This window comes from Lycium barbarum, chromosome 9, assembly GCF_019175385.1.
Source record: "Lycium barbarum isolate Lr01 chromosome 9, ASM1917538v2, whole genome shotgun sequence".
NCBI lineage: Eukaryota > Viridiplantae > Streptophyta > Magnoliopsida > Solanales > Solanaceae > Lycium > Lycium barbarum.
In genome coordinates, this window is record NC_083345.1 from 102,816,671 (window position 1) to 102,888,759 (window position 72,089).

General features: G+C 37.0%; 1 protein-coding gene and 1 long non-coding RNA gene across 2 annotated transcripts; one reads left to right on the forward strand and one right to left on the reverse strand.

Annotated features, from left to right (window-relative positions):
- Window positions 1-49,015: 49,015 nt before the first annotated feature.
- Window positions 49,016-54,741, reverse strand: LOC132611324 (uncharacterized). The gene is made up of 3 exons (XR_009571541.1): window positions 53,936-54,741; window positions 50,476-50,526; window positions 49,016-49,413 (listed from the first exon to the last, which is right to left on the reverse strand). It is a non-coding gene; the product is annotated as an uncharacterized LOC132611324 (long non-coding RNA).
- An 11,118-nt stretch (window positions 54,742-65,859) lies between these two features.
- Window positions 65,860-68,227, forward strand: LOC132612093 (uncharacterized). The gene is made up of 5 exons (XM_060326435.1): window positions 65,860-66,174; window positions 66,291-66,886; window positions 66,979-67,337; window positions 67,950-68,041; window positions 68,174-68,227. The coding sequence occupies exons 1-5, from the start codon at window positions 65,860-65,862 to the stop codon at window positions 68,225-68,227; spliced, it is 1,416 nt and encodes a 471-aa protein (XP_060182418.1).
- Window positions 68,228-72,089: the final 3,862 nt, after the last annotated feature.

The window sequence follows — 72,089 nt, forward strand, 5'->3', positions numbered from 1 at the left end:
TGTTCCTTATTCTTTTGATAGGATATTCATTAAACAAACTCTTTTTAATTAAACGGTAGAAACAAGTCAAATAGACTTTACTTTTCTGAATAATTTTGCTATACAAACTCTGTACACCAATGAATATTTGTAGATTATTTTTTTACATTCTTTATGGACTAATATACCTAGTTATACAATTCTTTAGACATTTTATGTTCGATATACACTCTTTTATTCTTGAAAATATATTCTTTATTTATTTAATACCCATACATTCTTACATAGACGCACATTCTTTATATTCTTGATATATTTATTTTTTACGTAGTCTTACATATTTTTTCTTAATATAGTTACACATTCTTTACACTAACATATATATACACTCTTTGTACTAACAGATATACTTTTATACTTACGAGGTACATTTTCTTTATACTCTTTTATATATTCTTTTTAACTATACATTCTTTATGAATACTTGGTATAAATACATTTTTATACACTGTATATACTTAGGATATTATCACCTAGTGTAGCTTTTCATGAAGTCATAACATTTTGAAAATAGGTAATAATAATGATAAACAGATAAATAATCCCTCTCTAGTGTTCAGTTAAACTAAGTTTGAGGACTGTCTTCGGAAAGGCTCTGAGAGATGCTTAATACCTTCCCCTCGGGGTAAATAAAACCCTTATCTAGAATCTCATAGGTTTCATGGACTAAAATGGAGTAGACACACAAATACATATAGGTTTCCTGATTTTCCTAAAAAATAAGGTGGAGACTCTAACCCTTTTAAAACCAGTTAGAAGAACCGGGAAGTTGCAAACGAACCCGTTCAAAATAGGGCGTAACAAAAAGCAGTGGGCTTCAAGCCCGACAATTAAATGATCATCAAATATTGAAAGATCGAGCAGGCATTTATGCAGTGTATACTGTAATATATTGTGGTATACACCTCTATGTGGATGTGTGGAGGGTCAATCATAGAAAGTTCTTGCCCTCTTGTTCCCAATGTTGCACAAGTTCCAAGTGATTTATAGGAATCCCAGGCATGGCTAACATTAGGGAGGGTTCAAACTTGATCTATGATGACAAAACTAACCTTCTCACTAAGGTATTTGACCAGGGTATACATACAATATCCACATGTATATATTTTAGACTTAGACAAACATGAAACACGCAAAGCCACAAAGAAACTATACATGAACTTGTAATATTCAGGCAGATTCAAGATCCCACAAGGAAGGCTAGCATTTTTAAGATGTATAACCTTTATACCAAGTACTATAGAATCTGTGCTTAGACAGAATCAAGTAGAAATTACTTCATGGTGCACAGCTTCATCCCAACTTAAAAAAAACACATTATAAACTCCATTGTAACATATAGAACTCAACAAATCATCTAAATCATATAGTACAAGTTGGGACTAATCAGTATAGACAGACAAATAGAGTAATCCTATGACCAGGCATGATGGACTAACTAACAGGTCTGTAGGCCACCCCTACAACCAAATGGTAAGTCAACTATACAAGAACCCAAGGAACTAACTACCATAATGAATCACAGACCCATCAGGGTAAGGATGAGTAATTAACTAAGACACAAGCATCACATGTACAATGGCCCAAACCAAAGAACAAGTAGTAAGGCAGCATCACACTACACATAGAAGTGTTTAAGAGTTCAACAGGAAGACATGATATGCACTCCCCATTTCACATGAAAATACCAAACTAAGCACACAAAAGTAGAGTAGGCCTACTGTGATAACAACAACCAAACTGAGTATGGGGATGGGAAAGGGCTGACCTTTCATTCAGACACATAGCAAACAAACCAGACAGAGGACAGAAATCAATACTATTTTCAGATGTAATGGCAACCAAGACTTGAACACACTAGTAGGATTTTTAGCCTCTCACTCATACGCCCATTGGACTAAAACAAGAAACTAGCACTACACTTAGAACAAGATAAACAAACTGAATCTCAACTACCTCATAATAACTATGCTAGTCCAACCATGAATGTTATGCTAAGAAAATAATGATATTAAACTAGACTAAGCATGGTCACTAATCTAAACACCAAGCACATAGCTGAGCGAATCTCCAGATAAACATGATGAAACCAAAAAAAAAAAAAAAACAGAGCATAAAATACCTAGAATGCAGTAAAAAAAGACATAGAGTATTACCTTTTTCAGCACAGCCTGGTGGAGAATGGGATTTGGAGAGCTTTCCCCGATCAAACCAAAACCAAACACAGATCCACACAAGCAACAACAAATAAAATTTTTAAAATTTTAACTAGCTCAACCTCTTATAATTCTAAAGCTAAACGCTTCAAAATTTAGGTATTTTGGCTAACTTGAATATATTAGAATACTCAACCAAAATATAGGCTTCAAGCTCTGTTCAACAATGTGACCTGGGGGTTTTATTTATACCCCCAAATCAAAGTAAGAAACCCCAATCTCCCCCGATGTAGGATAAAGTGCCAGTTTTCAAAACCAAGTTTCAATTCAGGCCTCAATGGCCACGATTCAAGTAAATAAAATATGGAGGGTTGGATTTTTTCCCTCAAATAATCGATCCGTTCAGTTCTTCTTAAACCAATGAGATTCCTCCTTTCAAATCACAAAAAACAAAAGACAATTAAAGACTTGCAGAGATATTACCGTTGAAATGTAAAAAAAGTGAAGAAGGAGTAACACCGTGTTTGGGGGGGATTAGGTGCAAACGAGTGTAAGCATTTAATGCTTAGCTCGATCCGGCTATACAAAGCCTGAAAAAACATCGTACATCTGCAACTTTGCCCAAAAAGGCACTGATGACGCGAGGAGAGAGAGGGAGAAAAGGGGCGGCGCTAGGGTTTGGGGAAAGGGAAAGGGACCCTAAGGGGGGTTTGGCAACTGAAAAATAGAAATGGGGCCTTAGCCCCTTTGCCTTAAGTTGCGAGTTGGGCCGGGTCTGGCCCTTGTTGGGCTGGACTCAACATATGATATATGCTTATGTTCATATATATATATATATATATATATATATATATTATACAGATGTATTATACACACATATATACTAACGTAGCAAAGAAAAGTAAGAAAAGAATTGATGGGTAAACAATTTAAGAGGTTGATTTACCAAATAAAGAATTGAAATTAATCAACCAATTAATTTAGAAGCAAGACTAATCTTTATAAAAATAAAAAATTTAAGAAATGGCCTTAATTGAGTTGAAGCATGAATTTGCTATTTCAATTGAGGCCCCATTTTGGCTAACTGACTGATTATTTCAATTGTAGCCGTAGTTAAACACATACTAGGCAATTTACAACCATAATCATAATTAATTTAGATAAATTAATTATAATTAGTTTGAAAACTTTCCTCATAAGTTAATTATGCAGAAAATTAAAAGTTTGGGGTAAAGTAATTACTTATTTTAATTACTCAATTTCCTTGAACTAGAATAGGGGTAAATATTTGCTAATTTAAACTCTGATATTTGCATAATTAAATAAATAGCTACTCCATATTATTTTAGTAAAATGCCTCATTAGTTATTTTGAAATAATTTCCAAGAGATTTGTTATAGAAATTATTTTACCAAACACTAAAGGTAAAACATTATATGCAACGTCTATATATAAAATCGTCTTTGATTTTTTTTTTTACATATTTATCACCCTATTTAATATTCAAGCACTTTGAGCTATTAAAATAAATTATGGGAGGTCAACAATTAGGTGTCAACATTTATCATCTATATACCTTTAGAATCCATGGGTGAATCGCATAAAAGCAACGACACGAAATTGGCTTAAAAAAGGGTGGGCATCCAGAAGAAAAGTGTAAAGTTCTAATCATTCTCATCTAAATCGATTGTAGAGTGACTGTTGAACCTCCGAAACCCCCGTTTGCTAGCTTTTAGCAGGAATTGAGGTATGTCTACTTTTTTAAAAAAAACATTTTGGATGTATGTCTATTTTTCGGAAATCTTCTTCGAAGTACGTTTAAGTTGTGAAAGCATGATTGATGTTTGAGAATTCTCATTTGATTGTTTGTACTAGTTAAAACCCTAGTTTGGTGGTTGTTCGTTGAATTTTTTTTCAAACTAAAAGATGATATTTTAAAAAGGTCATGCGCGTGTAGGGTCAAGCCCACATGGAACCTTATACGAATTATACCATCGTGATGAACATGTTTTGCCCTAATATGGATGATTAAACTCTTTTTTCTAAAGATTGGAACTTTAAACATGTTTTTCCTTTGGATGGATTTTCTTGAACTTGAAATTGAACAAGTGATTAGATAAGGTTTCTAAATTGATTGTGACTTGAAATGCCTCTATTGTGAGAAGATGACTTGAGACGTGAATTCGGCTATGATCCATTCTTGATGATTCAGTTAATATCCAATGACTTGTGTTTGGTTGTGTTTGGGCCTATATGGGCATGTTGTGCTAGTCAATAGGATGATTAGCCATTCTGGATCCTAACGTATTGCTTTTAAGCATTGTTGTGTCAGTCCAGAGGACGATTGACCTCTGAGGCGTGTAGCCCGGTGCATATTTTGTTGTGTCAATCCATAGGACGATTGACCTCTGAAGTGTGTAGCCCTGTGCATCTATTGTTGTGCTAGTCCAGAGGATGATTAGCCTCTGTGGGACAATAGTCCCATTGTATCAAATGATTGTTCACCTGTGAGTCAGCATGTGTTGATCTTTTGGTTGCCTGTGAGTGGCTTGTGATGCTTGTGAGTTCCTAATTAAAAGACTTAATATGATAAAGGGCTTGACAGATTGAAATTGATATATTTCTTGTCTATTTGGCTATTCACAAAAAGTTCTACTAAGGTTAATGACATTTTCTCTATCTCTTACTTTCAAACTCTTTTACTACAATTGATTAATGATATTTGCTCTATCTCTTACTTTCAAACTCTTTTACTACAATTGATTCACAAGTTTTGTTGTAACTATCTTATTTATTATTTATTAACTAGTGCCCCTTAGACAGTCACTGAGTACTCAGCACTCAGGCATACCATTGTTGTATTAGATGTTATATTACGTAAAGAAGAAGATCAGGTTCATGATATGCGGGCGGAGTAGGAGAACTTGCTTCTTTCCAGACTTATTGGTGAGCCCACATGCCTGATCGTGGACACCCCTAGATCTTAGTGTGTTGCTTTTAGTTTTCGGGTTGCGTCCCAAATTTAGTCTATTCATTTATTTATCTTAGAAACTCCATAGATAGTTGTCAGAATTGTGGGTAGATTGTTGAAGTCTCGTATGACTTGTTGGGGCGTTTTCCACGTTTATGATTAGTCATTTATATTAGACTTAGTTGATTTTATTTTTTTATAAGTGTGAGTATTTTTCCATTTAACCTTAATGACTTATTTAAGTAAATGTTAAAAGAGTGTTAAAAGAGATTAGACGTTTGTTGATTTTATAAGGTACTTCCAGTTTTGTTCATAGAATCGGATGCCTATTGCGTCCTGGGTGGGTTTTGGGGCGTGACAGTGTTGCTTGATCAGAATTTGGCTTTTGAGGAGCAACAGGTAGCTACTAGGATAAACAGGTTCGGAAGTTGAGATCAAAAGAAATAGCTTCAGTGAAAGTGCAATGAAGACTAAGACATCATCCAGTTCAGGAGGTTACTTAGAAGACTAAGTTAGATATACGATCTAGATATCCCGAGCTTTTTGAATATCCAGGTATCTTTCAATCTTTTACCGTTTGAGGACAAACGCTATTTTAAGTGGTATCTGATGTAATGACTTGCTTAGTCGTTTTGAGCTTTTTGTCTTATTACCCCCAAAATACCCTTTCCGAAGTTTCATTTTAGTATTTATGACTTGCGGGGATGGGTGATACAATTTCCGAGGCAATCGGGCGGTTTTTGAATTGGTTTTAGTGTAATTTGAGTTTTCTAAGTTAAGGAAATGAAGATGTTTCATCAAAATAAACATCGGGGTAAATGCGTGATTTTGGAGGTTTCATCGATTTCATTCAGTTTGGAATGTGATTTTTGACTTAATCGAGCCTTTAGTTCAGGTCTCAAGGCATTCGGGTGTGATTTGTGTATTTGGTTGGAAAGTTAGGATTTTGATGTTTTGGAGTTGACCTTGGTCAACACCGGGTCAAGATGACCTCTTTTTGGAATTTTGAGTGCAAGAACGAGTTGTAGCGTGTTTTAAGATTGAAATGTATATTTAGTTTATGTCTGGGGATTCAGAATGAGTTTTGGGTATTGGATCGGGAATTGGTGAAAACCAGAAAAAAATCGTGTTCAGCAGTTTTTTGATGTCATCGCAAATGCGATAACAATTCGCATTTGCGGGGTCTTGTTCGCATTTGCAAAAGATGCGTTGGGTTGGGGCTGTCCGCATTTGCAAAAAAAATGGGTTGGGTTAGGGCTATCCGCATTTGCATGGTGTTGCTTGCGAATACGAAGCTCGTTTTTGTGAGCCAGGGGTTGAATTTGCAAAGACCCCTGGCAGTATTAAAATCCAAGTTTCGTGAAAAACACTTCATCCTTCCATATTTTGCGTTCTAGACTTTGGATTTGAGAGATTTCAAAGGCCTTCTTCCAGATTCAACTTGGAGAAGGATGGGGGTGGTGGTAAGGATCTGACCTTAATCTAGTCATTTCCCTATGTTTCCATCCATTAATTAGAAGTTTCTTCCATAATTTCAACTTACAATCTAGGGTTTTCCATAAGAAAGGAGTCTTATTGACATTTATGAAATTGAGGATCCATTTTTGTTAGAACATCATGATCTTTAGGATATGAATTATCTATACTATGGGTAAGATGAATTTATGCTTAAATACCAGTTTTGCCCTTGTAGGTTCGGGATTACATTTTAGGGTTCATTTTTTGGTTCCGAACTAAATTATAGCAATATGGGTGTTGTTGGATTCGTTTAACCTCGTAGAGTACTGATTTGATCATATTGAACTCGATTTCACAATAAAACTACCATTTTGACTTTTAGGGTTTGGGACGGGGTTTTGAATTGACTTTTAGGGTTTGGGACGGGGTTTTGAGTTGACTTTTGGACTAGAATCATTTATATGGTAATATAGGTATCGTTAGACTCGTATTCTTATGTAGATACTGTATTTGAACATATTGGGTTGTTTCAGAAGCTCAGAGTAAGGGGAACGCCGCAGAGTGATACTTCGGCTTCGGATTCAAGCAAGTTGAGACTTACTAGACCCTTTATGTTATGTGCTAGTTAATATAATTAAGAGGCGTCATGGAGAATTGACGGTCCCGTACTCATGAGGTAACGAGCACTTGTGCGGGTACCAATGTAACTGTATGGGTAACTAAAAGATGAAATACATATGCAAAGTGATGGTGATTATGTGTTTAGCCTTCGGGCTAGGAAGATGGTGGATAAATCCATTAGGTTGGTATAATTGCTGCTTTTTTCGACTATGATGGCCACAATTGATTGACTACTTGAGAACATTGACTTGATTTGCATTCATCACTCCATATCTAGTCTAAACTATGAAAAGGACATATATACTTGATATTGACTTGATTTTGCGTATTTTGTGCAGTTGCATCGTATCCGCATATCCATTCACATTTTCATGATATTATTGGAATTTAATTGATGAAATGCATAGTAGGGGCCTGGGAGGCCGGATACTGGATATGGTACATGGACCGAGTGATGATGATATTATAGCCAAAGGGTTGAGACCCGATGTGATCTGGGGGATCTGGTATTTCGAGTGGGTATATGGACCTCATGAGTGCCCCATGGGTCATGTGAAACCTACTGTAGGAGTGTGTGTATACCGGTGCATATGGTCATTGCATTTCATATTATTCACTCGCATTTCATGAATTCTTTCACATCCCATACTTGTTTGACTTGATTTCATGCCATATGTGCGTTAAAGGATATAAAGATGGGATATTTATGCTTATGCTAGACATAATTGATATAAAGATGGGATCTTTACACTTATTCTTGACTTAAAATGATGGAAAGTTTGAACCTTCACAATTATGCTTGAAAAGGAGTGGACTTTATGATTCAATTGTAATGCGAGGCTCTTATTTACTTATTGAACACTTATAAACTATGAACTTGAGACTAACTAAGTAACAAGAGGAATATCGGAAGTACCACCCTCGTCATCAATATAGTTTAGGAACGGTCAACGATATTGCTGGGTACGCGTGCTTCCCGTACTCACTCTATACTTGCTGCACTTTTTGGTGTGTCGATACGGATCCGGACGTGAGTTGTGGCATGTAGATAGTTTGAGCGTTTCTCGGAGCTTCAGAGTGAGCCGATGATGGTCCCATGGCACTAGACTCCTCCTTATTTTACATTTTGTCTTTCACTATCCCAAATAGTGTTTATGTATTATTCAAACTTGTATTCGGATTTAGTAGATCTATACTTGTTAATTTCAGGTTTTGGGGGACGTATTGACTTAGACTATTTTATGTCCTTATTATTAGACCTATTATGAGACTTATTATGGTTGTTCTTATTTAATTATGTAATTTATTTACGTTTCGCGTCTTAGTCACAATTTGAGGATTTTGGGTTGTGACAGCGAAGCAGGCTGCGTGTTGTTCTCTAGATAGCGAAAGTCAAGTAGGAGAAAGCATCACTAGCTCACGCTCTGAATCTAATAGCATGGGGCGCTTGGAATCCCGTGTAAATCAGCAAGGACCAGTTTGCTAGGCTAAGTACTGCTGGGTGATCGATGGCGAAGTAATACTGTGAGGGAAGGGTGAAAAACCCCCCATTGGGGAGTGAAATAGAACGTGAAACTGTAAACTCCCCCAAGTAGTGGGAAGAGCTAGGGACCTGACCACGTGCTTGCTGAATTTATTAATAATTTATGAAAATTGTTGCTTTATTGTTTCTCTTTTGAACACCTTATTAGAGTGTGATTAAGTATAATAATTGTTTGACTTTATAAAGAAAGTAAATGTTTAACAATAATATATATTTGTGATGATATTGAAATTTGTATTATTATATTTAATTTCTTAAATATATTCTTAGAAAACATACTTACGTAGATCCCCAATAAGAAAATTCTCAGATAAATCTCCAAGAAAAAATTTCAGCTAAAATTGCACCAATAATATTCCCAACTAAATCCTCAAGTATGCAAATCCCCAAGTAAACTCCTAGAAGAAATTTCCAGCTAAATTTGCATAACCAGAATCCTCAAGTAATACCCCTGGTAGGAATTTATTTCAAGGTAAAATCTGTAGGTAAATATCTCTAACTAAATTCGCAGGGAGCTTTGTCTGAAATTTTCTTGTGAATTCTCAAGGCAATTTCTCATGGTTCATTACATGCGAATTTACCTATGAAAACAGTACTAGCAAATTAATTTTCCCATATAATTTTGTGTAAAATGAGCAAAATTTACCTACAGATTTCTTAGGCAAATAATTTTTACATGAAAAATATTACAAAATATAAAAAAATTATATTTCCTCATAAAAATATGTAGGAAATATCCGCTGAGAAAATTTTCAGATAAAATCTCAGGTAATTTACACTTTGTATAACTAATGTCGCGGAATGATTCTCAATAGTAACGTGAAAATAGCGTGAGCGAAAATGCTGGATGGATTCAACTGGTACAAGCGGTTCTGTTATGCATTCATCTATTCTTAATCCCATCCAAAGTGTTGAAGACATTTGAAGCATACTGCCGAAGTTATGCATGGTCAGGAGAAAATGTTATTACAAAAATAGCCCTGGTCGCATGGGAGAAGATGTGCACACCAAAAAGCATAGAGGGACTGAACTTGATAGATCTCAAGATGTGAAATGTAGCTGCAACTGCTAAGAATCATTGGGACTTGTCTCATAAACTGGAACTCTGGATCAAATGGATCCATGCTTTTTACACAAAAGGGCAACCTCTAGATAGTATGGCCATCCCCAAACAGGCCTCTTGGATGACAAGAAAGATTATTAAAGCTAGAAATATGATAAATTAGAGTCAACTGGAGTTTAAAACTGCTAAGAGCATGATCAGACAAATCCAAATCCAACTTCTTGGACATCAGGCTATATTTCCTTGGAAATATTTAATGTTCAGGAATGAAGCTAGTGCTAAAGCTAAATTCACCATGTGGCAACACTTCCCGGAAAGGATGCATACAAGTGATGGATTGGATAAATGGGGGATGACAGTCGATACAACATGTGTATTGTGCCAAATGCAGCCAGAGAGTAAGAATCACCTGTTTGCAGAGTGTCTACGTACTGAAGGAGTACGGGATAGACTGCTGCAGTGGATGAAGAGGCAACTAGTCAACTACATAAGGCCACTTCAAGGGCTCAACACTTCCTATGGATAATTTGCAATGCTAGGGGGAAGTCACAAGTTTCTTTAATGTTCAAATGGTATATGTTGAAGTCATTCATGGGATCATGACTGAGAGAAATCCGCGTATACTTGAGAAGAAGAGCAGGAGTATAGTTGTCATTACCAGACTTGTAGCTTGTACATGCAATATCAGAACAAAGTCTAGGACCAGTAGACTACTACAGAGACGGAACTTCTGATTGGTTATTGTTACAGTAGTATATATATATATTTTTTAATGTAAATGGTCTTCTGGGCAAGTGAATATCTCCCTAGATGGTATAGACTCGGCCTAGAAGGATTTTTCTAACAAGAATTTCGTGTTTTTTTGCGCCTAACATGTACTGAGTGTGATTGAAAGACTCCTAGTGAGGCAACAGATGTGATATGTATCTGCTGTGGAATTGTAATTTCTGCACTTGGTGATTAATATAACCATTTATTTACAAAAAAAAAAAAAAAAGAATTACAATAACTCAATTAAAATGCTATTGAAGAAAAAATTTAACTAGTAGACAAAAAGATAGCATATTCACTACTAAAAAAACTGTCAAAATCAAGCTCCAAATTCTGACCTGAAAAGAAGTCGTAAAATATCAACCTCAAAGGTCGGTGTTTGCAACAAAAAAGTATTCTTAAAGAAATCAACTTCTAGAGGTTGATTTTTTAAAACTAAAAAAAATATTTTTTCCTTTCTTAAAAGAAACAGACATCTCGAGATCTTTTTTTTCGCGAAAAGATGAATTGGAAAGGCATAAATAAAAGAAATCAATGTCTTAAACCAACAAGCACCAATGATCTAATGGTAGAAATGTATCCTGCCACAATCATGACAAGGTTTCAATTCCCGGATGATGCATTTCATAATTGTGTAATTTTAAAACCGACCTCAGGAGGTCGCAAATTTTCAAAAAAAAGAAAAATTTTAAAAACTTGTCCTCATGAGGTCGATATTTTTTGACTTTCTAAGGTCGTTCCTAATACCAACCAAGTTTTACCGACATACCGCTGAAGTTGATTTTTGGGTCGGTTTTTCTCGAAAACCAACGTCCTGAGGTTGATTTTTGACGTGGAGTTTGACAGTTTAGACCCTGAAATCAATCCTTCCATAAAATAATATTGTGAAAAAAATTTAATCGCATTCAGAATATATTTGAAGCTCCTAATCAACGATCACATAGAGGGACCTGGTTCTTCGGTTCTTCGGTATCTGTTTGACAAGTCATTTGGACAATTTATTGGTACAACAAATATATATTCAAGTGACCCTCTTGATGAGCTACTTATTAATCATCTAAATCAATTTTAGCTTAGTTGAACACATATGTTACTTCTTTTTTAAGGTTTTGGCACTTGGACAATATTTGGTTCAATTTTGAAGAAAGAAATATCTGAAGTTGAAGTTGAAAAAGAAAATTTGAAAGTTGAAATTCCCTTGATTTTTTTTTAATGTTTTGCGAACCAATAGTTCATGTGTAATTAATAATCTTCAAATCAGTGTTTCAAACTTCAAATTGTCAATTTTAAGTTAAATTTGATGTAATGAATCAGTTGTAAAACAACCACTTACTAAAAGAAATTCAAATATTTTTAATTATATTCATAACGGCAACTATACACTAACAGCAAAGACTTGGTGATTAATGGCTGAAGAAGCTTGGAGAATTTGCTATTAGGGTACCATTAATCATGCATCTTAGTGCATTGCGCTGCTCTTTTTTGTGGATATGGTATATTTTAACAATTATCATGGTTAAACGTCTAAGTGAATAATTGTTGGGATATATATTATTAACCATGTGTTTGGATATAGTATTTATTATAGAATAATTGTTTAATCAATTTTTAACACCGATTTAAATAGATCGTGTATTCGTATATGTGTCCTTTACTTATACTGTAGATGATTTAATGTATAAAATTTAGCTTATAGACAAAAGATTAAATCATCGGTTCTTATAAGTATAAAGTATATGTTCACAATCTAAGATGGAAATCGGACAAAGCCATCGGTTTAATTGTAGCACAAGATTATATATAATTTATCTTGATTATGGGAGTGGCCTTATTCCAACTTCTTGAGCTAGTAAATTTTGTATGTATTGAACGGACCAAGTAGAGATAAGTGTTTATACTAAACATATAAAACAACCTGTCTAGCTCATTAAATGTACTTATACTCTTAATCTTGATATGATTATTATGATCAATGAGATTTAATCACTATTTTGATTTATCAAAAGGTACGACTCAATTGTGGGTCAACGTATTCCTGATAAGTTGGATAGTGGCAGATAACATTTATGAAATAATAATTAGTTGATACAATCCATGTCTCGACTTTAGGTTGTTCTTTCGGATTAAAACGTGTATTAATTATGTCAATTTTATTTATGTCAATTCTGGAACATGATTACACATGATGATTCAACATTAATTGATATATGATAAGCATATAGATAAGTTTTGTTTTTCCTTAAATCGCCTAAATCAATTATTTTTCGAATTTGGTCATAAATTTGGAGATCAGTAATTCGAACTCTAATTGATCTGAAATTCAGTTAGTCCATAGGAAACGGCCCGGTAAGAAATACTCACCAATATGCAGTGAATGATTTCATTTTTTGGCGATTTGAAGTTGTTTAGATGGCGTTTTGGGCATTTTTGTATTTTCTGAAAATTAAATTTTTAGAAAAAAATAACTCGGCGATGATCTGATAGTGATAGAGATTAGTTTCTATGATTTTCATGACTAAATACTAGTGCAACAGTAAGTTTATGTGTTGACTTTAGGTCTTCCTCCATATCGGATAGATTTATTATGAGTTGTCACTAGGTATAATAACTAGTTATTGATGACTTGTATTAACTCTCCATCTGAGTTACATGTTCGATCAATGGAACTAGAGATAATATAATGATACACTTGGCCTAAATTAACAGTATACTCTCCACCTGGGTTAGCTCTGGTTTAAATTTATTAGAGTGAATATCTGACATCATATATGTGTTATATCCCGTATTTTTGCACATTCGGAAAATTCGAAATAAGTTTGATTTGTAAGCAATAAGGCCATATTTGATTTTTATTAAATATATATATGTGTTGTTTATGAAAAATGTTGATGCGGAAATATGGAGGAAGGCCAAGGGCAAAATTGGGAATTTTGAAAATTTGCTTTGGGAATTTCAAAAATTAGCCACAACTAATTGTGCTACAAAAAAAATAAGAAAAAGAGGCCCAAAGTGGATGGGTGGCCGGCCAAGCCCATGCCCAAAAGGAAAATAATACATGTGATAAATTAAATAAAAAGGGGTCCTTATCATAGAACCTTCAAGAGAAAATTGAGAAGGAGAAAAACAAAAAGAAGAAGAGCAAAAGAGAAGGCCATTCGGCCATGGAGAAAAAAATTTGACCCTTTGAAATCTTGTCCCAAAAATTATTTTCTTGTGGTATTCCTACTAATTCAAGAGTCCTCTACAACGTGGTGTAATTGTTTCGAAAGATAGGACACTTGTTTCGTCGATTTAGCATATTTGTCAAGTGAAGAAGCTAGGAAGAAAAGGTAAGATTTAATCCCTTTTTATATGTTATGAAGGTTTTGTTTATGTTATAGAATGTAGAAAGGGTTAAAATTCATGGAAATATGGGAGTTGCATGAATGTATATATATATGTATATAGCCGTGTGCATGTGTTGTTGTGTAGACAAAGATGAGTTAGTTTTATGTAGTATTCTAGTTGTAGTTGTTGTGAATTCTATATTGGGAATGAAAGCTTAATGGTTTGGTTGGAGTTGGAAATATTGGAAGGTGGCCGAACACATATATATGTGTAGTGTGACATATGAACTAAGTTCTATGTAATGGTTTAATTGTTGTTGATATGCATTCTAAGATGCAAATGAGAATATAATGATGTTAATGAAGTTACAATCTTGTTTTGGGAAGTGTTGTGAAAGCTAATGTAACTTGTATGTGGTCTTTTGCATTGATGGGAGGTGGTGTGATTAGTATGTGAAAGATAATGTAAATCATGAAACTAGAAGATGAAAATGTGTTGTGAATGAATATGTCGAAGATTGAAGGTTTTGGGCGAATTATGGTTTTTGGTGGAACTTTTGTACATTTTGTAGGATAATGTGAAATGCTTCCGAATCGTATTTAAATGGTCTGAAATTAGTAAATGAATATGGAAATGTTGATATTAGTTTGAAAGTGTGGAGTTAGATTGGAAGTTGTCGCACTATGTAGAAGAGAAGACTATTCATGTTAGAATGCGTTTTAATTCGATTGTTGATGTTGTTGGTGTTGTTGTGGGTGTTGTTGTTGACATTTTGGCCGAGTTAAATTCTCGGGGATGTTGAATTTATAGGGGAAATGCTGCCAAATTTCTGTAGACAAGTATGGATTTAAAATTGAATTCCTAAAGGCTTACAATTAATATTTGGTAATTGTGACCAATTGTAGATCTTGGAGGAAACGGGATTTGAGTTCGGACAAGCGTAAGAAGCGAATAAGGTATGTAAGGCTTTGTTTTTCCTTCTTTTGGCATGTCTTAGACATATTAGGTTTGAATACCAGCCTCGGGGACGATTCTATTCTTAGAAATCCGAGTTTGAATTTGACCCCTTTTTTTCATTCAATAGAATTGAACTAAGTTCTGCATGCCTTGTTGAAACACTTGCCTAAACATCTATAATTTTCCCAAATGGAACCGGATTACACTAAAACGTTTATAATTGGCTTCATAATGTTTTATGTATGTAATTTGTGTGTGCCACCTCATTTGACCCGAGGTGGGCCCACTTTTTCCAATTCCCCTCCTATTGTGCTATTGATTTGTTTTCAAGCAATATTTAAAAGAAATGTTCTAACTACTCTTCTCACTACTAAACGACAACTGTTTTTAATATTCTATTGAGCCTCATAAACTATTCTGGAACATGGAAACGATCTAAAAAAAAGGTATTTGGTATGATAATACATCCGGTTGTCCCATCGAGCCTCTGATATGTTTGATGCGTGTATAAGATTCCAAGTTCCGTTTGATTCGATTCATAATGACATCCAAAAGGATTGTGACATAATAATGGTTTCTGAAATGCTTATTGGAAGTTCTGTACTTCGAAAGCTCGTAACTTCCGTATACTAATTCCGATCGACCAAAAACTTATTTCTGAGTCTCCAGATGTCGATAAATATGTTTGTATATAAGTATGTTCGTATCTTGGGTGTTGATTTACGTGTATGTGGTTTCGCACTACTCTGTTCGTGCAAGTCTTGATATGTCTATTCACTGAGCCCGGGCCAGGATATGTTATCGTGCGTAATCCTCTGCATTGTTCACCGAGTTCCTCGATAGAGGGCCGGGTACGGTATATGTATATGATGATATGATTATGGCACCGAGTCCCTTAATGGGCCGGGTACGGTATATGTGCACATGATTCCATTTACCGAGTCCCTTAATGGGCCGGGTACGATATGACTTTACCGAGTCCCTTAATGGGCCGGGTACGACATGATTTCACCAAGTCCCTCACTAGAGGGCCGAGTACGGTATGTATATGTATATGTATATGTATATGTATATGTATATGCATGCATGATGACATAAAAGCAGTATGACATGATTTTGTTACCGAGTCCCTGAACGGGCCGAGTACGGTATGTATATGATATACGATGTTCGTACGCATGATCTTATTCACCGAGTCCCAGGATGGGTCGGGTACGGTCTGTGACATGATAATGTTTGATTCTGTTCCATGATACACAGGTACAGTGGTTTCTTGATTTTAGTACATGACTTCTGTAATCTCTGTTCCAGTTATGATCTTTTCAGTTGTATTTCATGCCTTACATACTCGGTACATTTTCCGTACTGACCCCCTTTCTTCGGGGGCTGCGTTTCATGCCCGCAGGTACCGACGTTCGTGTGAGAGACCCGACAGCTTAGGTACCTGTTCTGCTGCTTTGGAGTGCTCCCTTGTCCGGAGCCCATATTTTGGTACATACTCTTCCGTTATGTATATATGTATGTATATTCAGGGGTACGACGGGGCCCTGTCCCGTCACATGATTCTGTTGTGTTTGTTAGAGGCCTGTAGACATATATGTGGGTCGTGGGTCGCTATTGTTCGGTCTTGTCTGTGGTTTGCGTTTAAGTGATCCTATTTGCTACGACGGCCTCAACGGCTTGTATATATATATATATATATATATATATATATATATATATATATATATATATATGTGTGTGTGTGTGTGTGTGTGTGTGTGTGTGTGTGCTTATGTATATGCTTCGATATGATATGTACGATATATGCGGCTGCTTCAAGTAATGTTTGTATAAATTATCAATGTTGGGCATGAATAAGATATGACTATGTCGAATTAGTAAGCAGGTGTTTATGGGTGTCCAACTCGGACACTAGTCATGGCCCACGGGATTGGGTCGTGACAATATGTCACAACCCAACTGATGAGTCGTGACGAGTGTCTGACCTCTAGTGACCAAACACTCCTATACTCATATCTAAGCCACACTAAACATCAAGGACCCCTGAGTGACTTAAGCTGATCTCATACTACCACATGAAGGGGCGACATCATGAACTCTGTACATTGACATACATGCAAGCTGAAAGAACAGTACAAGTCAACTAAGCTGCTACATATACTGTACACAAGAGAATAGGTACTGACAAGGCTACATCGTCTGACATACACATACATCTATCTACAGCCCTCTACTGAAATATCAAGCTGTAGAAGGGACAGGATAGGGCCTCGCCATACCCATATACATATACATCTCAAAAGAATGTCATACCCAAAATAGACTATAGCTCCGGATCAAATGGAGTGCACTGACCACCGTGGGATATAAAGGTCCTACGGAGCAGAAGCACCTATCTGTCGACCTGAACCTACGGGCATGAACACAGCCCCCCGAACAATATGATAGTCAGTACGGATAATGTACTGAGTATGTAAGGCATAAGAGCAACATAAGTATAAGCATGAGAATCATGAACAAAATCTAGAACTCAAGCTAAACAGACTGCCTGCATAGATTTGTATGAACAAGTATCTGTATAACTGACAATGCCTCTGTGGGTGCGTAATCTGCAAGCTCTCAATGATAATCATGCTCATGTATATAAATATAGGTCATAGTGCTGAGAAGCGTTCAGCCTGATCCATATATCATATAATAGTGCCGAGGAACGTACGGCCCGATCCATATATATTAATGTCGAGGAACGTACAGCCCGATCCATATATAATAGTGTCGAGGAACGTACGGCCCGATCCATATATCATCATCAAGGTGCACTAGCTGATCAGGTGGTAATGCGTATATAACACCTATCCCTTTCCCCATACCCCATATATATAAAATACGCGTATATAACGCCTTCCGATCACGGGTCAATATGCATATATATATGAATGAATGTAATGCATGAATAAACTGTATACATAGAACTGGACCCATGAACAGAAGGAACAATCATAAGCGGGGTACAGGAACATCAAAGACTGAAATACCCATAATGCTTCGAAGAGTAGAGTAATATGGAAGCTCGCTTACTCGTTTGTTGGTTCTTATCATAAGATCATGCAAAAAGAAAGAAAGGATAGCCTTAACATACCTTACCTTCTCTTTAATCGTTTAACGTTCTCCTTCCACGTTCACAAGATCTACATTTAAAAAGGATCAGACTAAGGTTAAGTATATCATACTAAAGTTATGTCTTAAAGACACTCTTAAGTCCAACTAGAATAATTCATAAGCTAGAGAAAATTGGGCAGCATTTCCTTTGCTTTATTGACTTCCATCATATTGGAAAACAACTCCCAAACAACTATAATAACATCCATAATATCATAACTAAGTAGTCACATTTCATTAAGTTTCACAATTTATTCTCACATTCAACTTATATCGACAACTTCACACCAACCCTTTACACAATCGTACACAACACTTTCTTGTCATCGTTATTACCCTTCATAACGAGATTATAATCATAACATTCTAACAATGATAACCAAAGGTAAGTTGCTACTCAAAATATTATAAATTCTACATTTGAACTTCATCTTCTACTATCTTCCCTCATCCAAGTTATCCAACAACCAAACATTCTTAAAAACATAAAATAGTCATTGAAACTAACCTTTTATGTCATAGGAATGAGATTTGGATCAAGTTACCAATTTGTATGAAAACCCTAGCTCCAATACCGAAGAAAATCTTGAGTTCTACAAACCCTATTGAGCCTTACAACACTTAGATCCTTTGATTATTGCTATTTGATCCTTGATTTCTCTTGAGTTTGGTCCAATATATGTATGAGACGGTTCTAGAGCTTTTAAGACTTAGGGAAATGTTGGAAATGAGAAAATAGAACAAGGGTCATCTATTCATACAAAAAGAAAAAAGTTGTCCCGACCAAGTTATTCGGCCATTTATACGGTCCGTATTAATGGACCGTATAATCCCACCATGAAAACACCCTTCTCTGCCATGGTTATACGTACCATTTATACGGGTCGTATAACTTATACGGGCCGTATAAGTGGTCGTATAACCCACAGTTTTCCAAAAACTTCTCTCGTCGATTCGTTCAACATCCAATCCTTGTGGAACCTTCTTAATACTTACAAAACACTTCATTAACCATTGAAGGGACCTCATATCTCTTCCCCAAGGTGATGCTAGGTAATGCATAGCTCAAATGATACGAAATTCCCAAAACATGGCTCAACCTTAACTTGTCTCTAACGACTTACTTCCTTAGCCTCAAATGCCTTTGGAATCTTAATTAGAATCATCAATCATCCTTCTTCACCTTACAAGGGCTTACCTTAGGTTTACAATGGCATGACCATAATGCGAGTGACACAAAATTGCAAGGTGTAACATTCTCCTCCACCCCCTCCCCCCCTCAGGAACATTAGTCTTCGATTATTAAGGCTCTTGGGAATTCTACAAATATTTCGCCAGAGTTTCCCCCATAATATGGAACTACCATCCTGTCACAAAAACCCAAAATATATCACCTCTTAGGGCTACAATATCAACAACAACAACCATGGCTACACACGACCAAAAAAGCATCAAAGAAAGCATTATATACCTGGGGAAAATGGTGTCTCTGCCTGAGTCTCCTCTGGAGGTGGAAATAAATGTGGATACCTAAATTTCATGTCTTCTTCGGCTTCCCAGGTCATTTTCTCCCTATTATTATTTCTCCATAAGACTTTAACTGAAGCTATATCTTTGGTGCTGAGTCTCCGTACTTGCCTATCTAGAATAGCAATAGGAACTTCTTCATAGGATAGTCGCTCGGTGACTTGAACGTCATCCACAGGTACAATTCTGGAAGGATCACCAATGCACTTACGAAGCATCGACACATGAAAAATCGTATGCACCGACTCCAGTGCAGAAGGTAGCTCTAACTCATATGACACCTTACCCACTGTACAAATAATCTGGTATGGTCCGATGTACCAAGGGCTCAACTTACCTTTCTTGCCAAATCTCATCACTCTTTTCATAGGTGAAACCTCCAGGAAGACCTAATCGCCTACTTCAAATTCCAACTTACGTCGTCGGTTATTTGCATAGGATTTTTGTCGACTCTGAGCCGCTAGCAATCTTTCCTGAATTACTTTCACTTTGCTAACCACATGTTGTATCAACTCTGGGCCAACTAACTGATTTTCTCCAATATCAAACCATCCTATAGGGGATCTGCATCTTCATGCATACAAAGCCTCACAAGGGGTCATTTGAATACTAGAATGGTAACTGTTATTGTAAGCAAATTCAATAAGAGGCAAATGGTCATCCCAATTGCCTTGAAAATCATGCACACAAGCTCTCAATATATCTTCAAGTGTCTGTATAGTACGCTCTGCTTGTCCATCTGTCTGCGGGTGAAATGCAGTACTAAAACTCACATGAGTCCCCAATCCATCTTGAAAAGATCTCCAGAAATTAGTTGTGAACTGTGCCCCTCTATCTGAGATAATGGTTATAGCGACACCGTGAAGTCGTACAATCTCTTTAAGGTAGAGCTTCGCATAATCTTCAGCTGAATAAATAGTTCTGACAGGTAGGAAATGAGCTGACTTTGTGAGCCTATCTACTATGACCCATATTGAATCATTCTTCCGCTGAGTATGGGGAAAACCTGTAATGAAATCCATATTAATTACCTCCCATTTCCATATCGGAATCTTCATAGACTGCAATAAACCTCCAAGCTTCTAATGCTCTATTTTAACTTGCTGACAATTCGGGCACTGAGCAATAAATTCCGCTATATCTCTCTTCATGTCGTACAACCAATACTCTTCCTAGATCATGATACATCTTTGTTATGCCTGGATGGATAGAATAGCGAGAATAATAGGCTTCCTCCATAACCCGCTGACAGAGACCTGCAATATTAGGAACACACAGTCTACCTCGATATCTGAGTACTCCATCTCCTGTAATAACGAAGGATACCTTTTATTTCTGAGGAGTTGTATCCCGATAATGGATTAGAACATGATCCTCGTACTGACGCTCTTTTATCTCCGCCACAAAGGATGACATCGTTGTATCCTGAACTGTAACCCCTGTATCACCTGAGTCTTTCAGCCGAATTCCAAGGCTAGCTAATCGGCGAACTGCACGGACTATCTCTCTTTTCTCTGGCTGCACATCGGTTAGACTACCCATGGATTTACGACTAAGAGCATCAGCTACTACATTAGCCTTTCCAGGATCGTACAAAATGTCAACATCATAATCCTTTAGTAACTCAAGCCATCGCCTCTGACGTAAATTCAAGTCCTTCTGCTTAAAGATATACTGGAGGCTCTTGTGATCACCATAGATATCAACACGGGCACCGAATAAGTAATGCCTCTACAATTTTAAATCATGGGTCACCGCAGCTAACTCAAGATCATGAGTTGGATAATTCTTCTCGTGCTTCTTCAACTGCCTAGACACATAAACAATAACCTTACTGTGTGGCATCAATACACATCCCAAATCAATACCTGACGAATCACAATATATCACACAACCATCTGTTCCGTCTGGAAGAGTCAAGACGGGTCTTGAAGTCAACTTGTCCTTTAATATCTAAAAACTCCGCTCACATGCATCTGTCCACTGGAACTTGGCAGATTTGTGAGTCTGCTGGGTCAACGGGGCTGAAAGAGAAGAAAATCCTTCTACGAACCTTCTGTAATAACCAGCCAAACCCAAGAAACTACGTATCTCTGTTGTGGGCCTTGGCAAATTCTTTACAGCTTCAATCGTTTGAGTATCCACTCTAATGCCTTCATCTGAAATAATGTGGCCAAGAAAAGCCACAGAGTTCAACAAGAACTCACACTTGGAGAATTTGGCATACAGCTCTTTGTTTCGAAGGACTCTAAGTACTGCTCGTAAATGTTTTGTATGCTCCGCCTCTGACGGCGAATAAAGCAGAATATCATCTATAAACACGATCACAAACAGGTCTAGGAAGGGCCTGAATACGCGATCCATCAAGTCCATGAACACAGCTGGAGCATTGGTTAACCCGAACGACATAACACGGAACTCATAGTGCCCATATCTAGTCCGGAATGCCGTCTTTGGAATGTCTTCCTCTTTCACCCTAACCTGATGATACCCCGATCTCAAGTCTATTTTCAAGAAATATCTGGCGCCTGTAGCTGATCAAACAAGTCATCAATTCTCGGGAGCGGATACTTATTCTTCACAGTCACTTTATTCAATTGCCTATAGTTAATACACATTCGCAAGGAGTCATCTTTCTTTCTTACAAATAATACCTGGGCCTAATAAAACCCTTCTCAAGTAAATCCCACAACTGCTCCTTTAATTCCTTCAACTCCGCAGGTGCCATTCTATAAGGAGGAATAGAGATTGGCTGAGTATCTAGCAATAAATCGATAGTGAAATCAATCTCTCGCTCCGGCGGAATGCCTGGAAGCTCATCTGGAAACACCTTTGGGAACTCATTGACCACAGGGACAGACTGAAGGGTCGATGACTCTGCTTGTACATCCTGAACTCGAACCAAATGATAAATGTACCCTTTTCTAATCATCTTTCTCGCCTTAAGGTAGGAAATAAACCTACCCTTTGGCGAAGCAGCGTTGCCCTTCCACTCAAGGACTAGCTCGCCCGGAAACTGGAATCGGACTACCTTCGTTTTGCAATCAACATTAGCGTAACAGGATTCTAACCAATCCATACCCATGATCACATCAAAATCAATCATTTCTAACTCAATCAAATCTGCTAAGGTATGGTGATTATAAACTATTAATACACAGCCTCTATATATCCGCCTAGCTATGACTGGATCACCCACTAGTGTCGACACCTCAAACGATTTAATCGATTCAGGCTCTATTCCAAACTTGTCGGCGACAAATGGAGTAACATATGATAAAGTAAAACCTGGGTCAATCAGTGCATACACATCACAGGAGGAGACTGATAATATACCTGTGATGATATCAGGAGACGACTCACGATCCTTACTACCGGCTAGTGCATATACGCGGTGCTGAGGACCATTCGAGCTAGAGGCTCCGCTCCTCTCTCTACCTCATCCTGCTGGTGTCTAGAGAACTTACCCTGAAGGGCGTACTGCAGAAGAAGAGCTAGTCATAGATCCTGTAGGCTGAACCATACCCCCACTCTCTCTCATCGGACACTGCTGCTTCCTATGACCTGGTTGGCCACAAGCATAACAAACATCTGATCCCAGCCGACCCTAGCCTGCGTGTAACTTGCCACACTGGGCACACCGTGGCAAAGGGGGTCCCATCTGGCCTGACTTCAGTCTATGCTGAGAACCCGAAGCTCTAGAACTCTGACCCGCTTCGAAAATAAAAAACCGACCAAATCTCAGACGTGAAAACGGCGAAGGCGCACTCCCTACCGAATGGAATGGATATCAGGGATACTTCTATCTCTGTCCTCCCCTGGACTCACCCTTGGTATCTAAAAATCTGGCCCTTTTGCCATGGCCCCGGTCACGCTCACGCTCTGTCCTCCGCTGACGCTTGCGGTCCTCCAAATTCTGTGCATATGCCTGTATATGGGAGATATCCATGCTTGACTGTAACGCGACAGTCGTACAAGCCTCTATCAAATGCGGCCCTAAACCTGCCATAAAACGATGAACTCTATCCTCCATCTCAGCCACCATGGCTGGGGCATATCTAGCCATAGAATCAAAATACACACAATACTCCTGGACACTTATATTGCCCTGCTCAATACGCAGAAACATATCTTCTCGGGCTCGTCTGACTTATGGAGGTAAATAATGGAGAATAAAAGTATCTGAAAACTCTCGTCAAACAGCTGGCGGGGCATTCTCTCCCTAGATAGCTCCTAAGTCTGATACCACTGTACTACAATATCACGAAGCCTATACGAAGACAACTCCACAGACTCGACCTCATCCGTGTGCATAACCTCAAGGTCCTCTGCATACCATCAATGAAGTCTTGGGGGTCCATATTTTTCTTTATCACCGAAAAATCTTGAGGGTCTAATCCGAGAAAAGTCTTAACCCTCGAACTACTAGCCCTATCTACTTGATCAACACCAACCCCCTGCCGCTGAGCCTCGGCGGCTACCAATCTAGTCAATAACTGTACAGCATCCCGCACATCCTGGCCTAGTGCATCTGGCTGAGGAACTGGAGAGGGTGCTGGAGACGGGGTATGTGAAGTCTGAGATGGGCTCTCACTATGAATCTCATCCTGAGTCCTAGTAGCCCGCTGGGCATGGCTAGTGGCCTCACCAGACACTCTCTTGCCCTTCTAGGCAGCTGTAGCTTTCTTGCGAGACATCGCTGAAATTAGAACAAATCATTAGAGGGCGAACTCTTAACTCACGACTCTATCGCACGATCTAAGAGTGAAAAGAATGACATCATCCTAAATGTCCTGTAGCCTCCTATTTATAAGTGTGGTGCACAACACACCCATAAGCAAGACTCTACCAAACACAGTCTGTAGACAACCCTAGAACGGAACTGCTCTGATACCACTTTTGTCACGACCCAACCAATGAGTCGTGACGAGTGTCTGACGTCTAGTGACCAAACACCCTTATACTCATATCTGAACCATACTGAACATCAAGGGCCCACGAGTGACTTAAACTAATCTCATACTGCCACATGAAGGGGCGACATCATGAACTCTGTACATTAACATACATGCGAGCTGAAAGAATAGTACAAGTCAACTAAGCTGCTAAATATACTGTACACAAGAGAATATGAGCCGATAAGGCTGTATCATCTGACATACACATACATCTGTCTATAGACCTCTACTGAAATACCAAGTTGTAGAAGGGACGGGAGAGGGCCACTTTATACCCATATACATATACATCTCAAAAGAATATCATACAAAAAATAGACTGCAGGTCCAGATCAAATAGAATGCACTGACCACCGCTGGATATAGAGGTCCTACGGAGCTGGACCACCTGTCTGTCGACCTGAACCTGCAGGCATGAACGCAACCCCCCGAACAATATGATAGTCAGTACGGATAATGTACTGAGTATGTAAGGCATAAGAGCAACATAAGTATAAGCATGAGAATCATGAACAAAATCTAGAACTCAAGCTAAACAGACTGCCTGCATAGATTTGTATGAACAAGTATCTGTATAACTGACAATGCCTCTGTAGGTGCGTAATCTGCATGCTCTCAATGATAATCATGCTCATGTATATAAATATATGTCATAGTGCTGAGAAACGTTCAGCCCGATCCATATATCATATAATAGTGCCGAGGAATATACGGCCCGATCCATATATAATAATGTTGAGGAACGTACGACCCGATCCATATATAATAGTGCCGAGGAACGTACGGCCCGATCAATATATCACCATCAAGGTGCACCAGCTGATCAGGTGGTAATGCCTATATAACGCCTATCCCTTTCCCCATACCCATATACATATAATATACATGTATATAACGCCTTCTGATCACGGGTTAATATGCATATATAGATGAATGAATGTAATGCATGAATAAACTATATACATAGAATTGGACCCATGAATAGAAGGAACAATCATAAGCGGGGTACACGAACATCAAAGACTGAAGTACTCCTAATGCTTCTAAGAGTAGAGTAATATGGAAGCTCGCTTATTCGTTTGTTAGTTCACATCATAAGACCATGCCAAAAGAAAGAAAGGATAACCTTAACATGCCTTAACATCTCCTTAATCGTTTAACGTTCTCCTTTCACGTTCACAAGATCTACATTTAAAAAGGATCATACTAAGGTCAAGTCTTAAAGACACTCTTAAATCCAACTAGAATAATTCATGAGCTAGAGAAAATTGGGCAGCATTTCCTTTGCTTTATTGACTTCCATAATATTGCAAAACAACTCCCAAACAACTATAATAACATCCACAATATCATAACCAAGTAGTCACATTTAATTAACTTCATAATTCATTCTCACATTCAACTTATATCGACAACTTCACACCAACCCTTTACACAATCATACACAACACTTTCTTGTCATGGAAACTAATCTTTTATACCATAGGAATGAGCTTTCAATCAAGTTACCAATTTGTATGAAAACCCTAGCTTCAATACCGAAGAAAATCTTGAGTTCTACAAACCCTATTGAGTCTTCCAACACTTGGATCCTTTGATTATTGCTATTTGATCCTTGATTTCGCTTGAGTTTAGTCCAATATATGTATGAGAAGGTTCTAGAGCTTTTAAGACTTGGGGAAATGTTGGAAATGAGAAACTAAAACAAGGGTCATCTATTTATACAAAAAGAAAAAAGTAGTCCCGACCAAGTTATACGGTCATTTATACGGTCTGTATAACTTATACGGTCCATATAAATGGACCGTATAATCCCACCATGAAAATACCCTTCTCTGCCATGGTTATACGGACCATTTATACGGGCCATATATCCTATACGGTCCCGTATAAGTGGTCGTATAACCCACAGTTTTCCAAAAACTTCTCTCGTCGATTCGTTCAACCTCCAATCCTTATGGAACCTTCTTGACACTTATAAAACACTTCATTAACCATCTAAGGGACCTCATATCTCTTCCCCAAGAGGATGCTAGGTAATGCATAGCTCAAATGATACGAAATTCCCAAAACATGGCTCAACCTTAACTTTCTCCGATGACTTACTTCCTTAGCCTCAGATGCCCTTGGAATCTTAATTAGAATCATCAACTATCCTTCTTCACCTTACAAGAGCTTCAGGTCCACCTTAGGTTTACATTGGCATGATCATAATGTGAGCGACACAAAATTCCAGGGTGTAACGACATATATATATATAGAACGAATTGTTCTTTTCTATTGAAATTTATTGTTCAAGATGCATGGATATCTATGTAGTGTGTTTTGAATTTTATATTCAATTATTACATAAACATGCTGATGTCATGACCCAACTCGTGAGTCGAGCGGGCACCCACACAAAACCCCCCAATGGGCGAATCCTTCCCTTATCCAACATCCATTCCGATATAATCCCTTAATAAATAAGAAAAATAAACACACTCATAACATAAATAATTACTAAAGCAGAATACCAATTCATAATCCTCCGAAATTTGTTCTGAATAGTACATGTAACGACCTCTTTGGTCATTATGGTCTTTTTGGTATTTTTGCCCTTTCCCAAGCAGTGATTAACTCATTTTTGACCCAAGGGAACTGTTGGCACGCTTCTCGAGATGTCTAGATCGGGATTCGGGCAACTTTGGTGAAATATAGGCTTAAAGAGAAAAACAGTTGACCCAAAGTTGACTCATTCAACGAGATATCTGTTGGGAATTTTGAGGCCACGGGCGCGTTCGTAGCGTGTTTTTAGGTGTGTCTACGTGTATGGTATGTGAGCAAATGGCCTCGGGAACTAGTCGAAAAATTGGATCAAATGATGAAACTTGGAAAAAAAATCTAGTGTCCGCTGCAGCGGCACCAGTACCGCTACAGTGGCACCGCTGGGGCGGTGATGGTGCCGCTAGAGCGGTCAAGAGCAATTGTGACTAGACCGCTGGGCCGGTCTGCTTGACCGCCCAGCAGTGTCTCGACCGCAAGAGCGCTCGACGAGCAGTTTTACAAGTTTAAAACCCCAAAACACTAGTCATTATTTCTATTCCTAATGTAACATTCCTACCTTATTATAGTTTCATTAACCTCTCTTAATCATCTAGCATAATCTTGAATCCCTAGAATCTAATGGGTTTTTAAATGGGTTTCTTGAGTTGAGTTATAAAATCAAATTGGCTTCCTAAATTATGAATAAATGATGTGAATGTTTGCTATTTATGCTAGATAATGATATATCTAGGCTTGTAAACCAATAATCTTCCATGCTAGAGTTGAAATTCATGAATCAAAGTTAAGGTTCTTAGACCCAATTTGGGGGTTTTCATATAAATGATGATTTTGAGAAGTAATCGAGCATTCGTATGATTATAGTAAAGGGTTTTGACATTTTGGCATTGAATTTGGTATTTTGACCATAAAATTCTCATTTTACACTTGAGTCCCATTTTTCCTAAATTAAGGAGTGGGTTTTGACCCGAATAGAATATGCTCATTATAGGTATCACTATTCATGATTTCTTACATAGAATTCATATGTGATAGAGTTTGATTATTTGGAGATGCTTCGAAAGACAAGGCAACGTGTGGGTTCGTGGCACCTGTTCGGCTGCCAGGTAGGTTATGGCTTCCCTTTCGGTAGACTCTGGTTAGCTTCATATATTCATGTATTATAAGGAACGGAGAACGTATGTATAGGAATTGAAGATGTGGGATGGAATCCTTAGGATGGTATTGTTGTGTGATTTGTGTGTTCAGGCTTGTGGCCTGTAGATTCCTTAGGTTGTTTGATGTAGTTTTTTCTTTAATATCGGTGGTTATATGTGACTTGGAAGTAGCGGGTGAAACTTATTGTTATGTCTAATGATAAAAAATTCTTGTAATATATGATTATTGTGTTATGCCATTAATAGTGAATCTAGTGGATAAATGGGAGGATAAAATACACCAATGATGGTGATTGAGTTCTAAAAAGAGTTGTGATGAATAATTGTGAGTGTAAGGTGAGATTACTTGTTCTAAGCTAATAGGCTGATTTAAGGAAGTGGTAATAATGTATATTGATTGATTGACCTGTTGTGTGTTGGGACTAGCCACCTCGTTGTGTTGTGCGTGACAGTTGTTTTGTGTTGACTCGATGCCATAAGTTGTTGATAGAGATTAGATCTCGTTATCCATCTTATTTCAGATATACTATTAGCATACCCACCGTTGGTATTGTGATATTATATATAGTTAGCATACCCACTGTTGGTATTGTGATATGATACATTGTTGGCGTACCCGATTGTTAGTACTTGCGATATTAAACTTGGTTGTTGATGTTGATACACGCGTTGCATACATCCTCACTCATTCATGATGTATGGGCGATACCCGATGATGATCCGGTATCGTTGATTGGCATACCCACTGTTGGTATTGTGATATGATATATAGTTGGCATACCCACTATTGGTATTGTGATATGATACATTGTTGGCGTACCCCATTGTTGGTACTTGTGATATTAAACCTGATTGTTGAGGATTGACATGTGCATTGCACGCATTCTCTCATATTCATGCATGGTCGATACCCAGTGATGATCTGGTATCGTTGATTGAGCGAAATTGATATTTGATAAACTCTTTTCCTTGAGTGATTATGAAGAGGCAGATGTCCGAAGATCCATTCCGGAATCGTTGATTTTATGAAACTAATATTTGATGAACTCTTTTACTTGAGTGATTGTGAGAAGGCCGATGTCCAAGGTTCAATTCCGGAATAATTGATTTATGAAACTTATATTTAACAAACTCTTTTGAGTGACTGTGAGGAGTCGATATCTGATGGTTATATTCGGGCATTGTTGTTGCATGGCCGATTCCGATGTTATCTCGGAATCGTTGATAGTGCATGGACTCCGCAGGTCCCCGGAGTGGTGCCGGGGAGACTCCCCCTGTGAGCAATTAGCCAGGGTCCCTTCTGTCTGTTGGGCAAAGATCCGGGACAGGTGGCACTCAAACTTCGCGAGTCACACTGGGTTGTGCTATCGAGACGTCGATATTTCCGTCCGAAGTACATATGTACACCTCATTTGCATGGCATGGCATGGCATTGCATCCATGCATTTTGCATTGCATTGCATTGATACATCTTGCATTGCATTGCATTATGGCCTGTTTGAGATAATTTGGTGTTTACTTGTGATGGTTGGATTCAGATTGATTTACTCAGACTTGCCACATTTGGGATTAGATGCTTTACTTAGGCAATGACGTGTACTTGGATCTGGGTTTATTGATTGAACTTGTTGAGGTATCCTATAGACCGTCCGTAAGACTAGTTATATATTTGGTCTCTATGTGATGTAGGATAACGGGTGTCTTAATGATGAGTTGACTACTAGACTGAAACGATCGATTTAATGATATGTGAGTTCTGATATCTTTGTGAGCTTCACTGGTGAATTATTAGAGTGAAATTAATGCTTAAGGGTATTGATATACAGTGTGTGGTAGATAGTCGTATGACTTGATTGAGTTGGTATCATGTTTATCTGTGGATTCTTTTACTGATATGTGTTACTAACCATTGTCGGCTTATGATACTTACTCAGTACGCTTGGTTTGTACTGATATTGCACTTATTTTTGGGGTGTAGATTGTTTCAGGTGATTGATCGAAGCATATGTGGAAATACGCGGTGCTTATCTAGAAGGCCTCCTCCTATTTCATTTCGGGACGGAGATTGAGTCTTAGAATGTAATGGTAATCTAAAATCATTAGTTGCTCTTGTACTAGTCTAGACCAAGTCATGGGAAGTTAGATCGAGTCTGTATTTGTTACATCGTTGTAATTATATTAACTCTTGAGTTTATTGCATATATTATGAAGTTTCCGATGAATTTCTAAGTATCTATTGATTTAAATGAATCGCCTTTTTTTAATTGATGTATAATCAATGAGAGGGTTTGCCTATCGAGGTGGAAAAGGTAGGTGTCCGCACGATCCCGAAATGGGACGTGATAGTACAAGAGCTATTAATACAAGGCTGAATAATACAAGGTTGAATAATACAAGTCTAGAATATTGATACTGTCTCAGAATAGGAAATAAGACAAGTGATATAGAGGAGTCTCTGGGCAGCGAGATCCATCCAATGTTCACCCTAGAAACTATAGAAGCTAAGTCTCCGGATCACTCACGAGGTGCGAAGGAGGAACCTACTACGAACTCTGCACTTTGAAAAGAATACAGCAAGGTAGTATCAATACAAACACCATTTACTGGTAGGTATCATAGACCAACAACAATTAGTTCACATATGAAGAAAGAAATCAACAAATAAATATGTAAGCAGTCAAATATAGTCACTATGCACATTCACACAAGATTCGCAGTAATATGAATCACAATAAATCTCAGTAGTCTACATTGATGGCCTAGGCAGAAACCTCTAGTCCTCGAATCCATCAAGTGTCTAGGTAAGTAATTAACAAGCACACAGCAATTCAAACGAATCATAAACCAAGGAATTAATGCAGAAACATACCATGCAATGCAATAAATGAAACAACCAGAATTAGTGATATGAGTGGAGGTAATATGAGTGCAGGTGCGATGCAATACAATGCAATGCACTAGCCAACTGTCTCATACCGTACACACATGCTACCGACGGATAACTTCTAGGTCTCGATATTCGTGACCCATGGGGGACTACGAAGTCCATGTAGCAATCACTCCGCACACAACCCAGAGATGACTTCCACAACACTAGCCACTCTGCACACAACCCGGAGATGACTTTCATAACACTAGTCACTCCACATACAGCCCAGAGATGACTTTCATCTTTCACTTTCTCGTCATACGTTTCCATAATCTTTTTCCATCAATTTATCCATTGGGACCACATCACATTACCATGAGAAATACAGGATGAAATGCGTGCATGAATGTCGAATTGATGTGTGATCATACGAATGAATAACCACAACATCATCCGTAAATCAACTATCAATACAAACTTATCCCCAAATCAGTGCAATGCCACATCCGGAACAATTTCCCTTCAGACCACATAGGTAACATCAAATAATATATGCACGTGATGCCATATGAAATATGCATGTAGCAAACACCATAATAAGAAGCCTCCGATGTTTCACTTCATCACTTATCATTATTAATATCAAATCACAGTTAAAATCAATGAATCATGTTAAAATGTGTATGAACGCTAGACCTGATATCAATATCAAGTGTAAATCATATTCAAATCGTATTCGTGCCTCTACATGAGCACACATCACAATACCAATCCTAAATCATTATTATTTCCTTTATTGATAATAAGTGGCAAGATAAGTGAGAGATGAATCCATCACAACAATAACATATTAAACAGGCAGCAAGCCCAACACCGCACACATAGCGACAAACCAACTCGCAATAACAAGGTGACAAGCCCACAAAGTCATCAACAATACTAACCTAAGAATATTCATCCCAACTTCATACCCCGAAGGATTAACATACTTTCTCCGTCAGTAACTAACTTCTACATATGCATCGCTAATTGAAGTCTAACCGAAAGGTAAGCCGTAACCTACCTCGATGTCGAGTTGGTGCCACGAACCGTCAAATGGGAGCCTTGCCCTTCCGAAGAGCCTCCGAATAATCAATTCTAGTAATTATTGGAATCTAAGTTAAAAACGGGGAATAACGGTACCCATATTACTATACATACGTTTGAATCGAAAATCAACTAAAGAAAGGGGGAAATCGGACCCACAAGGGTAAAACGGGTATTTCAAGAGTGGAAAAGGTAACCCAATGTTCTAGAAGTTCAATTCTACTTTCGATTGCTAATTAAGATCAACTATTGATCAATTTCATCATTCAAGAGAAAACCTCCAATTTAGGCATAAACCCTAGTTTTTCATAATCAATTCCTCAACCCAAGATGAAGATTCAAGCTTATCATTTATAACTCACAAGATTCCATGATTAGAATAGCAAGATTCATCAATTAAACTTACATTCCTATCTTAAAATTCAAGCAACAAACTTAGGGTTAAGACTCATCTTCTCCAACTAGCTTTTCTAGATTCCACCATAGATTTCTAGCGTAGGAAGGTAAATAAACAAGAAAAAGGTGAAGGAGACTTACCCCAAGATGAATCAACTCTGAAAACACTTCAAATTGGCCTTGAGTCACTTGGAGAATTAATTTTGGGAATGGGAAAAGAATTTTTCGAATTAAGGCATTTAATGATTCTGATTCAGCGACTCACGCTCCAGCGGAAGAGGTTCTGCTCCCGCGGACTCGCCTCGGCGGAGGACCATCCGCTAAGGTGGATCTCATTAATGTAGCAGGAATTCTGTGCCTGCAGAACAAGCCTCGCTAAGGCGAATCCATTGGGGCGCACACTGGCTCGCTGGGACGAGACACCAGAACTAGCAGAATTCTGGTTTTTCACCAAGGTTCACCCCAAATTCCGTCCTCCACCCGAGACCTCTTAGTTACAAAACAGATATGCACACATGTGTAAAAACAAGCTACGAACTCACTCGTGGCCCTGAAATTTCCATTAGAAGTCTATTTGACCGGGTCAACACCCAACGGTCAAAAACCAACTTTCCAACCAATAGCACAAAATGCTCCCGAGTGCCTTGGGAACTAAACTGAATATCCTACCAAGTCATAATCGATCCTCCAGACCTCACAGAATCGATGGATTTTCAAAAAAGGTTTGTTTACCCAAAAGTCAACTATTTGGTCAAAGGTTTTTCACTTTAAAGGCTCTAATTTTCATAGATCACAATAAAACTCGCCCGATTACCTTGGGAACCGTGTCTCCCATCCTCGCGGGTCAAAATTATACTTACAGAGCTCGGAAAGGGTTCAACGGGGGTAAATGGGTCAAAAGTGCAATAACGGCCAAACGGGTCGTTACAGCTGATTTTTAGAAAACAGTACTGAGATTGTTTAAATATATTTTAAAATTTTATTCGTTGTTTTTGGTTCATGTATATTAGTACGCTAATGATGATATCTGAGAAGAATTACTGAAAAATATATATATATTTTAAAACCTATTTTTGCTAGGGAAGAAAATATTTATCCGAATTGGTCCTAGTTTTGGAATTCTAATTTTTGATGAACTTCAATTGACCTGAAATTCATTTAGATGGGTTTTCGGAGTTTTTTTTGTTTTCTGAAAATTTTTTGTTAAATAAAAAGCTATATTTCATCAAACAGTGGTGGTAGGGTATATTATCTATGGTTTCCATTGTAGATAACAATGATATAATGAGTTATGTTGACCTAGGTCTTCTTCCTTATCGGATAGATTTTTTTTTTTAATTCAATTATGCCCATCCGGGATTTTTATTAATGTACAGAAAATAAAAATAAAACACAAACAAATAAAGTTTGTCCTACTTTCCTAATTGAAACCCTAAATACTTGGTGCCTTTTCCCTCTCCTCCTCCACGTTTCTCTCTGTATAATCTGGTCACCGGTGGTGTGAAGGTGATGATGAGCCCAAATGATTCTATTCTGATGGTTCCTTTCTGATTCTCACCTCCAGGTGTGGAAGTGTTCTTCAATTTCTCGCATCAACATCATCAGGTGCCATCGGATAGATTCATTATGGTTAATTATATGTTTTATCCCTAGTTAATTGATAACTTATTTTGACTCTCCAACTGAGTTACACGTTGGTTCAATGGAACTAGGGTTCATTAAAAGTTATATTTACCTAACTTAAATAAGCAGTTTATTCTCCATCTGAGTTGATTCTATTTTAATGTATGGGATAGTATATCTGGCATGACTCATATAATTTGCATAACTTTAAGTTTCCCTATCGAATCTAGTTGTTCAGTATGCATGGTTGTACGTGTGATGTGTATTTTGAATTTTATTATTCTTACTACATAACTAATGATCTATTTAATGGTTATATCTCAAATTCATCCAGTCCACTTACTATTAGTCAGAAATTTCTTCTGATAGAGATAAAACATTATTTTAAAAAATGCATTATATGTACCTTCTGTTAGAAAGAATTTATTTTTTAGTTTTCAACCAAATAAGAGATGATAGTTAATTTTTTTTCTTGTAAATCTTGTGTTATTGAGTTTGATAAGCATTTTACCTATTATGGTACATTGATGCGTGGACACTTTATAATTAATATCTTTTCTGAACTGAATAATGTTAATCTATCCCATAAGAGAATTTTTTTGGGGAATTGAATGAACTTATATGTGGCACTTGTGTCTAGGTCATTTTAATCTGCATAGGATTTCGAAGTTGGTCAAATGATGAACTTTTAAGGTTCATTGAAAGTGAAGGCACTATCAACTTGTGAGTCTTATTTTGAAGGAAAAATGACTAAGAGACATTTTCCCTTAAAAGGAAATAAAGCTAATGATAGGTTAAGATGATCCATTACGATTTGTGTGGTATAATGAACTTCAAGGCAAGAGGTGATTTTGGGTGTTCTGTGACATTCATTGAAGATTGCTCATGATATGAATATATTTATGATGTCCTGTAAGTTCGAATGTTTTGATACGGATTGGCCTTCTCCTTTGTTACAATTTGGAACAGCTACTTTGCCCATATACAGGCTCAAGGTATTTAAGGCGAAAATGCAAAAGCATCATGAAAAATATATGAAGTCACTGCGATTTGATTGTGGTGGTGAGTACCTCTTTGGAGAGTTCATTAGTTACTTATCAGATAGAGGGATTGCATTTCAATTGTCTACACCAAGTATTCTACAATAGATTGGTGTAGAAGAGAAAAAACTATGACTCTTATGAAGATGGTAAGATAATTGACCTATTCGTATTTGCTTTTCCGCTTTGGGGTATGCCTTACAAATTTCGAATTACATTCTTAATTTAATTCCTTCTAAGTTAGTACATTTGATACCCATAGAACAATGGATTGGATGTAAGCCAAATCTGCAAAAAGTTCGAATATGAAGTTGTCTCGCACATGTGTTCAAAGGGAAATCATATAAGTGGGAATCAAGAATGGATGTACGCATGTTTATTAGATATGCAAAGGGAACGAAATGAGGTTTATTTATTGTGCTAAAAGAAAATAAGGTAATTGTTAATACAAATGTCAGATTTCTAGAAAAGGACTATTTAATAAACTAAGTTCCTAGAAGTAAACTAGTTTAATAGGTACTGAGCAAACAAATAAAACGAGTCATCTAAAAATTCAGAAGTTCAAGAACATGTAACCCACAAGTCGGGTTGGCGTTCCATTGCATTTAAGTAGTGGGAGAAACGTTAATAGACGTAAGAAAATACACTATCTCTAAGTAGTGGGAGTGATGTTGAGAAAATAACACTATATAACATGTAGTATGACTATAATAGTAGTAATACTTAGTTGTAGTGGAAGAATAATAACCAAGATTGATTTGGTGTATACATATCATGATAGTATTGCTGAAAATAAATAAATTTTTGGGAGAGTTTTGTGATAGGATCCCTGAAGATCTTAGTACAGAACCGGTCAGTTACGACAAGCACTACTAGACTAAGTTGCATCAGAAAAACAACTTGACAGTTTTTTTTTTTTGCAAAGAGCTTATTGGCTAATAATTTTGGTAGTCGTGCAAACAGAATACATTTGAAAGTTGTAGATGCATGGTTAAAAGTCTAAGTGGGAAATTATTGGGATATATCCCATTAACCATGCGTCTTAGTGCATCAGGCTGCCCTTTTTTGTAGATATAGTATATTCTAACAATTGTCATGGTTAAAAGTCTAAGTGGGAAATTGTTGGGATGTATACTATTAACCATGTGTTTGGATATAGTATTTATTATAGAACAATTATTTATTCATTTTTTAATAGTGATTTAAATTGATCATGTATTTGTATGTGTGTCCTATACTTACATAGTAGATGATTTAGTGTAAAGAGTTTAGCTTATAAACGAAAGATTAAATCATCGGTTCTTATAAGTATAAAGTATATGTTCACAATCTAAGATGGAAATTGGACAAAGCCATTGGTATGATTGTAGCACAAGATTAATATAATTTATCTTGATTATGGGAGTGGCCTTATTCAATTTATCTTGATTATGGGAATGGTCTTATTCCAACTTCTTGTGGTAGTATATTTTGTATGTGTTGAACGGATCAAATAAAGATAAGTGTTTTTGTATTGAATAAATAAAACAACCTCTCTAGCTCATTAAATGTAGTAGTACTCTTAATCTTGATACGGTCATTATGATCAGTGAGATTTGTTCATTATTTTGATTTATCAAAAGGTATGATTCAATTGTGAGTCAATGTATTCCTGATAAGTTGGATAGTGACAGATAACATTTGTGAAATAATAATTAATTGATAGAATTCGTGTCTCAACTTTGAGATTGATGTTACCCCTTTATATATGCTTATAATTTTTCATGTGAAAACCCTGTATGTAGATTTTGTATACATCACATGAAATAAGTTAAGCGGAAGTATAAAGGATTTAATTAGTCAATAAATTAAATTGTCAGTAATTTAATTAATTGATTGGTGAGCTAAATAAGTTTTAATGAAAGATTTCAAAAATAAACTGAGGAGTGCAATTACAGTTTTTTAGTGAAATAAACTGTAATTTATACTGGTAGGATTAATTCATTCATATTCTAAATTAATATCACAAAACGTAGCCTCGTTATTAAAATATGTGGTCCATGCTATGCCTTAATATTCTAGAATAGGGAAAATAATATTCTTGGGGACAAGGAAAAACCCACACATTTCTACTAGGGTTTTACACCCCAAAAACGTGGTCATATATACAAGGCTTTTCAGCCCTAAGTGAAAGACCTTTTCCTAGCCGTAATACTCTCCAGTCAAGTATTCTCGTTTATAGAATATTTAGGATACAGAGCTGAAGACTGCAGACCGTGAAATTGGAGGGCGATCTCGTGGATGTTTTCTGCTCGTGATTGAAGGTTCAATTCGCGGTTGCAGTCACGCTTCAAGAGATAAGTATCGGTTTTATGTTTGATTAAAATCTATGATTATGTGTTGTATATATTACATGCAAGTTTAATCTTAGTTATTTACTTCCGCTGTTTATACATGTATTCCATCAATTGAAAATTTACTATATAAGTAAAGGACACACATACGAATAGAGCTATTTAAATCAATATTAAAAATTAATTAAATAGTTATTCTATAATAAATACTATATCCAAATACATGATTAATAGCATATGTCTCGACATTTTCAAGTACTAAGAAAGAAAAACGAACTAGCACCTGCCCACAGCAAAAGGGATTGGCCTTCTGTTTTTTTTTTTTTTGCAAAGGACAAAAAACCGTGCAGTAATCAGCAAATTGTTTACATTTAATAAAAGTCATCTGTGTTCGTTTTGACTTCGAAGAATCTCTGCTTCAACTATGCCTGTCAACCGGTTCCAACCGGAACCGGACCGGAAACCGGTTAGGAAACCGGCCGGTTCCGGTTCCAAAACCGGAACCGCCTAACCGGTTCCGGTTTAACCGGTTCCGGTTAACCGGTTTTAAGGTCCAAACCGGAACCGGTCCGGTTTGGATTCGTTAAAAAAAAAAAAAAATGTTTTTTGTATTATATATATATATATATTATAGTATTTATTTGTATATTGTAGGTATATTTACATATGTTATATAATTTTATAATTAAAGTTTAAATATTTACTGACTAACAGCCTAACAGCAAGTCAGCAATACAGAATAGTGCTTTTCGTACACATATATATGTATAACTTACATATACTTATATATATGTACTATATACTCTATATACTTATATATATGTATAACTTAATATATATATATATACTATATGTACTTATATATATGTACTATATACTATATATATGTATAACTTAATATATATACTAAATATATGTATAACTTAATATATATACTATATATATGTACTATATACTATATATAGGATAGCTTAATATATATATAGGTATAACTTAATATATATACTATATATATGTACTATATACTATATATAGGATAGCTTAATATATATATACATATCTACTATATATACAATATATACTTAATATATATACTATATATATTTATATAATATATATACTTATATACTATATATATATAGTATACTTACTTACTTATATATGTGTATAACTTAATATATATAGTATATATACTATATATACTTGTATATATGTACTATATATACTATATATACTTATATACTATATATACTATTTTTTCTATATATACTTAAAATATACTAAGAATATACTATATATACTTATATATGTTTAAGTATACTATATAACTTAAGTATATTCTTAGTATATTTTAGGTATATTCCTAACTTAATAAAAGTAAAAATATAAACACAAGTAAATAGAAGAAAGCTCAATGAGCCATATATTTTATTCATTCTTGGATAACATTTATTTGCAAGTTGTATTTTTTTTTTTAACTTGCAAATAATACATGAGTTATACAAAATAGTAGAATAATAAAATCACCAATTTTGAACCATTTCGTTAATTTCCCCCACATCATATTCGGTATAATTTCCAACAAAGCGAAGGCGGCTAGAATTGCAAATCCACCAAAGCTACTTCGGATTGTTGCAAAATCACCAACTCCACCAACAATATTATAATTGCAAAATTAATAATTGAAAGTTCAAACTATAATAAGACTTTGTGGCTAATTATTGCAAAGTAACTATAATTGAGAGATTGAGATTTGAGAGAAAGATGAAGAAGAGTGAATTGAAATGAAAATGAAGAAGGGTTTATATAGGGGTGGGGGAGGAGTTAAAGTGTTAAAAAAAAAAATTAGGGGCCAAAATTAAGAAAATGACCGTTTGGCAACGGCCATTTTTGCAAATGGACCGTTGCCAACGGTCCATTACCGAGGCCCAAGTCCAACGGCTCTTTCCTTTTTTTTTTTTTTTTTTTTTTTATTTTAACCGGTTTAGCCGGTCCGGTTCCGGTTAAACCGGTTTAACCGGTTCCGGTTAAGAAAAATTTGGAACCGGACCGGTTAACTAATATCCGGTTCCGGTTCCGGTTCCGGTTTAACCGGTTACACGGAACCGGTTGACACCTTTAGCTTCAACCTCAACCTAGTTTAGAACTATTAAAATAATTGAATCATTGTTAGCTGTTATATTATATTGGCAAAACCTTCGTAAGTGTAAACATTTCTGATACGTGGCTAGAAGAAACTGTGCCACATTTGAGATATATCAATCCTCATTAATCGCTTGGTGACAATGCAAGTACCAAGAAAGAATAAATAATGGAGGAAATTTGGCCTATGTACCGAAAATACTTCCTCCGTTCTAGTTTATGTAGCACTTTTCGAATTTCGAAAGTTAATCAAGTTTTTCTTTTTCTTTTTTTTACTGAAATTTACTTATATGGCTTTTATATATTTTTAAGTTGTTAACTATTGTAAGTTCTGCATATGTCCTATTCTCATCAGACCCCGCTTATGGAGTTACACTGCATATATTATTATTATTTATTCCAAATATTTAAATATTATTTCAGAAAAGAACTTAAAATGGCATGTCTAAATTCACGATAAAAAAAAATTGAATCTCAAAATTCACACTGTTCCACATAATAAGTTGGGACAGAAAGAGTAATAAAAATGATCTCTTGTGTTCGAGTGTAGGTTTTCTGAAGTTTGCGGTTATAGTTTGCCTTTAAATTTCTCAAAGTTAACACTATGAGCTCGTTTGGTACGAGGGATAAGGATAAATAATACCAGGATTATATATTATTCCACGTTTGGTTGGGATAAAATCGTGGTATTACTAATTTCGGGATTGTAGTGTTATTTTATCCCTGTGAGAGGGTGGCATAACTAATCCCTGGATAACTAATCTCATGATAAATTATCCTGGGATAGCTTGTTTCCAACCAAACGACCCCTATATGTCTCAGTCAATTATTTAATGACTTCGTTTATTAAATTTCACGGAAACTATAAAAAAGAAAATTAGCGGGAATTTATATTTAAAGGTACAATTTTTATAACTTTTGTTATGTTTGATTTAGTTCTAGAATTTTGGCTTGGTTCAAGTTTAAGAAAGTAAAAAAGACTTTTGAATCTTATGGTTTTAAATTAATTATATGAATAATATATAAAAATGCTTTTTAATATTATGATTTTAAATATGGCATCTAGGATGTTGGGTGTAAAGACTTATTAAATAGAAAAAGAGACATTTTTTTTTTTTAAACAGATTAAAGAAGAAAGTAAGACAAATAAATTGACACGAAAGCAGAGACACGAATATACGATTTATAGAACATGAATGCACCACTAATAAAGAAGGAGGCAAATTGTATTAAGTGAGAGTTGATCCCTATCCTCTAGAAAAATATCTAGACATTCAACTAAGTGCACCATTTAGCTTTCTCGTAATATTGATGTCAGCAGATAATATTATACCAATTTTAAAAATATACACCTAAAATACCTAATTTTACGAGTGACTATAGGTTCACGTGCTTCTTATTTTAGCCTATAAACTCACCTCGGGAGGGAGTATCTTTTTAGCGACTAGCTAGTGCAGTTTCTTTGTTTGGACATTTAAGATGTACGGTTAAAGTCCAAATATGCCCCTAAACCTTTGCGAAATTGTACACATTTGTCCGTCGTTAAAAGGTTGGTGCAAAGATGCCCCTAACGTTTTTTTTTTCCGGCCATACATGCCCTTGAGTTAACGGAAAATATTGGAGGGCATATTTGAGCCTTTGAAATTCCTGAATATTACGGCACAAATAGTTCTCAGATTTTTTTGTAGTGCACTTTATGCTAACCAATAATTTATTGCAACTGCATTTTGAAACTCCACACTTATCGTACAACCCCTCACTTTTTTCTCTTATTCTTTCACTTGTTTATGAAATGTCGGAAGCTTTGAGTTCTTCAAATAGCTGTGGAAGGGTTTGTGGATGTGGAGTTGTGGAAGGGTTTGTGGACATGGAGTTACTGCACTCCATCTCACTTATGGACTTCAAATAATTCTACTAAATTTCGGTTATGCGTGAAATTCACGAAAGAGCCAAACCACATTGAATGTTATGTAAGAAATTGTATAAATGCTTAAAATGTGATACTCTTTCTATTATTATTATCAAAATTTTGAGCACCGCGGGAGACATTTTTTCATGTGTCATAAGTCTAATATAAGTTATCTCCTTTTTTATGTTTATGTTTTATTGTGGTAATTGTTGCATCCATTATTGTGTAGATATTGGGACTGAGAACACAAAAAATATCCAGAAAGAACAATAAATTGAAAAATAAAAATGGTATTATCATTAGTAAAAAAAAATCTTTTGGAAAGGGAAAATGATGCTCTTGTTGTGAAAACAGTCTTTAAAAGATGTTTGTAATTGCATCTGCTCTTTTAGTTGTATAATTTTGATGTAATACAATGGTGGATGGATTGTAATTACAAAAAAAAATTTATGTTTTAGAATGCAATGATATTTTGTGCCATAATATTCAGGAATTTCAAAGGCTCAAATATGCCCCTAACGTTTGCGAAACTGAACAAATATGTCTTTCAATATTTTCCGTTAACTCAAGGGCATGTATGGCCAAAAGAAAACGTTAAGGACATCTTTGCACCAATCTTTTAACGACGGGCAAAGGTTAGGGGCATATTTGAGCCTTTGCCGTAAGATGTATATTGCCTCAATAATGGCTTGCAGGGTTTTCTGTGGTTGGACGTTTGAGATGTATATTGCCTCAATAATGGCTTGCAGAAAGTATGCGCAAGTATCAAGAAAGAATCAAGAATTGAGGAAATTAGGCCTAGCACACACTGCAAGCGAATTCTTTGTTGCTGCATTATTGACCATGCACGCAGCAACCAGAAAAATAGTTTCCATTTTAATAAGTGTTCTTTTTGACTTAGAAGAATATATTCTCCCCTTCATCCTAACCTCCAAATCTTTATGTAGCCTGAAAACTAGGTTGTTAGCTGCTCTATATAAATCGGCAGAAGCTTAGTATGTAAAACAGTTGCCAGACGTGGATTGACAATTTAGTGCCACGTTTTAGCTTGCGGGAAATATATATTTTATTGCAATTTTTGCATGCAAAAAGCTGATGTTTTAAAATCTTCCTAAGTTGTAGGAGTTAAGGCTTTCGTTGAAGGTCTTACCGTGACATATTTTAGAAAATACTACTTTCGATTAATACCTTTTAAAAAGTCTTTGGTATCCTTAATTACAGGAGTTTGTCTAATCTATTGCTTTTTCTATTTTAATTTATTTGTCTTAATTTAATTGAGCACAGGATTAAAAAAAAGTAAATAAAATTTTTTAATCTTGTGATTTTAAATTAAAAATATGTATAATGTACTAAAATATCATGTTTAATGTTGGATTAAAAGAGTTTGTCAAATTAACAAAAGACATTCCTTTTTAAATCAACTAAAAAATAAATTAGAGTACGAAAAAATAATTAGAACAGGGGGAGTATTTATTAAACGTTTTAGTTAATTGACGTTCTGTTGGAACAGTAAAGGTGGATAAAAAACATAAAATGACTAAAAATTTGAAACCAGAGGAAATACATAAGATGACTAATGTAACCTATAAGTATATTCCAAAAAAGTTTAAAATGTGCTTTATCTCCCCTGGAATAAAGATTATATTTTTATATATATGGACTATGGTCGGAGAATAAGAACGAAACAAACATTGGTATTGAGCAATTCACCAAGAGACAATCTTGTTCTACATCACGTTATCTCTTTTTCCTTGATATCTTGAATTATTATTTAATCCTTTCAAAATACATGACGTCCTCAAATCCTAGCTGCCCATTCCCCATTTGAAGGGGAAAAAAAGTGCTAAGTGCAAATAATAAGTAGTCATGCTTTTGTCTCCAAGTTATGAGGAGATTGATGATCGATCATTGCCACAATCGAATCATAAATCTTGCCAAAAGCTAACAAGGCTTTTATTAAATGAAGATTTCAAACGCACCCTTTAGCCCTTTGAAGGGGTTTTTTTCGTTTCTAAAATAAAAAAATAGTTTATATCATTTCGTTCCAATTTATGTGAAGATGTTTGATTGGACACAAATTTTAAGAATAAAATGAATACTTTTGAAACTTGTGGTCTAAAATAAGTCATACATATTTCTATGGTGATAAATCCTCGTACTAAGGGTAAAATGAGAATTTTAAAGTCAAATAGTTACTACATATAAAAATGTGTCATTCTATTTGAAATTGACTATAAAAAATAATAAAAAAAAGAGTATAACATAAATGGGACGAAGGGAGTAATTTTTATGTTATTTTGGATTATACATTTTCCTGTGTTTCTCTTTTTACCAAGAGTAACACTACTAAAAAAATCTCTATTCTCCCATTAATTTTCCATCGGAAAAAATTTAGTGGTTATTATTTCTCACTGAATGTCGGTGGGAAAAACTTAAATTATAATGTTTTCACACATAAAAAGTAGGAAGTTTTCCAGCGCGTCAATGAGAACCTGTTTCCCATCATGTGCTTTCCCAATGAGTTGGTTCAGTGGAAATGAGGTGGAAAAATCATATTTTATAGCACAAATTTCTTACTAAATGCGGTGAAAAAACCTTTATTTCTAGTAGTGTAATAACATGAAAAAGAAAGGTAGTACGTAGTTGCTGCCTGCTGGTAACTATCTGGTCAGTTTTCTTTAGCATATTAAGGTAGAGTATTATACAAAAAATGCTTTTCTCATTGAATATATACTCTTGCGCAAGTGCGTTTATGCCTACCAACTAATTAAATTTAATTTATTTATTTTTTACAAAATTCCAGGATAAGTATCCTGGGTTTTCTGTATCATTTTATGCAAAAACGGAAGGAGGGGAGCGCTAAACCATACCTCAGATACACATACACAGATTGCAAGCTATTGTCACACCCTTTTGCACCCTTGTGCAAGAGCGCATGAGGGTTTATTCATTTAAAGGGTATTTTCATTTGAACTGACGGTTTTGAAAAGGGGTTATTTATTTACAAAGTCGCTACTTGAAATTGAGTTTTGTTGTTCCAAGTCACTTTATTGAATTCCTAATCAAAAGAAAATGACTCTTTATTTTTGGTCCGCAAAACAAAAGACACGGTAAGGAATTATGTTGACCGGGGAGGATGTAACGACCTGTTTGGTCATTATTACCTTTTCGGTACTTTTGACCCTTTCCCGAGCTTATTTAGCTCATATTTGACCCGAGGGAACAATTGACATGCTTCCTGAGGTCTTTGAATATGATTTGGGTGACTTTGTGGGAAATTTGGGCTTAAACTGAGAAAGAGTTGACTCAAAGTTTACATTTCGGTAAACGGTCATTTTTCGCGAAACCGTCAATTCTAAGATCTGTGGATGATCTTTTAGAACTTCAGTGTATATTCGGTTCGGTTTTCAATGCACTTGAGTGCATTTTGGGACTTGAGTTGGAAAGTTAGTTTTGAGGTATCGGGGATTGGCTCAGTCAACGAGACCTCCGTTGGGAATTCCGAGGCCACGAGTGCGTTCGTAGCGTGTTTTTATGTATGTCTACATATATGGTTTGTGAGCAGATGGTCTCGGGTGATAGTCGGGATTTCAGGTTGAATTAGTGAAATTGGGTCATTCACTACTAAAAAACTAGGAAAACTGACGGGAAAAAAACGATGGAAAAAACCGACGGATTCCGTCGGTTTTTTCAATAATTTTTTTAAATCTTTTTTTTTTGTTAAGAAAACCGACGGACTGCGTCGGTAAGTTTTTGCACAAAAATGCGTGAAAAAATATAATTATTTTTTATATTATTTTCTAAAATAAACCGACGGAATCCGTCGGGTTTTTTTTTTTTTTAGTAAAAACCTGAAGGACTCCATCGACTTTTAGAGCGAAAAAACTGTATAAATTAAATCAATGTAAGTATATGAACAAAGAGTATCAGTGGTCTAGTGGTAGAGCCCTTTAATGCAAAGGATCATACCCAGGTTCGATTCCAAGTTCCTACATTTCATTATTTGACTATTTTAAAAAAAAAAATGCGGAGTCTGTCAGTTTTTTAATTTTTTTTTTTTTTTTTTACAAAACAGACTAACTCCATCGGTTTCCAATAGCGACGCTATGAAAACCGACGGACCGTGTTGGGTCGGTTTCCCGATGCTTTCAATGAAGAAACCGACGCGGGCCATCGATTTTTGACAGTTTTTTAGTAGTGTCATGACAAGTTGGTATTAGTGTTACACCTCGAAAAATTTCATGTCGTTGTGTCGTAAATAGACTAACGTAAGTTAAGGTGTACATGAAGTCCCTACAAGTGGGAAGGAATACTTAATGACTCTAATTAAGATTCCAAAGATATTTGAGGCAAGGGAAGAAAGTTCATTGAAATAAAGTGAGGTATAAGTTGTATTTGGGGAAAGGTTTTGTAATTATCGAGTTGACGATTATTTAGTAAGGTCTTCACGATGAGTTATGAGGATGTTTAGATTTTTAATGGAGTGTTAAACAAGTGTTAAGAAGGTTCCATAAGGATTGGAGATCAAAAGAAACGACGAGAACAACTTCGGAGAAAAGTGGAGTTTACGACCACTTATACGGTCCGTATAAGGGTCCGTATAACCTGTCCAGAGAAAGTGGATTTGTGGTAGTATTATACGGTCACTTATACGGACCGTATAAAGTTATACGGACCATATAAGTGTCCGTATAACATGATTGGGACAGTTTTTTTCTCTAAGTATAAATATGTGACTCAAGTTCATATTTTTCATTCTACATCTTCTCCACTTCTCTCAAGACCTCTAGAAGGTTCCATACATTTCATTAACATAAATTCAAGGTAAATCCAAGATTAAACACCAATAATTAGTGGAATCAAGTGCAAGGAAGCCAACAAGGGTTCATGGAAGCTAGAGATTCCTCTAGAATTGAAGTTGGGGTTTTCTCCAAGTGAAGTACTTTCATCCAAAGCCCATTCCTACATAATCAAAGAATCGTGAGCGTGGAAGGAAACCAATTAGTCGATAGTGTAAGGAGACATAAAGGTATGTAAGGCTAGCCCTTTTTCTTCTGAGGCATGGTTCCTATGATATGATATTCTCCATCTTTCCATGACTTTCCTTCATTCCAAAAGTTACGAGTCTATGACTACTAAGAGCTTTTCATGAGATAAAGATAAGAGTTGTGTTAAGAATATGATGATGATTATGATGATTCTATTCATGGAGATTCTAAAGCTTATAATGGGATGTTGCTAGTATGAGATTAATGATCTTGATGTATGACTTTCTTGATTGTTATTCGTTGTTGCTAATCTCACCTTATAATGTTAGTTCCTTCAAGGTAAGACAGGACGATCATGACTACTCCATAATGGAATTGGAGGTTCTCGACCTTACGTCACTCCGATAGAGTTATAACTTTTACTTGAGTTCTTATGCATGCCTCATGTTACATATATGGTGATGAGATTACACCATGCCTAGATGGCTGGGCAGACACCGCTAAGGCGGGAGGCATATACACCGTGCCTAGATGGTCGGGCAGACACCGCTAAGGCGGGCGGCATATACACCATGCCTAGATAGCATGGGCAGACACCACTAATGGGCGGCATGAGATGTTTACCCTGGACGCGGGCTAATGATGATCATACCGTACCTTTATGGTCGGGCAGCTCATATATGTGTACATGAGATGATGTGTTTATGATGTAAGTTAGCATGCATGATTCTGCCTTAAGAGGTATCCAGTTGCAGACTGTTTCCTTACTTTATATTTCTTTATTTATTTCCATGATATTATTACTCATGCCTTGCATACTCAGTACATTATTCATACTGACGTCCTTTCTTTTTTATAGACGCTGTGTTCATGCCCACAGGTAGGTAGGGAGACGGTGTCAACCCGTAGGAGTCTTATCAGTAACTTACAGGAGCACTCCACTACTCCGAAGGTGCCACTTATTATGACATTCTTTTGTGTATGTATTTGGGTATGACGCGGTCCTGTCCCGTCCTTATGTCTCGGTATTCTAGTAGAGGCTCGTAGCTACATATATGTGGGTAGTAGATGTCTTATTATCCCCTCAGTGTATATTTTGTATATCATTTTTGGTAACCTCGTGGGCTTATGCATATATATGTACATGTATTGGAAGTGATAACGATTTTCTTATGATAAGTTTCGTGTTGGGACTGATACATAATCAGGATGAGCTTAATGACAAGTATGATAGGTGGTGCTCAGTAGGGTAGCTCCAAGTACCCGTCATGGCCCCTAGTCGGGTCGTGACAATTAGAGTCCTAGGTTACCCAATGGTGTACTTCAGAGGTTGCCCATTCTCGAGTGAAAGTGGGAGAGGATTGCCATGGATTTTGTTGTGGATCTTCCGAAGACCCTAGGTAAGTTTGATTCGATTTTGGTAATAGTTGATCGGTTCACTAAGTCCGCTCATTTCATTCTAGTTCAGGTTTCTTATACTGCGGAGAAGTTAGTTAAGTTTTACATTCATGACATTATGAGGTTGCATGGAGTGCCCATTTCTATCATATCTGATTGGGGTATTACTATCTTCACTTCTCATTTCTGGAGCGCTTTTCAGGCTGAGTTGGGTACCCGAGTGGATCTCAGTATAGCTTCCCACCCTCAGACCGATGGGCAGTCCGACTGGACCATTCAGGTGCTCGAGGATATGTTGAGGGCTTGTGTTATGGACGTTTGGTGGTCATTGGGACCGGTACTTACCATTGGCAGAGTTTGTGTATAACAACAGCTATCACTCGAGTATCGACATGGCGCCTTTTAAGGTTTTGTATGGTAGAAGATGTAGATCTCCGATTGGTTGGTTTGATGCATTTGAGGTTCAGACTTAGGGTACGGATCTATTAAGAGAGTCTCTAGAGAATGTGAGGGTTATTCAGTCCAACCTTTTCGCAGCTCAGAGTCGACAGAAGATATATGCAGATCGGAAGGTTCGAGATTTAGAGTTCGTCATTGGTGATCAGGTTCTGCTAAAGATTTCACCCATGAAGAGTGTTATGAGATTTGGTGTCACGACCCAACCCCGTGGGCCGTGACTAGTGCCCGAGTTGGACACCCATACACACTTACTTACCGAATCAACATATCAACGACTTATCCATAACCAACATATATTAATTATTACAGATATTAAGGGCAGATGTGGTCTTAAGCGGTCGCATATATCAAACACATCATACAGGAGCCACCAAGGCTGTCGTAGAACATATCGTCCAAAGCATATACATAAGTATATATATATATATTACTTACCGAATCAGCATATCAACGACTTATCCATATCCAACATATATTAATTATTACAGATATTAAGGGTAGATGTGGTCTTAAGCGGTCGCATATATCAAACACATCATACAGGAGCCACCAAGGCTGTCGTAGAACATATCGTCCAAAGCATATACATAAGTATATATATATATATATATATATATATATATATATATATATATACAAGCCGTTAAGGCTGTCATAGAAAATAGGACCGCTTAGACGCAAATCACAGACATAACCGAACAATAACGACCCATGACCCACATATATGTCTACAGGCCTCTAACAAACACAACAGAATCATATGACGGGACAGGGCCCCGCCGTACCCCTGAATATACACATACATATATATAACGGAAGAGTATGTACCAAAATGTGGGCTCCAGAACGAGGGAGCACTCCAAGGCAGCAGAACAGATAGCCTAAGCTGTCGGGTCACTCACACGAACGTCTGTACCTGCGGGCATGAAACGCAGCCCCCCGAAGAAGAGGGGGTCAGTACGGAATATGTACTGAGTATGTAAGGCATGAAATACAGAAAGAGAATCATAACTGAAACAGAGGACTACCAGAATCGAGTGTAACCTTTTAAAACATCTAAGTACTTGCCTTTTTAAATGAAAATCATGCATATCCATATCATATATCATATATACAAATGACGTGTCCCGGCCCTCCTGTGAGGGACTCGGTGGATAAAATCATGCATGTCAACATCATATATCATGTATGCATATAACGTGTCCCGGCCCTCCATTGAGGGACTCGGTAGATAGAATCATACATGTCAGCATCATATACCATATATATACATAATGTCTCCCGGCCCTCTATTGCGGGTCTCGGTGAATAAAATCATCATATGTCATCCTGGCCGCCATCCCCATATCATCACATCATCATATACATATAACGTGTCCCGGCCCGCAAGTGAGAGTGACTCGGTGAATAATGCAGAAGAGTGCGCACGAAAACATATCCTGGCCCGGGCTCAGTGAAATCCAAACAGAGGCTTGCACGAACAGAATAATGCGAAACCATATGCACATAAATCAAGATTCGATAGACAAGTATACTTACCGACTCCTGAAGGCTCAGAAACAAGTTTCGGGTCAATCCGACTTAGTATGAGAAAGTTATGGACGTTTGAAGTACATAACCTTCTACGAGCATTTCAGAAGCCATTTTTGGAAAATCGAAGCAATCATCGTATCAAGTATTTTTCGGATATCGTATAGATCAAATTCAAATATAACTTTTGGAATCATCTGTACATATCAAAATATATCAAAGACTTTAGTCATATCGATTACCTTTTGAATACCATCCGGAAACATATCAAATAGATATTCGGACATCATAAATACGCATCAAAATCATATGAGGTAGCTTATGGAAATCAATAACGTTAGTCATCCTAGTGTCTCTAAGAGCAGGAATTTCTTTAGAATCGTACATATACGTCATTTGCTCGTTTCATAAAGATCATGCCAAAGAAAGAAAGATAAGCCTTACATACCTTGCCCGCTTTCTATGCTAATCCGAACTTAAGTCTTTCGCTTCGCAAGATCTACAACAATATTCATATATACCAAACATTAGCCATAAACACTTAGAGTCCAATTCTAAACCAACACTTAATCTACAGAAATTTCGGCAGCATTTTCCCTGTAAATGCAACATCCCCGAGAATTCAACTCGGCCAAACATACAACAACAAATCCGAGAATTTAACTCGGCCAAAATATCAACAATAATACCAACAATTATTCTAGCAATATCCACAGTCGATTCAAAACGCATACTAACATTAGCACATTCTTCCTACAACTTCAACGGCATCTCATTTATGTTAAATTCATATTTGCTCGCACATTCAAGTACTAATCTGCAACCATTCAAACACTATTCAAGGATACTTCAAACAATCTGTACAATATTCAAAGAAATTCAACCAATACTCTACTTCATCCGAAACCTTCCAAAATGCAACAAAAGCTACAACAACACATTTACTTCTTTCAAATTCATAAACTACAACAAAAATTCATACTTTAGCAACTTCATTCCCACAACTACATAAAACCATATTAAAATCACATAAATTCCTACAACAACCTACAACCAATTTCCATGCCAACTTGAACCATTAGTCTTTCATTTGCATCATAGAGTCCACAACAACACAACTAACATATTAAATAACATTAATTCACCTCTCCTCCACCATTCTACACTCACACGGCCACACACACAACACACATTATTCCATGATTTTCATTCACTTCTACTTACTACAACATACATAACCCTTCCATAACATATAAAAGAATAAGGATTCTTATCTTTTTTCTTAACTTTCCACTTGACTAGAATTTTTGGACTTGCCACCAAGAGTAGTTTTCTTGCTTCAACAATTATACCACGTTAAAGAGGACCTTTGAATTAGTAAGAATACTAGGAGAATATATTTTTTTGGATCAAGATGGATGGCTTCACTTTTCCCTTGTCATGGCTGAATAGGCCTTGCTCTTCTTCTTTCTCTTCTTCTAGTTTCTTGAATATTCCAAATGCTAAGATGAAAAATATGATTAAGTTGTCATCTTTTTATGAACATATTTTGGGCCTCCATGTGGGCTTTGACCCACACCCACTTGGGACGGCCACATGGCCCATTTTTTTCCAATCCCATTTTTTTTTTTTTTTTTTGCAATTCATGAAAATTATTCTCCAAATTCCAAATTTGCCCTTAGTCTTCCTCCATATTTCTATGAGTCATCTTGTGAAATTCCCTTTTTACCCATAGCCTTTCTTAATATTTCCACTTCAAAAACTTTCATGAACAACTTGTATGCTAAACAAAATCAAAATATAACCTTGTCCTTAGCTTCCCGAAATTATCTTGAATTATTCGAATGTACAAAATGCGGGATATAACATTTGGGAAGAGAAGTAAGTTGAGTCCGAGGTATATTGGGTCATTTGAGATCCTTGATCGTGTGGTTGATGTTGCTTATGAGTTGGCCTTGCCACCAGGCTTGGTAGCTGTTCATCCAATTTTCCATGTATCTATGCTGAAGAAGTATCATGCTGATGGTACTTATATTGTTCGTTGGGACTTGGTATTGCTTGATGAGAATATGACTTACAAAGAGAAGCCTATTGCGATTTTGGATAGGCAGGTTCGAAAGTTGAGGTCTAAGGAGATAGCTTCTGTGAAGGTACAATGGAAGCATCGTCCTGTTGAGGAGGCCACTTGGGAGACTGATCTGAGTCCGACATGCGTAGCTGATATCCTCAGTTGTTTGCCGATTCAGGTACTTTTCTGTTCTTTTCCCTTCGTCACTCGAGGACAAGCGATGGTTTAATTGGTATCTGATGTAACGACCCATTTGGTCATTATTACCTTTTCGGTGCTTTTGACCCTTTCCCAAGCTTGTTTAGCTTACATTTGATCCGAAGGGGACCGTTGACACGCTTCCCGAGGTCTTTGGATATGATTTGGGTGACTTTGTGGGAAATTTGGGCTTAAAGCGAAAAAGAGTTGACTCAAAGTTGACCTTTTGGTAAACGGACCTTTTTCGGGAATCCATCGATTCCGAGAGGTTCGGATGATCTTTTAGAACTCGTGTGTATATTCAGTTCGGTTCCCAATGCACCCGGGTGCATTTTGGGACTTGGGTTGGCAAGTTAGTTTTGAGGTATCGGGGGTTGACTCGGTCAACGAGACCTCCGTTGTGAATTCCGAGGCAACGAGTGCGTTCGTAGCGTGTTTTTATGTATGTCTACATATATGGTTTGTGAGCAGATAGTCTCGGGTGATAGTCAGGATTCGCGGGTTGAATTAGTGAAATTGGGTCATGACAGAGAAGGTGTTAGGCATTCCCCGAGTCCCGTGGTTCTAGCATGGTCACTTTTATCAACTTATACTTGACTAAAATTAATTCTTGGAGAAAAAGTGTTTTAATTGTTTAAACCTAGTCTTTCATTAATTATATATTATTAGAGTGTCAAGGAGCGGGATGACCCACATGACTTTTCTTTAATTATATGCATTTAACCAAGGAACGGGTCTGTCCACATGGTCAACAAAATTATTATTAGAGGGTCAAGGAGCGGGATGACCCACATGACTTTTCTTTAATTATATGTGTTCAACCGAGGAGCGGGTCCGCACACATGGTCAACACAATTTAAAACGCGCCTAAAGAGTCTACCGTTAGAAGCAGTTATTTGTCTCTAAAATCCGAGACTTATTTCTTTATTAATATTTTTACTCTTTTGACAACGGGTTTGAAACATGTTCGTAACCCATCTCGCTTCCTTATAATTGGTTTTACCACTCTTTTCTTTGCAACGAAATTTAAAATATATTCGCATCTCATCTCGCTCATCTCACATGTATTTATTAATTAGGCCTTCAAATCAATCTTGGACCAAAAGCAACCTTTAATTTTTAACCCGAAATAAGCAGTCCATTATCGAAACGACCATAATATACAATTATTAAATAATATCCATATCAATGTAGTCTAATAGTAAATTAATTGGACTCGTTTTAATATACAAACACCTAAAATAACGTAACCAAACAGATATGAAAGAAAGGATGGGTAGTATCTCCCAAATTCGATTTATCTTTAAACAAACAAACCACAACGACAAAATATACAGCAAAAACAAGAAGAAGAAAAAAATCAACTAAAAGTATTATGATTAAAATGAATGAGACTAGAATATGGAGAAAGACCCCTGAGCTTTGGACCCATTTAAGAAGTTAAGAAAATAAAAAAACATCGGAATTTTATTCTTTTGTATCAAAGTTTAAACATGCAGATAGGAAAATCCATTCAACATTTAGCATTATAAAATGACTTTGGAACATGAAATCATCTTCTCAATGAAACATGAAAGAATATAATGAAGCAGGTTCATTCAAATAACTTATAAAAATAGAAAAATACAAGTAAAGAGTGGACCTTTATAAGCTGAAAAAATTCTTCAATACATAAGGACCAACGATACTCCAAGCTCACGTACAAGAATGGACTACAACGGGGAACTCGTAGCCGACCGGAAGACCTCAACTTCAATCAAAGTGATGTAACGGGATCAGATTTTTGTTGGGTTTTATTGGGTGATTCAACAAGGTTTACATGGTATTGGTGGTTGTTTGTGACTCAAACAGTGGTGCAGCTTTGTTTTCCAGTTATTATCCATGGAGCAAGATGAAGCTTTCATGGTGATTTTTGGTGGCGAAGATGACTATGGTGGGTTCACATGATTTTCCGGTGAAGACCAATGAATAATAGTCTCTCGTGCTCTATCTCTATATGTGCTTTCTACTTGGATTTTTTGGTCCAGTTGCTGCGGCTATTAGGTCTAGGATTTGGGAAGGATAATAGAAGTAATCATAAATCAAAATGGCTCCTACGGCTGATGAGAATGGTGTAGTCTAGGTTAGGAAATTAAGTCTAGCTTCCTTTTTATAGACCGTCTAATTTTTGGTAAGTTTCCTAAAATGTCCTTTTAATACTAGGATATTTTTATTCCTAAAATGGAATATGTCACGGGTATGGGTAGGACTGAAATTTGTCATGTGGCAATATGGTATTGGTTCTCCTTTCCCCCTTTTTTTTTTCTTTTTTTTTTTTTCATTAAAGGTATAAAGTAAAAATACTACGATAAATATATTAATCAGCTACTTTTAAACCAAAAAATAATAAAACATAAATAATTATACTAAAGAAAAACTCAAAACTAATTAACTAAAACCTCGATTTAAATAAACCTATTTTTATAAGTTTTCTTTCTTTGAAACACAAAACTTGTAATCTAAAAATGGTGAATATTTTTGTCCTTTTTTTGTTTCCACAAACAAAACCTACTAAAATAAAAATAAAAGTTAAAATGTCAAAGATTAGACGAAAAGAAAAATCAGACACTAAAACTGTGAACAGGTTCCAGGAAGGTTAAAAAGCACGTGTCTACAGCAATCAATTGGAAGAGAATGTTAAACCTAGTTAGCTATACATTCTCTAATATATACTGCTAACTATACAATTAGCTCACAAAAAAGTTAGCTTCGTCATATCTTATCTTCATGCTAGCATTTGTCTTTGATCCAAAATATAAGCGGCTCCTCTTGGCATTTGTTGTAAGTTCTGGATTATAAGAGGATTGTCTAGAGTGGTAACATGTTTAGCTAAGTAGACTGCAACTTGGTTCCTCTCTCTATAACAATGCTTGAAAGTTACTTCTTGTTGGTCGACCATACCAATTGTTTCTTCAATAATATCCTTAATGACCAGATTGCTAGTGGTCCTGTTTTTTAACATTTCCACTACAATCAGAGAATTTGATTCAATGCAGCATTGTTTGCAGTCATTGTCTTGTATCCACTGTCCAGCATATTTTATAGTCATAGCTTCAATCATGTTGTGATTAGTACCTTAAATGAGGATTGCAAATGCAAAAATTAGATTTCCTCCATCATCTCTTGCTATTCCTCCAATTTCGGCTTTGTTAGAATGCTTAATATATCTACCATCTGTGTTAATTTTGATCTTCCCAATTGCTGGCATATTCCATACCACCTTTTGAATACTTGCTCTTGGTTTAAGCTTTTCCACAGTTTCACTTAGCTGGTACCACTGCAGATCAAACTTGAACTTGGGAAATGCTTTGTCCATTATTGCCTTGATATACCATAGAACTTGTTGCTGCATTCTTCAGATATAAAATCTTCTTTGTTCTCCATATCTGCAAGCACATCTTGTTGTCCACATTTTCCAACAAATAATAATTAGTAAATTTTGGATCATCATCTTGTGCATTTTATTCTTAGTTTAAGTCTGCCACCAATCATGTAGAAAAAAATCTAGCAGGCTTGAATTGATAGTTGATTCCTAGAGGTTGTCCAAAAAACAACTTCCATAGGACAAATGCAAGATCACTCTCAAAGAAAAATGATGAATAGTCTTCGGCTGAGCATTTGTGCAACATAAGCAATCAACTGACATATCCACAAATCTGCAAATAGAATTATTAGTGAAATGTAGCTTACTCTTGCCAAGCCCTGAAAATCAAATGATCTTTTGATATGTGAACTCTGCCGCCATTCCAAGCATCCTTGTTTGAAAAAATTCCATCAGCTGCTGGTTCCATATGAGATAATCCTTTTTTACATTTGATTCAATTTTGATGGTGTTGATATGTTGGCACAACCAATGAGACAGAATATCACTCAACCTCTGAGTGTCCCATCCATGGTTTATGACGAAAGTTCGAACTCTGGTGCTGCTAGAATCAAGATAGTCCGGACAGTATTGAGTAACGGCACCATATCCAGTACAATTATTCCACCAGGAGCTGCATTGCCCATTTTGAATACTCCATTTCATTTAATGTTGTTGAAGATTGTGACAATAAAGAGTCAGAGGATAATGGCTAACTACGGAGAATCGGGTCTATCTATAGATTTCTTAGATGACTAATTAGTTTGAAGATTCTATTTATATTTATCTTTGCTGTAGTCCAACTAGAACTCAGCGTGAAGTCCCGTATTCGAATGTATAAATAGATGAAAAGGTGTATTATGTAACGTACAAGAAATACGTACAATAATTAATCTTTTATTCTCTCTCTTCCCTATAACTTGTGTTTTTTCACACGGTATCAAAGCATAACTAAAACGCAATACTAAAAAATCACATTTTTCCAATTCAAATTTCGAGTGAAAAATGTTCGGCGGGTATTTCTCACTTAATGTCAGTAAGAAAAAACTAAAATTTCACACAGAAATATTAGGAAGTTTTCAGGGTTTCAATGGACACTTATTTCTCATCATGTGTTTTTTCCCGCAAGCTGATTCGATGAGAATTAAATGAAAAAATTATATTTTATAACACACTTCCTACTAAATATCGGTGAAGAAAACCTATATTTCTAGTAGTGACTAGGCAACATCTAAACAAAACCATATTCATCTCAAATCGAACATGACTAGAATATCTTCATCCACAGTTTCCTTGTTCCTATCGCTAGGCTCTCTACACCATCAATTGCTTCATGTTCTTTCGAAATACGCGACATCCTCAGATCAGGGTCAGAGCTACATCCCTAGCTATGGGTTCCGACGAATCAAATAAATTTTGCTTAAATTTTATATTTGTATTAGAAAATGCATTAAATATGTATAAATATATAATTGTGAACTCAGGAACTAAGCCGAGATATGAGTTTGATGGAAAATTCAGGCCCATAAACTTTAAATTTCTAGCTGCCCATCCTCTATTTGAAGAGGAAAAAATGAGCAGCTGTATATACTCCATCAATCCCAATTTATGTGGCCCTATATATATATATATATATTTTTAGTGTATCCTAAAGAGAATGTCACCTTTTTATAATTGAAACAACTTAACTTTATAATTTCTCTTTTACCCTTAATGAAATTATTTATGACACAAAACTATTTAAGGTTTGTTTTAGACTATAAATTTCAAAATTATCTTTGTGTAAGTCAAATGGTGCCACATAAATTAAGATGGAGTGAGCAATAATTAAGTATATATCCAGTCATGCTTTCATCTCCAAGTTATGAGGAGAGGATCATCGTAACAATCGAATCATAAATCTTCCCCAAAAACTAGCAAGGCTTTATAATTAGATGAAGATGTCAAAGACGCACCCTTTATCCCTTTGAAGGGGCATATATATATATATATATATATATATATATATATATATATATATATATATTCATCTGCTATTTTATTTTTTCCTTCAAATTATGAATATTGGTTGGAGATATATATATATAATCTCCAAGTTGTGAGGAGAGGATCATCGTCACAATCGAATCATAAGTCTTCCCAGAATCTAGCGAGGCTTCGGATAAAGGTGTCAATGCACCCTTTAATCCGTTGAAGGGGCAAATATCTTCAACCAATATTCATAATTGTTGCGTTCTTTTCGTTTTCAAAATACTACAGTAGTTTTGCTGTTTCATTTAATGTGAGGATGTTTGATGGAATATCTAGTCTAGTTAAAAAAGAGAGAAATTTTAGAAACCTCTGGTTTGAAACATGCATGTGATGTTAGTATGACATTTATGTCTGCAATAATGCTATTAAATGGTGGGATAATAAAAATCCCGGGTTAACTTGTGAATTATTTTATCCTGTATTTGGTTTTGAATATTAATTATTTTTATTAAAGTAGTTAATTAGCTATCTCATATGAAAGATGGGAAAACTAAATTTTGTATTAAAGTAGTTGATTAGCTATCTCATATGAAAGGTGGATAACGAAACTCATGGGATGTACCATCCCACCTACCAAACTACCGTTCAGGTGTAATTTTGGCCCTTTTCCGTTTTTTTAATTAAAAATAAACTAAATGACTTTTAAAAAATAATAAAATTGTCATCGAAAAGGGCATATTTGCACCATTTGTGTACCGGCATGGATATATATGCATCACTTTTTTAACGAGGGTTATCTCTACCCTAAATTATAAAGTTGGGGGTATATTTGCACCTTTGCCCTATTCTTTATAATACAATTTTTCTTGTGTTTTCTGTTTTTTCCAAAGTATACCGAAAAAGATTATTTTTTAGGAAAATAAGTACATTTCGTCTGACATTGAATTAATCAATATTTTGCCACCGGGGCAGTCTCACGTAAGACTGGCGAAAATATTATTATTTGAGCAGTCTATAGCTTTTTCTTTAATTATGATTTTTAGAAAATTTTAAAGTATTTTAGCAATGAATTTGTGATATATATGATAAATAGTGTAAATATGTAGTAAAAGAATATTTTGTAAATCTTCTATTTTAGGTTAGTATAGTTTGTATCCTAATAGGACATTGTAACTATGGTATATTTACCAACTCAATCAATGAGAATAATCACGGAATTAATCTCTTTCATGGTATCAGATACTAGGGTTTCTTTTCCTTCTCTTCCGCTGCCCTAATTCTCCGACGTCCTCTACCCACTTTTCCGACGTCTTCTTCTTCTTCTTCGGTTTCCGTCCATTTTTCTTGCCTTCCATCAATGGCAGACACCAAGTTCCATCCTGCTTTGGCTGTCTCCAACATCAAGAATCACATCCCAATTATTCTTGAGATGGAAACGGATCATTATTCGGCTTGGGCCGAATTATTCAAACTTCATGCCCGGTCTCACCGTGTCCTTTCCCACATTCTGCCAACCGGAAAGGAGAAGGATCCTACCACCGACGACGAAAAGGAGTTGTGGTCCACTTTGGATGCCACGGTACTTCAATGGGTATATGCAACCATCTCCACGGACTTATTGCATACAATCATCGAACAAGACCTATCGGCAAAGGAGGCCTGGGATCGCCTCCGTAATCTTTTTCAAGACAACAAAAACTCCCGTGTCGTTGCTTTGGAACATGATTTCTCTCATGTCAAGATGCGGGATTTTTCAAACGCTTCGGTGTATTGCCAACGTCTCAAGACCTTGGCCGATCAACTTAAGAGTGTGGGGGCTCCGGTGACCGACAACCGCCTCGTTCTCCAACTGGTGGCTGGACTCCCAGAGGTATACAAGAATTTGGGTACCTACATCCGCCAAAGTAAGCCTCTTCCACCATTCTCCGAAGCTCGGTCAAGTTTGTGCCTTCAGGAAAAGGCGTTGGCTGAAATGTACGATGACTCGCCCGCGGCTATGGTGGCTAATTCCAAACGTGATTTTGATGACTCTTCTCATCTGGAAAATTCTGGTCGTTCTCACCATCATCGGGGCAAAAATAACAACAAAAACCGCGACTCTAGTGGCGGGAATAATAACGGCGGTGGTCGTGGTTCGGGCGGCGGCAGTGGCAGCCGACGCCGTGGAGGACGCCCCTCAGGTGACCAGCAGCAGTGGCAACAACCCTCCTCACCATGGCAGTGGGGTTGGATGCCTCAGTGGGCTCTCCCTTGCCCGTATCCTACCACGCAGTGGGCTCGGCCACAGCAGCAATGGCAGCCGCCATCTTCTTCGACTGGCCCGAGCTCGCTGGCCCAGCCTGGCATTTTGGACTCGCGACCACAGCAGCAGGCATATGCAGCCGCGGGCTCCCCGATGCAATGGACTCCGACGGATATTGAATCGGCCATGCACACGATGACGTTGAACCAACCCGATTCGAATTGGTATATGGATACCGGCGCCACGTCCCATATGACATCCACAAAAGGTACTCTCTCGTCTTATTTTAATTTGAGCAATCGTAATACTGGCATTGTTGTTGGTAATGGTAATTCAATTCCAATTCGAGGTTGTGGTCATGCTAAATTGCCTCCCCCGAACCCTCCTTTATTGTTAAACAATGTCTTTCATGCGCCAAAACTCATAAAGAATTTGATATCGGTTCGTAAATTTACTACTGATAACTATGTGAGTGTTGAATTTGATCCTTATGGGTTTTCTGTGAAGGATTTCCGGACGGGGATGGCTCTCATGAGATGTAATAGTAGGGGTGCTCTCTATCCATTGTCCACCTTCAAATTTTCCACCAATTCACCGTCGACTTTTGCTGCCTTGTCTTCTACCCGTTGGCATGATCGTTTGGGCCACCCGGGAGCTTCTATTTTGGATTTTCTTAGGCGTAATAAAAGCATTGAATGTAATAGTTCTAGTTCATCTAGTATTTGTCATTCTTGCGTTCTTGGTAAACATGTTAAGTTGCCATTTGCTAGTTCTGCTTCCGAAACTTTGTTTCCATTTGACATTATTCATAGTGATTTGTGGACTTCTCCAATTTTGAGTTCTATGGGCCATCGTTATTATGTTATGTTTTTGGATGATTTTACCAACTATTTGTGGACTTTCCCTTTGGCTAGAAAATCTGATGTTTACTCAAAATTCATGTATTTTAAGACCCATATTCTTACTCAATTTGAACGTCCTATCAAAAATGTCCAATGTGATAATGGGAGGGAATATACTAATAGTCAATTCGGAAAATTTTGCGCATCCAATGGGATGTCTTTCCGTCTTTCGTCTCCTCATACATCCTCTCAAAATGGGAAAGCAGAAAGAAAAATTTGTTCACTAAATAATGTCATCCGGACTCTTCTTGCTCATGCCTCCATTCCTCCGTCTTTTTGGCATCATGCATTGCAAATGGCGACGTATCTCATTAATATTTTACCAAGTAAGTTATTGGGTCACAAATCACCTTTAGAGGTCCTTTACCAACGGAAACCATCTTATTCTCATCTCCGAGTCTTTGGGTGTTTATGTTATCCCCTTTTTCCGTCTACTACTATTCACAAGTTGCACCCTCGGTCAACTCCATGTGTCTTTTTGGGATATCCACCAAACCATCGTGGCTACAAATGTTTTGATTTATCCTCAAATAAAATCATTATTTGTCGTCACGTTTTATTTGATGAGACTCAATTTCCGTTTTCCAAAATCCATACTCCGGCTCCCACCTCTTATGACTTCCTTGATGATGGCCTCTCTCCTTACTTGATCCATCATATAGCCGCCAGCCCTCCACCGCTGCCCTGTCCCCCTCCGTCGCTGCCCGTGACTCAGGACCACGCCGACCCCTCCCCACCTGGGCAGCAGCCTCCATCGTCCTCTACGCAGGACCAGTCCGCCCCTCTCCCCCACCAGCTTCCCACCACCCCGCAAAACTCGACCATTTCTCCACCTGTCCAGCCCAATACCCACACACGCATGGTCACTCGTAGTCAGCGTGGGATTTTCAAACCCAAGCACCCATTTAATCTACATGCGGCGGTTACCAAGTCCCCCATACCTCGTAAACCGTTGGATGCGCTACGTGATCCGAATTGGAAATTGGCCATGGATGATGAATATGATGCTCTTATTAAAAATAAGACGTGTGATTTGGTACCCCGTCCACCTAATGTGAATGTTATTCGGTCTATGTGGATTTTTACTCATAAAGAAAAGTCTAATGGTGATTTTGAGAGGCATAAAGCCCGTCTTGTAGGTGATGGCAAAACACAGCAGGTTGGCATTGATTGTGGTGAGACTTTCAGTCCGGTCGTGAAGCCAGCAACGATCCGCACTGTCTTAAGTCTAGCTCTATCTAAATATTGGCCCATTCATCAGTTGGATGTCAAAAATGCATTTCTTCATGGCGAGCTCAAGGAGACGGTTTATATGCATCAGCCTATGGGTTTTAGAGACCCATCTCGTCCCGATTATGTGTGTTTGTTGCGCAAGTCCTTATATGGGCTTAAACAGGCACCGAGAGCTTGGTATAAAAGATTTGCTGACTTTGTTTTTTCCATTGGTTTTGCTAATAGCAGGTCTGACCACTCCTTGTTCATCTATCGCAAAGGGCACCACTTGGCTTACATTTTACTATATGTGGATGATATTATTCTTACTGCTTCTTCAGATGCTCTCCGCTGTTCTATTATGGGCCTTCTTGGCTCAGAATTTGCTATGAAGGACTTAGGTCCTTTGAACTATTTTCTTGGCATTGCGGTGACCCGTCACAAGGGTGGTATGTTTCTATCACAACGAAGTTATGCTACGGACATTATTGAACGTGCAGGAATGTCCTCGTGTAAGCCTTCTTCCACTCCGGTTGACACTAAACCGAAGGTCAGTGCCTCTTTTGGCGATCTGTGTGACGATCCCACTCATTTTCGGAGCCTTGCAGGTGCTCTTCAGTATCTTACCTTCACCAGACCGGATATTTCTTATGCTGTACAGCAAATTTGTCTTCATATGCATGCTCCACGAGATACGCATATGCTTGCTCTTAAGCGGATTATTCGGTATATTCAGGGTACTCTTGATCATGGTTTTCATCTCTACTCATCTTCAGTTACTGATTTGGTTTCATACACTGATGCTAATTAGGGGGGGGGGGGGGGGGGATGTCCAGACACCAGACGCTCGACGTCGGGTTATTGCGTGTTTTTGGGAGATAATTTGATATCCTGGTCATCTAAGCGCCAACCTACTCTTTCCCGCTCTAGTGCGGAAGCAGAATATAGGGGGGTTGCTAATGTTGTCTCTGAATCATGCTGGATACGTAACCTCCTCTTGGAACTACATTGTCCGATCCCTAAGGCTACTTTAGTTTATTGTGATAATGTCAGTGCCATTTACCTGTCAGGAAATCCAGTCCAACATCAGCGCACCAAGCACATTGAGATGGATATACATTTTGTTCGTGAAAAGGTGGCGCGCGGCCACGTCCGTGTCCTTCATGTTCCGTCCCGATATCAGCTCGCCGATATTTTCACTAAAGGACTGCCACAGGTCTTATTTGAAGATTTTCGGGACAGTCTCAGCGTTCGTAAACCTCCCGTTTCGACTGCGGGGGTGTGATAAATAGTGTAAATATGTAGTAAAAGAATATTTTGTAAATCTTCTATTTTAGGTTAGTATAGTTTGTATCCTAATAGGACATTGTAACTATGGTATATTTACCAACTCAATCAATGAGAATAATCACGGAATTAATCTCTTTTAATATATACTACTAATTTCTTTTTTACATAATCTTATAGTAGGGAGTGACCCTAAAAAAAAAATCTTATATAGGTAAATTTCATTTTAGGAGAAATAAAATAACTCAACATTTTATTTCTCATAGAAATGTTAATGTGTCCATCTTCAGGCTCCATATTCATTCATTCTTTCTTGACAAAATGAGTAACTTATGATCAACTACAATTATAATAAAACTTCAGTGGCATGAAAGTTAGTTTTGCATGAATAACGTCTGGAAATTTCAATTTGCTAATTGTAGTAAATGAAAATGAAGCATTGAGGCAGACACAAAATTTAAAGAATAAAAACGCAATTAACAACCATCTCATGGTGGGCTCTCTTACGGAATATAAGGATGTTGGTCTGATCTCGAAGCGGTCATGTTTGGCGTTGTTTCTTGGATTTGCTGTGTTTGACAATTCAATCTTTTTTTCGGTAGTGTCAGCTCCCAGGATTTCTTGGAAGGATATCCAAAACCATGTGATGTTATAATATAGATACAGATTAAAGAGCAATGCAAATAAATCACACAATCTATCATATACTCCCTCCGTTCCAAAAAATTATCTTTCTTTCTTTTTTAGTCTGTTCTAAAAAAATTGATAGCTTTCTATATTTAGAAATAATTTAACTTTATTAGATGATTTACAGTCAGACAAATATCTAAGGCTTGTTTTGGACCATACATTTCAAAAGTCTTCCTTTATTTCTTAAACTTTATGTTAAGTAAAATTAGGACTATCTTTTTAGGACGGGGAGAGTAATAATATATCATGAATCAATATTTTTATGTGACACTCCATGAACCAGGGGACCTAGAAAATCATCTCGCAATATTTCTACATCTGAATCTTAGTGATCCTGAACTAGCTTATGGACGGGTACAGCCTGACGACCAACATAAGGAGCTAGTTACCCTAGAAAGTCCAAAATTTTCTCAATTGGATCATCACACTGTTGGAGCTAGTTTGCTCTGACTAGGCTAGGGGAAGCAGCTCTTATACAACTGAATGAATTGGAGCATGTGCTCGCCCAGTGGCCCTTCCACGTTCTTGATTACCCCTAGCATTAGCACCCTAACCTCGAATACTCTGTCCATGACCTTTACCTCTGCCTTTTCCCTTCCCTTCCCTGTAGCTTTGCTATTGATGCAAATAAAACCGCTGAAGGCACCCCTTGATGATTAGTTGTTGGTATTCTAGCATTGTCAGCAGTATAGGAGGAAGTCAATCTTGATCTAACCATCCTATTTTTGTAATGAGAGGTAAGAAATTGTTAGAACTCAAACGTTTCATTTAACGAACGATATAATAAGGAAAGAAGGAATTTTTTCTAATATGTCTGATAATCTCCCGAGTATTAATTAGATGTGGCATCTACACACCAATACGTAACACTCTACAAGTCACCACTCGTAACTCCCTAGGACCCCTAAATCTAGTTGCTCTGACACCAACTTGTCATGCTCCCAAAGTAGGTAGGACATGATTTGATGAGTTATGACATTTCATAGTTTTGATAATTTAACAAACATGTCAAGGACCGGGTCCTTGATCAGGTCCCTTGAAGACTGTACATCACATGACAGCTGTAAAACTGTGTGCACTGTTTCGTCAGGCAGTATCACAGCAGCACAGCTTTATGCATGCTAAAAGCTAAAGACCAGTGTAACGTCTCTATTAAGGTCACATGCATCTCACACGATCCTCACATGCTCTCATTTGAGTTCTTATTTAAAAAACATGTTGGCACTGTTTAACCTATCACTTGAAAACCTTAATATCCAGATCTTTACAAGTGCAGCCGCCACATTCTCTTGGTGCTTTCAAGAACAAAGCTAAGACAAGTTCAAGGACCATATCTCAACAGTAGAAGATGTTTTGAGTCCTAGAGTTGTCTAGTCTTTATCTTTATGATCTCTATATTGTAAACCTACACTTCTTCAAGATATTTTTTGTAGGTATTTAGTTCTTATCAAGCTTTTGTTGTAAACACTTAGCTAGAGTTAGTCAAAGTGGTGTTAAGGTTCAGCTAGAGTTGGTTGAATCAGTTTGGTGCTTAACTAGAGTTAGTCAAGAAGGTACTTGCAATAGAGTTATTGTAAGGAGAGGCATTAGTGGTCTAATTCCTAGGTTGTAAAAGCTTGTAATATGAAACATTGCTCAGTTTAGTGAAGCTGGAAATCCTACTGAGGTAGGTCGTGGTTTTTAATCCCTTGAGCAAGGAGTTTTTCACATAAATTTCTTGCCTTAGTTACTTCGTGTATTTATCTGTGAAAACAGTTCAGGGACCAGGTCCCTTAAACTGTTTTAGTGGATTCATCATTCTAACAATTGGTATCAGGGCAGGTTCTTTCTAAAAGGGTAACACCTAGAAAGGATCTCTCATTATGTCTGATCCACCAAGTCTTGAGAAAGGAGAATATATCAATAGGCCACCAAGATTCAATGGACAGCATTATGAATGGTGGAAGACAAGAACACAAGATTTCATCATAGGACATGACTCAGAGTTGTGGGACATCATCTGTGATGGTTCTCACTCTCCTACGGATGTTTGTGTGAGCAGTGTTGCAACAAATCCAAAGATAAAGGATGAACAAAATGATGCTAATAGGGAGATAGTTCAAAAGGATATCAAAGCCAAAAACATACTTATTAGCAGTCTGGGATCAGAAGAATACAATTTTAATTTATTGCCCATTGTAAAACTGCTAAACACATCTGGAAGGCTCTCTAAAATACTTATGAAGGAATCAATAGAGCAAAGTAGTCCAGGGTTAAGATGTTTACTACTGAATATGAGTTCTTCAAAATGAAGGATAGTGAGTCAATTTTTGATATGTATGCTAGATTCTCCTCAATCATTGACGAGCTTCGTTCTCTGGGTAAAGGATATGAGGAAGAGTCCCTTAACCGCAAACTATTGTGGGCATTGCCAATATCATGGGAAAAGAAAGTGTGTACCATAGTTGAATCTGAAGATTTGGCAAATCTAACTCTTGATGAGCTTATATACAATCTCAAGACCTATGAGCTAGAAACGAAAGATGAAGAAAACAAGAAACGAAGAAAGAAGAAGAGGAAAGTTACCAAGGGTGAGAACAAAAATAACCCAGGAAATGAGGAGTCTGAATTAACTCTTATTACAGAGGAACTGTCGAAGATAGGATGCTGTCGCAGAAATGCTCAAGAAGGAAAGGAAAAGAACCAGGTCCTGGTCGACAAGCTCAATTCAAAACCTGTTGGTGACATCATGGTAGAAGAGGCTCTGGCTGCTTGGGAAGATACTTCAGAAAAATCTGAAGATGAAAATGATGTTGTGGAGGCATCCTCGATGATATTGACAGGGAAGCTTCACGATATGATTCCTTTCTTGCACTTGTGGCAAAATCTGAAGATGAGGATGATAATGAGGTAAATCTTCTTAATGTTCAAGGAAATCTAAAAAACTACTCCCAAAAGAAGTTAATATCTTTTAAAAATGTATTGATTGATGTATGTCATAGATTTGTAAATGAGAAAAACACTCTAAATAAGGAAGCTGATGTTTTAGAACAAGCAAGAGATGATATAGCAGTCACTATAATGAATCTAAGGGAACAAGTTGAGGAATTGTCTAGAGATAAAGCTCTGTTAAACAGCCAAATGAAAAAATGGATAAACACGCCTTGGAGAAAACAAGAGGGGGATGGCAGTAAGACTCATCTTGAGATTGAAAGCAAACTTGAAAAGGCCAGGATGAGCCTCACTGATGAAGTAGATAAGAATAGACTACTTCAAAAGGAGCTAAAACAAGTCAAAACTGAACTTAAGAAGTCACTCCTTTGGACCTTGCCCTTGGATGAAACTACTGCTATGCGCAATGGTAATGATAGAAAACAGAGTTTTGGTGCTAAAAAGGTCAAGAATCCCTAAAATATGAAGGGTGAATGTTTCTCTGTGACTCAAAACTGGCGGTGCACTCATTATGATCATGCTGCTTATTATGAGGACTTGAGTAAAGCAAAAGCTAAGTCTGTATAGAGAAACAGAGAGGATGTTGAGAACAGATCGAGAAAATAGGGACCTGGTCCCCGTAAGAAGAAGAGTGTGTTACCAGTATGGGCGAATAGACATCTAGTTCACCCATTCTATCAGTACTTCGGACCCAAATTAGTTTGAGTTCCTAAGTCCAATAAGTGATCATGTATAAAGGTTGGAGTGAGAGGGGGGCAGTCAACAGTGGTTGGTACATGGTGACTACTCTGAGCAAATGATTGAAGAAATGGAGAATCTTCTCTCACTCAAAGCCTTAAAAAGTGGGAGCGTGTCAAGTATTATCATGAAGAAATAATGTACTCTTTGTGTGAGCAAAAATTGGTAAGACACTCTCCTATAGAATTGAATGTGCGTACTAAGTTGAAGATTTGAACCACAAGTGTGTTGAGTTGTGTCAACCGCAGGGAGTTCAATATGATAAACCTCATTTTTTTAACAGATGGATACTTGATCTCTCTTAGTGATGTAAATGAGAAGGATACTGGCTCTGAAGGCATATCACTAGAACTGAGATTTGCAAGTTCTCTTCTGGTAAATCAACTTATGATGAAGAACCCAGTCCTTATGAGATCGATAGCAAATAACAACAAGTTATGTCTAAGAAAAGACTCTTAAAATATGTCAAGATGTTTCTGATGAAAGATGTTATTTTCATAATGACAGAGGAGGACAGAGCAAAAAGTTGAAACGATGATTCAAGCTGAGGATAGCAAATGAAGAAGGTATAGCAAAGTGTTTAGAAGATGTAAAAGAACCTGCTTCTTTCGGCATTTGCAGCCGAGCTCCACCTAAGTCTGAAGATGTTACTTCTGATGGACTTTGGGCATAAAAAATTCCTCTTAAAATTGACATGGGAGGAAAAAAAAGAAGGGTGTCTAGCTCATGGACAGTAATTCTTAAGAAGGAATGGAAAATAAGGAAAATCTTCTCCTGGTTTTGCCATTAGTAGTCATCAGAAGGTACTTTGATCAGTCACCTCAAGTGCAATCAAGGATTTGCTCAAAGGGTCAAGATGAAGGATGTTAAGATCACTGAGGTGTCAAGTGAATCTTTATTGCATGCAAACAGCCAGAAACCACCAACCCCTGTACTAAGTGCTGAGATGGATGGTAAAATTCAACCAAGTTCAAAAGGGTTCTCTTTGATAATAGCTAAGAGGGGACAGCAGTATCTTAAATGAAGGAAGGACCTGGTCCCTACTCTTCCTCAGGAGATAACATCAGTCTGTTGGATATGCTGAAGTCTTTTGAACTGGATTCCTTATGAATTTGAAGAGTACTCACGGAATGAGATATCTTAAGTGAATATGGATGACCCTTTAGATACAAATAAGTAAATGACACGACTTGAATATGCAATCAGAGATGTCACCAAACCTTGAAATGGTATGTAATCTACAGAATTTGAGCAAAAGAGAGGCAGCAGTCTTGATGATATGTTATATCACTTTCTGAAGGAAAATGTGAAGAAAATGAAATTCTACATAAGGGTCTGCACCATATACCAGTTTGCACGCTTCTTCATCAAGGCTCTGAGTTGGGTGCATATCGAAAGAAATCAGTTAGAGTTGGTTTTGTTCAAGATCGTCTAATAGTTCCTCAGAGACTGACTATGATAAGAGAAAAGGTACAATGCGAAGAGAAAAGGTACAATGCGTGAAGTGTTTTTTGGAGATATCTAACTCACTGCTATACCATAACAGGTATGCTCACGTGGCAATCTCAGGACAACCTAACATTGGAGACATAGCACTCATCAGCATTTTTGCCTAAGCTGTTGTCAAAAGTGTCAAGGGACCAGGTCCCTCTGACTCAGGTTAGTAGTCTTTTCAAGCACTTACATACTTTTTAATTTTTCCTAAAGGCCATGTCACTATTAGTTCCCGCCTCTTCTAAAATGAGCCAAATTGCTTCATCTTCTCAGAACCGACCTGTTTGAAATGAACTTTTTTAACCAATAAGAACCTACTTTCTCTTCTCCTCTTTAAGCCAAAATGTCACTCTTTTTCTCTCTCCTCACTAATTCAAATCTTCAAACCTTTTTCCCGTTCTGCTCCATCTCTCCTCTCCTAGCACAGAATCAACCATGTCTAACCTAAAATATTCATCTTCCACCTCCATTAAAGCCAACCCTACACCTTCTTCTATCAAATCGTCTATTTCATCGAACCCAAAGTCAATTCCTTTTCCCACAACATCTCAAAACTCGTCCGACCAAAACCCTATCTCTTCTTTCCCTATAACAGATGTTCCTGGTCCCACTACTGATCAGTGCTTAACTCATGAGAAAGATGCCTCCTCCGCCATAACCCAAAAATCTTCAGAATAGCCCGACTCACAAGGGAGTATGACAACATCACAATACCTTGATCTCTATGAGGAAATCGTTGAGAAAGATGACGGAATTGAGGTGACAAACAAGGGTATCACTGAAGACCACTCGATAGTGGAAGAGGACCTATTCAAAAAGAAAGCAGGGGTTTCAAATAAAACATCTCCAAACTCAGGTAACTCGGATTCTCTGGATAGTGAGAAAGTTGTAGAGAAATATGTTAATAGAGAACCTCTAAATGCTGGGTGTGAGGAGAATTTGAGTGCTCCTGTTAATGAAGAGACTATGGATGTTGTAGTTGCTGAGTGTGAAGAAAGACAGAGGGGTTTTGTAGTGGTTGAAAACATAGAGAAATTAAGAGAAGAAAATGTTGAAAATGTGGGAATCAATGATGATTTTGGACAGTAATTGCCAATGGAAAGTGATAATGTGAGTGTTGGTTTGGAAAATGTTAGTGAATACCTTAATGACATTGTTAGAAAGGTTGTGAATGATGTTGCTGATGGAGAATCTAAGAAAATTTCCGTTGAAGAAGAGTTTGAGAAGGAAATTGTGGAGACTGAAAGGGAATAGGGATATTCCAGTAGAACAAAGGTAATGAACAAAGTACCTGGTCCTGAAGGAGATTGTTGGGATCTTGTACCTCTATTCACCGTTGATATTCCTTAGGAAGGCTCCACACAAAAGGAACCTGGTTCCCCAAAACCATCTAAAAGGGAAAATCTTGAAAGAGAAGAGGCAAACTCTGATGATGATATAACATTGGGGACTTTCTTTAAATGTAGAACTAGAAGTGCTAAGTCAAAAGGAAATAAAAGCAAAGGTAAACCCACATCCGCTCGAGGAAAAGGACCACCTACCACTAGACAAAGGGCCATAACATAACTCAACTCTGCTCTTCAAGGTAACAAAGAGAAGAGTACTAAAAAGAAAAGAAAGTTGGAAAAGACAGCTAACTTAAGACGTTTGATAGATGAAGAGGAAGCTGTTACTGTGTCTGATAAAGAAGAAGAAGAAAAAGAAAAAGAAGAAAAAAGAACAGGATGCTTTGGAAAAGACAGCTAACTTAAGACATTTGATAGATGAAGAGGAAGTTGTGACTGTGTCTGAAGAAGAATAAGAAGAAGAAGAAGAAGAAGAAGAAGAAGAAGAAGAAGCAGAAGAAGAAGAAGAAGAAGAAGAAGAAGAAGAAGAAGAAGAAGAAGAAGAAGAAGAAGAAGAAGAAGAAGAAGAAGAAGAAGAAGAAGAAGAAGAAGAAGAAGAAGAGGAAGAAGAGGAAGAAGAACAGGATGTTTTGGAAAAGACAGTTAACTTAAGACGTTTGATAGATGAAGAGGAAGTTTGTCTGATAAAGAAGAAGAAGAAGAAGAAGAAGAAGAAGAAGAAGAAGAAGAAGAAGAAGAAGAAGAAGAAGAAGAAGAAGAAGAAGAAGAAAAAAAAAGAACAGGATGCTTTGGAAAAGACAGCTAACTTAAGACATTTGATAGATGAAGAGGAATTTGTGACTGTGTCTGATAAAGAAGAAGAAGAAGAAGAAGAAGAAGAAGAAGAAGAAGAAGAAGAATAAGAAGAAAAAAAAAAGAACAGGATGCTTTGGAAAAGACAGCTAACTTAAGACGTTTGATAGATGAAGAGGAAGTTGTGACTGTGTCTGAAGAAGAAGAAGAAGAAGAAGAAGAAGAAAAAGAAGAAGAACATGATGCTTATCTAGAAAGAAAAGATTCAAAAGGAAAAAAGAAATCTATGATTGATGAAAGAAACAATGTGGGTGAAGTAGAAACTGAGAAAGTCGCTGAAATAATAAGAAAGGTAAAAGAGGTGACACCTTCTTCTAAGAAAAGAAAGAGCTCTGCCAGTTGGGAAGCAGACTCCTCTAAGAAAAGAAAAGTAACCTTGACTGAAGGACCTGGTTCCTGTAAAAAGAGAAAATCTAGAAGGGATGAATAAAATTTGAGACAAGATAATCTGAGAGGTCAAAAAGTGTTGCTCGGCAGATTGTTTGATTTGGAGGCGATTGGGCACCAAGGATTCGATGATTTAATAAAGATCTTAAGAGCTCAAAGTTGCGATCATCTTCTTGAAGCGCCTGTATTAGCTTATTAGAAGGAAGTAGTAGAATTCTTTGTGAATCTGCATTATACTGATGATCATACCTTGGTATGCAAGGTTGGAAAAGTTGACTTTACATTGGATGAAGCTCAGTTGGGCGAAATTCTGAATGTCCCAACTGAAGGAATTAAAAAACTGG

Excerpts from the sequence above, each read along its gene's own strand:
- LOC132612093 (XM_060326435.1), top strand. The coding sequence starts at position 65,860 with ATGTCTGATCCACCAAGTCTTGAGAAAGGAGAATATATCAATAGGCCA. Across the intron at positions 66,887-66,978 it reads AAGATGAGGATGATAATGAG|ATTTGTAAATGAGAAAAACA; the intron begins GTAAATCTTCTT and ends TGTATGTCATAG. Across the intron at positions 67,338-67,949 it reads AACTACTGCTATGCGCAATG|ATGGATACTTGATCTCTCTT; the intron begins GTAATGATAGAA and ends TTTTTTTAACAG.